Below are 72,089 nucleotides of genomic sequence, written 5' to 3'. Positions count from 1 at the left end.
GTTACTTTTTAAATAATGAGAGTTAAATTTATTCATTTTTAATTGATAAAAGGCCTAGGCCATTAATATTTTATTAAAACAATGTAAAATTTATAACAATCTCTATTCAAATGGGTAAAGGTAGGAAAGAATGGAGAAGAAAACCTTTAGTCTTGCCCAGGACAATTGTCCCTTACAAATTACATCATTAAAGGGGCATAACTCAATAATATTTTTTATTTTCTTGTCTCTTACTTACATTCTAGTTAGGGTAAATTTACATCTGTCCCTTTTTATTTTTGGGATCACGTAGATGATATTTATGTTTACATATCTAGGCTTTTTTTCTTTCATCTACAAAGTGTAATGTGTAAAAATAGAGCTTGTGTCCCTTTGTAAGCTATCTACATCACTCAAAGAACTTCACATTAACCCATCATGTTAGTATTACTATTATCCATTATCCCAAAATAGCAATTTCTCATTCTTCATAATGGTCCAATTCTTCTAGAAATTCTTTTGAGTTCTTGTTTATTTCGTTTACTAAGTTCATATTAGGATTATGATTGTGATATTTTTGAATTAGGAAAGTCTAAAATAGTTAATAATTTGGAGGCTTAAGATGCAATGTGCGGACAGGTTCTATGAAACTATGAAGTCTTGGGTTGAAATGTGATCCTGAATTAAATCTTGCTTGATATCCTTCTAGGTTTAGAGATTCTAAACAAATTGTTATAGTATTAAAGTTTGCTAATCCACGACCTTTGAAATGTATAGTGTATCCTTTAGCCTCAAATTTATAGGGATAAGATTCTTAAATCGATGCTTGGTTTAATGTTTCAAAAATTGATTTGCATTCTGTATTCTTACAATTGGGTTTAAACTTTTCTTGGATGGCATGCGATATCCCTTGCAATTTTGATTTTGATTTCCTAATTTTTGGCTTGATAATTTTGTCAAACACTTTGCATAGAAGGGATATATTGCAGATCTAAATTTTGATTTCTTTCTAAATGCCAAACTTAAATAAATATGTTTGCAAAGAACTCCAAAATAGCTAACAATGAAGATGCAAATGTTTTTATATATATTTTGAAACATAGAGCATTATAAATGAGAAAATACACATCTACAACAATAATTTATTAGGGCAACACCTACTATGATTTTCAATGTTTCATTTATTCTGGATAGATATAATTCAAGAATCAAGCAGAATTTATAGGTAGAATATTTCATTTTCCTCTACTTCTTCCTCCCAGGTTTGGATTAACGTCTCAAGCAAACTGGCATCTAGAGAAGAGTTCCCTTCCCAGGCTTCAATTTCTTCTTTGGCTAAATATAAACCCATCTAATTGTTACAATTGATTGGTTGAATATGGAAGAAAATAAGTAGAAAAGTGAGATTTATTTTGACAATAGGAAACCAATTTATTAGTCTATTGGAATCAAAGGAGGACAACAAAGGATATAGGTTGTCACTAGGCAATAAGAATATCATAATGAGAAGGCCTTCATATATATATATATATATATATCATTTTCAATGCAAGCTACCAATTTGTCCTTGTTTCCAATATACTTTTTCTTAAATAACCATTTGCATAAGCTCACTATGTTGGATTTATTAGATTCTAGCAAACATGTCATGGCCAAAAACATCGCAAGAATGTCACTTAGTACTCTATACCAATATGTATTATTAATGAGTTCCTTTCCTAATCCTATAGACTTTTCTTTTAATTAGGATATGGGAATTCTGCAACATTGTCGAAAGACACCACTCTGCTATAGGTTCATCAAATGCAATTTGTGACGATGGTCCCTACAATTTATTAATGAAATTCATTTTGGGAACCTTTGTCCGATGTTCATCTACATCTTTCTTAAAAAGACCAAAATCTATCATATATCCTAGAAGTTGAAAGATTAGGGACAATTGAATGATCAAGGCATGTGCCAACCCACACTCTTCGCTTGTTGCTATGCTTACCTTAGGGATATGAAGAAACAAGCATTTCAAAGCTATTTAACTTTTCCTATTTGATTATCTTTTCATATTCCGACTATAATATAATTTGTGAATCTTGGCTCATTTTGAAATTATAACTAAGTGCCTAGGTGAATATTGATTGAGTGAGTATTAACACCAATTCCATGATTTCTTTGATTGAAACTTTACCTCTAATTTATACCTTCACATGACCCTTAAATATTTATTGTATCTTCCATTTTTAGATCAATTGAACTAAATTACAAAGTAAGCAAACTAAAGCATTCCTTTTCTGTTATGAACACTTCAGTAATCATTTCCCCCCCAAATAATCCATGAGCTTAATTTTATTCATGATTTTTGTAGTATATTTATAATCTTCAATTAGACTTACTAGGTTTTTAAAAATTAGAATTTAGTTACAGATCCTACTAATCATACTTATTTATGAGATTCTTGAGGTCTAGTTCTAACCATCGTCAATTTGATTCTCATAAAGTGAATTCAATTAAAAAGATTAAAGATTAAACTTATTTCTTTAGAGAAAATACCAAAGGATATCCAAAAATTAGATTTCATTAATAATGCTACTGTCCATATACAAGACAAAAGAGCGTAAACCATACTAAGAGCAGAGGGCATATCAAGATTATACAGAGAACGAAAGACTGAGAGTGGGAAAAGATAATCATTGAGAAGAAAGCAAAGAGGCCTAAGCAAGACATAAAATACCCTAAGGGAAGAGCAAGAAACGAAAATGACAACTCAATATTCAAATAAACTTAGAACCAAATAAAATACACCCAAAGTTTGACGCCCTACACAAAATGAGAAAAAACTACAAAGGAACAAACTCTTATATAAGAAGAGTTTTCCCCTTAAACCCAGTTAGAGAATAAAAAAGAGCGAGAGAGAGAGAGAGACAAACTGGGCCAAATCAATGTAAGTCTTCTAATTTCTAGAAAAACCATGATGATGTCTTCCAATTCCTCTGCTTCAAAGTCTTTTGAACCCGACATCATCACTTATGCAAATTTTTCTAAATTGAATTTGTTGTAACTAGGTAGAGAAAAATCCAACTTGTTTAGGTCTGAGAAATTCACCCCTGGCTCAATGTATGATTCAAAGGCTCTTAGATAGTTGAGAAGCCATCCCCAACCTTGGTCATCAACAATTCCTCTCCATCTAAGCAAAAATGAAATACTCTCTTCCATCTTTGATCATTCCTTCTTAAAAGTTTTATGATCCCTAATATGTAGAATAGGGAGTCTAAGGACATTTGCCTAAACCAAACCCCCATGCAGATGGGCCATATACTCTTTTGCATAAGGAATTTTTAGGCTATCATTTATGCTGAGAACAACATTTTCCAGCCCCTCCAACCAAATAGGATAAAAAATATTATGACATAAGCGAATAATATCCCACTGGCCAACATTAGCCCTAGCCATACATGCTATGAAGAAGCCTATAATTAAACTATTGGTATACCAACTGCATTCATAGTTTAAAATGAGTGAGAATTATTTTAATTGTAGTATATAATAGTTCTTTTGTTTTACTCTACTTTTATTATATTATTTACTTTTAAAAGTTAAATTTGTTTATTTATACGATTTTATATTTTGTGAGAGGTGATTTTTTAGCCGATAGGCTATTTGTGGGAATTTTGATCCCGAAAATTGAAATTTTTATGGAAAAGATGTCAATTGATTGTAAAAGTTCAGTTGGCCCAAAAATTTGTCAGTTTGACTGGAAAATTGTAAATCCTTCCTATTAATTATTTACCAGCCAATTTTTATCTCACTCCACTTTTAACTCTTGTTTTGATATTTATTAGTTGTTATCTCCATTTTTAACTATTATTTTTTCTTTTTCTATTATTTAAAAAATTAATTACTTGTGATCTCCAGTTAGCTCATGTTGTGATATCTATTTATTTAACTTTTGATTTTTAAAATTGATTTAGATTTTAGTTTTTAAATTATTATTTATATTAGTTTAGTTCTTTAAATATTATTTTTTAGTTTCTATAATTTATTTAGTCAATAGAATATTTGTTAGAGATGTTGCCATTTTTCCATATTTCTATTATTAATTTTTCATAATAGATTTTTGATGGGGTTTTTTTAAATGATTATTTTTTTCTTTTCTTTTTTGAATAGACCTTTTCCATTAATTAAAATTTAAAAGATACATATTCACAAAAAAGGGGTCGAGGGATACAAGATCACCCCACAAGTTCAAACAACACAAGGTCAGATTAACAACTATTCATCAAAAAAATATAAATAAGTAGAAAGCAAAAAGCCCTTAGGTTGCAAGAGCAGTGCCAACTAAGGTTGGATCTTTTTCATTAGAACCCCATAAGTCTTTGGGGTTGGTTGTTGGCTCAGGGGGAGCCCAACCATCATCAACAACAACATCAATATCTTTATCTCCCTTCTGTGTAGATAGAGAAATGGCTAAGTCCAATTGAGAGAAATCCCATTTGGGGTCACATTGCGTAGATAGCTAACTCAAATTATGGGCAGCAGGAGGAGCCATTGGGGACCAACTCGATCGCAACCTCTATGGAGGCAAGGTTGAGTAGTGATGACCACCAAAACCACTGGGAGAACGATGATGAGGCTGAGACTAGGGAGTATGCGAGCAGTGGATAGATCTTCTCTGGCCTTGATGATGACCACAAGGAGGAGTGCAATCACCAGATAAAGCATCTGGAGGCACATGTGCAACTAACATGGCACATTTCCCCAATAAGCTAATAACTCCTACAAGTGAGCTACCTCCAACACAAATTGTCAGTTTGTACTTGAATTTGTATCATGATATTATTACAGATACATGCTTTAGAGTACATAGCAACATGAATATCAAGAAATTTGTGAGAGAATAGAACAACATTAGAGTCCTTCTAAATAGTAAACAAAATCTCCATTCTGAAAGCATGCCAAATCTGGGCATATCTATAAGGAAGCCTGGGCGGATCTCCTAGCACAACCATATGCTAAGTGAAATTCTTTGGATGAAAAGGCTTGAAAAAGTCATGGATCCAAAGCCAATACTTTTGGGTTGTTCTGCAAAACCAAAAAATGTGTAGGAAGCTCTTAGGTTGGCCATAAAAAGGGCATCTAAGATCCAAGACTCCTAGATGCCAGAGTTGAGGGCCCAAAGGCAAACCCTGGAAGAGGAGGCACTAGATAAAGTGAGCAATCTTTGGCTCCGTAATGGAATGCCAGACAGTGGTAAATCTATTACCACAAGTTTTGTAGGGTAAAAGCACAAACTTGTGTCACTGTTTAGGATACCAAAACCTATTTTGGTCAAATCTCATTTCTCTATTAAACTCAATTTTTTTGAAAAACTATAAATATCCTTTTATAGATATAAGATTCAATATCATCATTGTATAATTTTTTTTGTGTTTTGATTAGTTATAATATGTTATAATTTCAAAATAGTATAAGTTGATATTTCAACATTTCAAAAGATGCTCCCTAAAAAAGGAAAAAATAGTAAATCATATTAAAAAAATTAAAATTATATTTATCTCTAGAGGAGAGAGTCATCTTCATGAATATGTAATTTTTTTCAAGAAGCTGTAGATTTGATAGGAATGTTTTGATGGGAGGAAAAAACGGTTGGATTCTGATAAGGTTGAGATTGAGTACTTATAACAAAGAAAATATACATTATATATATATATATATATATATATATATATATATATATATATATATATATTATAGGCATAAAATTTATCCAATTCTACACATTTCATCAGTTTACACCATCTTCAAATTCTAAACACAAATACCATTATTTTGTCATTAATGTTGAATTGTCACATTCTGATATCTCAATTCTTTATAAAAGGTGACATAGGTTTGTGCTTTCATCCTATAGGAAGAATGCAAATGCTAGTAGTGATTGAGAGTATCAACCACTGGAAGATATGACACTAGCCACTAATATCTCAGCTTGGGCTTGTAACTAGTCATAGGAGTGGTAGGATACCACTTCCAATCTTTCCATCATGGGCGAGATGAGTAAATACCAAGCTTGTGTAACAAATTGGGAAGCACTACAAAAACTAGAAGATCAACTATCTATCGATCTGCACGGATAAGCTTAAATTGCACCTACAGGTCCTCCAATGAGTGAAGGCTCATAGTAACCTAAGAAAATAAATCCTTGAGAGTTTTGATACCCCTTCAAAACAAGCACAGAGTGTTGGCTCCTTGTATCTTGGCTAAAGGAAAACCTTGAGCCATAAATAAGGGAGACCACTAAAGGTTTTGCTAGTTCATTGAGAGGCCATCTCTGAACCCATTACTTGCCTAATGAAGCCAAGATTTGAGGGCTTCCAAAGCTTTCGAAATGCTCTTAACAACAAAAGTGCCCTGAATTTGAACAGAATTAGGAGTCACAAGAAGGGTTTGAAAGCTAATCCCTTTCCAAGCAGGCTAGTTAACCAGAAAACTTGAAGAAATATAGTGTCGTAATAAAATTTTCCACGACTCATCTCTAATGAGGGCCTAAATGACCCACTTCACACAAAGGGAAATCCCCTACTTGCGAGTGGAAAGCAGCCCAAACCCACTAGAATCTTTGGGCAAACAACAATAATCCCAAGCCACTCTGTGAAAGTCAGGATGCACTGCATCAGAGGCCTAGAGAAAGTCCCAGAGGAGACACTCAAGCTTGAGGTATGAAGCTTTGGAAGGGACCCAAAACGAAGAGTAGTAGACATGCATAGCAACAAGCACTTTAGAACAAATTTGAAACTTTCCCACAAGGGAGAGTGGCTTAGTGATCTAATATTCTAGCTTCTTCTCAATTCGTGCGAGAACAAAATTCCATAACTCCATAGGGGAAGGCTTGAAAATCAAAGGAAATGCCCAAAAATTAAAAAAATTCTCCATGCTAAACCCATTTCCACCCATACTGCTGCAACCACAAAGGGTCTGGGAAGAAAAAATGTCCATAACAAAGGGTTTTATGCCATTGAATGGTAGACCAAGAGGTAAGACAAAATGTATCCAAGCATTGCAAGGCATTGGCAATATTGTCTTAATCTTCCACCAAAGTAAGGAAGGAATCATCAGCAAAATGACCATTAACAAGCTGCGTGGAGGACTCTGGAAGAGAGATACCACACACCAAACCATGAGAGATGGTGTTGGCAAGAAGATAGCCAAAACCTTTAGTCGCTAGCACATAGAGTGAAGGTGTAAGAGGGAAAGCTTGTCGAATAGATCTAAAGAGCCCAAAAGCTTCAAATTGACTCCCATTAATGGTGATGCAAGTAGAGGTATCACCAAAATGCATATGTACAGATTATAGAAAAATTGGACCAAATCCCAGAGCTTGAAGCATGGCTAGGATAAAAGGCCACTCAATCTGGTCATAAGCTTTAGCAAAATCAATCTTGAGAAATAATGCCCATTGCTTAGACTACTGGGCCCATTCCATACCTTCCCAAGCAACAATGGTGTTATCCAAAATATATTGAGATTTGATGAAACCAATTTGTTTAGGGCAAACAATCTAGGGAGCAAATGCCAAATTTTAAGAGAGAGGGCTTTGGCAATGATCTTGTAGGAGACATTCAACAAAGTGATGGACCTCTAGTTGTATAATTTCCTTGGGATCACCAGCTTTTGGTATGAAATCAATATTACCCTTTCTTATAATGTTGCCTAGGGAATTAGAATTGTAAGCTTCCCGATACACCTGAAACAAATTAGGGCCAATATCATTCCATAGGATTTTGTAAAACTCACAAGGAAAGCTATCACAGTTAGGGGCCTTGTCATTAGCCATAGAAACGACAACTTCCTTAAGGTCTGCAAGTGTTAACTTTTGCTCACAAAAGGCATATTGCTCAGTATCAAGCCTATTAGGAGTGACAACAAGGCAAGCTTGCAAAGCTTGGTGATGTGCAATAGATGGCCCCTAAGCCATAAAAACCTGTTCATAGTGGTACACAAAAGCCTAGAGAATGTACGGTAGGTCAGTAAGAACCTATTGGTCTTCCTAGATGCATTTGATGCCAACTGTAGAATGATGAACCCACACAACATTAAAGAATTATTTAGAAGCTTGATCACCGACCTCTAACCAATGGAGATGGGCCTTGATCTGAGCTCCTCGAGCAACATAATTGTCTACAACTTGCTTTTGGTGTTGAGTACGATGACCACCAAAACCATTGGGAGAGTGACGATGAGGTTGAGACCAGGGAGTATGTGAGTGATAGGTAGATCTACTCCAGCGTCGTCGATGCCCACGAGGAGGAGTGCAGTCACCATATAAAGCATCTAGAGGCACGAAGGCGATCGTATAGGGCACATTTCCCCAATGAGCCACCTCCAACACAACTTTGTCAGTTTGTACTTGAATTTACAACATGACATTATTACTGATATGTGCTTTAGAGTACATAGCAACATGAATATTAAGTTTTTTTTTTTCATATTTGATAAATTGAATTTAAACAAATGATATTTAATAATCTATTTAAAAGATTTTAGTAAATATTATATTGTTTAAATTGAAAATTATTAATAATCTAATTTGTTTACATAAGATTATATTTAAATCTTCACTTTTAATTATTATTTTTCTTTCTATTTATTTAAAAAATAATTACTTGTGATCTTCACATTTTTTTTTGGATTGGTAAACAGTTGAAGCCTAGAACAGTTATTATTATTTATTGTAATTAATTATTTTTATGTGTTTAATGAATTTGAACCCAAGACCTCCCACATGAGAGGCTCATAAGTTACCGTTGTGTTGTAGGCTCTTGCCTTACTTGTAATCTCCACATTAGCTCATGTTGTGATTTGTATTTATTTAACTTTTGATTTTTAATATTGATTTAGGTTTTAGTTTTTAAATTATTTTAATTTATTTTTATATATTAGTTTAATTTTTTTAAATAGTTTTTTTTTATTTCTATAATTTATTTAGTCAAATATAATATTTGTTAGAGATGTCGTTATTTTTCATATTATAATTTTTTATTTCTCTTATTATTTTTTCATAATAGATTTTTTTGATGATTTTTTTAAAATAATTTTTTTCATATTTGATAAATTGAATTTAAATAAATAATATTTATTAATCTATTTAATATATTTTAGTAAATATTATTTTATTTAAATTGAAAATTATTAATAATCTAATTCACATAAGATTAAATCTTAAAAAACAATTTAGCCAATAGGCTATTTGTGGGAACTTGTTCTTGAAATTGAATTTTTGACAGAAAAGTTGTCAGTTTAGCCAAAAAATTGTAAATCCTTCCTGTTGATATTTACCAGTTAGTTTTTATCTCACTCCACTTTTAACTCTTGATTTGATATTTATTAGTTGTTATCTCCATTTTTTATCTATTTCTTTTTCTTTTTCTTTTATTTAAAAATAATAATTACTTGTGATCTCCACATTAGCTAATGTTGTGATCTCTATTTATTTAACTTTGGATTTTTAAAATTGATTTAAGTTTTAGTTTTTAAATTATTTAAATTAATATTTTATATTAGTTTAGTTTTTTCTTGAAGTATTATTTTTTAGTTTCTATAATGTATTTAGTCAATAGAATATTTATTGAAGACTTTATTTTTTCATATTATTTTTTTGTGTTTCTCTTATTAATTTTTCATAATAGATTTTTTGATGGAATTTTTTAACATGTTTTTTTTCATATTTGGTAAATTGAATTTAATAAATAATATTTATTAATCTATTTAAAATATTTTAGTAAATATTATGTTATTTAAATTGAAAATTATTAATAATCTAATTTGTTCACATAAGATTATATTTTAAAAAATAATTTTATTATCGAGAACCTATCACAAGCATAAAAGCATGCAACAACTAGTATATTAGTTTTAAATTATTCAAATATTGATCATTCTATTTTAAAAATCTGCAAGTCAAGTTGGATTTGTTTTGTTCTATTTCGGGTGCTAGGATTTCTCAGGCTAAGTCTATTTGCTTGGGTTGGGATGATCAACCTCCTGAATGGTTCCTTCAGCACAATTTTCAATGGGGAGGTCCCAAAAAAGTTTTCAGGTATCTTGGTATACCCTACTCCATTGATCCTTCTTTAAAGGACATGTGGGCTTGGGTGAAGACTAAGATTGAGAATAAGCTTAATAAATGGCATCATAAATCCTTGTCTCTTGCTGGGAGAATTCAAGTTTGTCAAAAGCTATTGTCTTCTTATAGTATTTATTACTCCTCTACTTAGATGTTCAACAATTACCAAATTCTTGAAATTCAAAAGGCTATCAGACATTTTCTCTGGTTTGATGGCAAGGGCAATAGAAAACCTCAAGCTATTAAATGGGATTAGTGTCATACTAATAAGACCTTGGGTGGACTAGGGTTAAAAGATCTCAGATTACAAGGTATAGCTCTTTCTGCCAAGTGGATCTTTCAGTCTTTGGAGGGTGATAGTCCTTGGAAAGTGCTAATTAGACACAACATTGAGAGAGGTTTCCCTAAGGAGGCTAGATCTTAGAAGAACCTCTTGTTCTGTGACCTTATTGTTGGTAAATTTTTGGTTATTGTTCAAGGTTTTGCCATTTTCAAATCTATTTGGCATGCCTGGGACCATGTCCAAAGATTTATCTCCAATAAGGATTTTTATAATGATAATCAACTCCATGGTGAGAGATCCATTTGGTGGAACTTGAGTATGAATAATAAACCCCTTGCCCTCTACCAGGGATGTTCTGCTAAGTCCTGGGCTATATCTGGTATTACTCAATTTGCTTATATCTTTGAGCATGATATTCTTATTCCTTGGGATGATCTCAAGAATAAATTTAATTTACCTCAGTCTTAGAAGAAGACTTATAATTTAATTTTGCAAGCTTCTAAAGACCTTCCCTCAATCTGTCATGTGGACTCTTATAGGCACCTTAAATATAAATGGCCATATGGAACGGTCTTAGACAAACTTAAAGCTAAGAACATATATAAGGTCATTGATCATAATGAGGATATTATTGTTCATTTGAACAAAATCTAGTATTGTTCTTTTGATCATAAAGCCTGGAATAAGTTGTTGGATTATATTTGGATAAGTCCTATTGAACCAAAAATTCAATGATTTAAATGGCTTATGTTAATTGATAGACTTCCAGTTAAAAGAGATAATCAACACTTTGATTTATGCAATATCTGCAGGCTTCCTGATATTGGTAGACATATTTTGTTTGATTGCCTTTTTGCTAAAGAAATATGTAATTTTTTTGGTATTTGTTATCCTTTTAGTGTGAATATTATTGAAATGATTACGGTTCACATTAAAGGGCTTAGTAAGGATGCTAATTTTTTCTGGAATATGCTGTCTTCTAACATTCTTTGGCAAATTTGGAAATGCAGGAATGAAGAAAAATACCAAGGTAAGCCAAGGGTTCTTACTAAGTTTTATCATGAACTCACATATTTTAAAATATTCTTACAAGTTCAAACCAGTATGATTATTGAAAAGGATAAATTACGAAGATTCCTCAAGGATAGCCAAGCTACGTTCTTTTCTTATGAGCTTAAAGATGGGTACCAATGGAGGAGGACTCCTGATAACCTATAGATGTTTGAGCACACGTGTCGGAAGCTGAACCAAGCTATTAAGAAGAATCATAACACCAAATAGGAGGAGATCTTTATGCTATCCCAGATCTAGGAGCAGAAGACTATCATTTGGATGGAAGGCCCACTCGATTGCACCACGTGGGTGGAAGCCTACTCTGATTTTCTACACTAGCTCTGTATCTTTCTTTGGGCTATTGTTGTATATGATCTATTGTAGTTGTACTCCTGCCACTTTAGTGTCGAAGTGAGGCTATGCCTCTGTTTTGACTCTTGATGATTGTATATTGTTTTGATCTCTCTATAGTTAATAGAAAAAAAAATATTGATCACTCTAGCGAAAATCTTAAAAAGTTTTTACCCATTAAAAAAAATATTAATTTTATGAAAGAAGAAAAATAATATTTGATTTGATTTGACTATTTAACATATAATATTTTTAAAATTAAGTGTTATTGAAATTGATTTAATTATTTTCAAATCATAAATATTGTATTCACTAATTATTTTAACTTTTTTATATCACAATCAATAATGTTTATTTCAAATTAATTTACAATTATTTAAAAAAAAAATGTTTTAATTTACTTAACAGTATTAATGTCATACAATATTTAAAAAGATAATACAAATATATTATTTAAAAAGATAATACAAATTTTAAAACTATTAATATTTAAATAATTTAAATTTATTTTAGAATAAGATTTGAATAGACAATTTATAGAAATATTTTATTACAATACATAGAATTTATTAATCCTCAATCTAATATAACTATTAAATAATTTATGCACCCAACTTAAACAATATGTATTTATCCATTAATTGTAGGTTAAGTTAGTGTAAAAGGTTGGTCAAAATGAATCTATCTTTAAAAAAGTATGAATGTTTCTCATTTGAAGACAAAGATGGATCTCAAATATTTCTTCTATAATATTATTTTTCTAAATTGATCAATCATATCAAAGAATTAATACAACTACTATAGTTTATAATTATTTATTTCAAATGATATATAAATCCTATTTTTCCTCAGCTTAAAAAATAAATTTCTTGTTTGTATCTTATTTTATTTTAATATAAAAGTCTTTTCAATTGTCTTGTGATAAATAAAGTAGATAATAGTATTATATTAAATTTTTATTATATAAAATTAATGACTTATTATATTCTATTTTATATTATTATTAAAATTAATATTAGAATTTTAATGAACATAAATCTTAAATTTAAAAAAAAATATCTCTCATCTTTGAATTTTTTAAAATTAAAAAAATAAATTATTTCAATTATTAATATTTTTTACTCTAAACAAAATTTAACTTTTAATGTGTACATTTATTTATAGCAAACAATATAAAAATTCTTTTATTTATTCATATAATACATCACCTAACTTTGTTAAATTCAACCGATATCTTAAAAGGGTGCTTGGTTCCTTTCTTTAGTTCTTTCATAGATTTAGATTTTTTAGGAATATTTAAAAATGAAGTCTTATGGGTTTATATGTGAATCTGCTTTTAAAGAAAAAGCTCAAAATTCAAGGAAGCTGATTGTTTCATAAATTTTAAAAACTAAAAAAAACATATTTCTTCATAAATTTGTTTGGTGAGATGATTTCATTTTGGCGAAAAAATGAAAAGTAGGTAGTTGACAAATTGTAAAATTCTTCCCTAAGCTGGGTAGGGCCACTCACAAAAATAAAGCCCAAGCCCTTTCAATGAGACCCCTACCTAACCATAAAGCCCAAGCCCCTTCAATGAGACCACTGCCTAACTGTTTGTTTTGTACTGAGTTGGAGACTAAACAATGTAGCAATTCCCTGAGGGCCCATTTGGTGAGCGAAATAGGAATATGTATTCTAAAATACCTATTCTGGAATAGAACGTATTCCTGTTCTCCGTCTGGTTCAGCCAATGTTTGATGGGAATTCGCGGACCTGAAAATTTATGTTTTCTAAAATAAAAAAAATGGAATAGGAATACGTATTCCAATACCACCTATTTTGATGGAATTGCAAAACCCCATTTTTGGGCCAAAAATGGAATACGTATTCCATTTTTGCTTCGTATTTCAATCTCGTTTTGGTGCATCCAAACAAAGAATTCACAATTTTTGAAATACGTATTCCAGAATACGTATTCCTATTCCGCTCACCAAACGGGCCCTAAGTGATTTCTCTTGTGCTATGCAAAAAATTTGTATGCACATTACTTGTATGTTGTTTCATTTTCTTCTCAAACTTGATGCATTGAGTCAAAATATAAATATATTGAATTGTACATGTACAACTTTCTTCAATGTAACTAAAAGAATAATAGACATTTACCATATAGGTTATTACTACTTTCTTCAATATGACTAAAAGAATAATAGACATTTACCCTATGTTACCATGAACTAGATAATTGTACCTCATTTAGTGCAAGTGCTAATTATGTAACAACGTAAATCAGGTCACAACATCAACAATACTATTTTTCCATTGCCAATCTTGGAAGTAATTCCACCCAACCTTCTCATGTAATTTTTATTATATATTTAGTAATCTAAATTAACTGATTTCATTAATCTGCTATAGGTAATCAATATAAAACACGTTTGCATACGACCTACATAATATAAATGCTGTTAGTCAGAGACAATGTAAACGATTTTGGTAGGTCCGTGCTTGCGAACAGAGCTCTTTTCTGTTCTTATTAATGATATGTTTTTGAAGTTTCGTCAACTTATTTGCCACAAATCGGAAGGTTGATTCTGTCAAATTTTTACCGCCTCTTCTCTCTAATTCTTCTTTTGGAAAGCAAATTAAGTATGCATTTTAGTTCATGGCACAACTTCAAATCCACACGATGGTGAACGCCACATTCAGATGATTGGATCGAAGGTAAAGGCGACTTCAGATTCATCCCAGCTGATCATGTTGTCCTGCGTCTGGCCGATCATAGATGTTGTGCTTAGTAATAGGAGGGGCATATTTTTAAAATAAAAATTACAACGACTTGGGATATAATTCAATTTGGTAGATCTACGTTTCTGACAGCACTTAAAATTGGAGATAATCTGGGGAGTAATTCGGACAATTGACATCAATGAGCTGAGTTGCAGGTCTATTAACCAGTACACGGCCATTAATCAGACATAATTTTTCACTCGAGTTATTCTCGTGGGTCACAAAATATGAATTATTAGACTCCTGTCACGAAATGCACTGGAAGCCCTCTGTTTTCTGCCAGGGCTGTTCAAGCTCTTGAATTCAGTTTTCTATGTTGAAATTTCAGTTCGCGTTGATTTGAACGATAGAAATATTATGGAGCCTCCAGGAATCAGTTTTTTGAAGCACTACAGGTGTTTCAATCCCACAATCAGGGTCTATCAGAGCTCTGTGTTAATAATCACATTCATTGCGTACGCATGTTTTCATGCGTCGAGGAAGCCCATCAGCATTGCAAAGGGGGTGTTGAAAAGTGGGTGGAAGCCCTTTGATGGAAGTACTGCAACTGCCAGGTTGGGGGAGATCGATGTGTCATTTCTTTTAGTTTACTCTGTAGGGATGTTCTTTGCTGGCCATGTTGGAGACAGGGTCGATCTTCGCATTTTTCTTACCGTGGGTATGATTGGGAGTGGGACTTTTGTGGCAATGTTTGGGATGGGGTATTGGTTCAACATCCACAGTTTCTTTTACTATTTATGTATTCAAGTGGTGCAAGGGCTGTTCCAGGCCACAGGTTGGCCCGCTGTTGTAGCCATTGTTAGTAATTGGTTTGGCAAGGGCAAGAGAGGCCTCATCATGGGTATCTGGAATGCTCATACATCAATAGGAAATATATGTGGCTCCCTTATTGCTGTAGCTGTTTTGCAATATGGATGGGGATGGTCTTTTCTTCTTCCTGGAATTCTAGTAGGAGTAGCAGGCATTGTGGTCTATTTGTTTTTGGTTGTGAACCCTGATGACGTTGTGGATGGGGTTTGTTCTGAAAGGATAAATTTTGAAGACCAGAGTCTGCTCAAATGTGGGGATGCTGGATTGTTAAAGGAAACACCGCCTCCAACAGAACTTCACAGAGGCCCGGTAAAAATCTTAGTTGAACTATCCAAAACAGGAACTTCTAGGGACAGCATGAATGGGGGAATTGATCCATCGAAAGTAGAGATCCATGGTGGTAGCGGCGATGTAAAACATTACATGGAAGAATTCACAGTGGAAACTGAGGAAGAGGGGCTCCTTCGGTCTTGTGCGACTGCCCAAATGCATTCCACTGCTACTAATGCCGTTGGCTTTATTGAAGCGTGGATGATTCCGGGTGTCGCATCCTATGCATTATGTCTTTTCTTCTCGAAGCTTGTGGCTTATACATTTTTATATTGGCTACCTTTCTACATTAAACATTCAGGTAGAGCTAATCTTGTAGGACTTGGTGCCTAATTTAACCATTTTTGTATTCAGGAAACAGTCTAGTCAATTGTTCATTATTCGGGGGCGCTGTAAGTTATTGTTAATCTTGATAGCTTTCTAAAAATAATACTAGCTAAAAGATTATTGTTTGAGTGCACTTTTAGATGAACTTTGACAGTTTGAATTTGCTTTTCTGATGATCCCAACCATAACCATACTGCAACTGTTGTGAACATAACAGAAACCTGAAACTAATGAAATTTTTGAAATCCCAAACCTCTAGGAAAAATTCAACTTTCAAACTGCCGTAAAGCCTAGCAAACACTCTAAATCATAAGAGTGCAAATATAAACAGAAGGCCTGGAATCTGAAACTTTAAAGCTCTCACAAACAGATAGGTACTTATCTTCTTCTGTCAAACTGCTTAAAAAAGGAATATGAAAACTGCAGTATGGTTCAATTATGAATTCTAGGAAGTATGCAGAACACAAGAACTTTTTATGATTTATGGTTTTCCAGTCAGGCCAAAGAAGTCTCCAAGACTCCAAGCACAGAATGGTTGATGCCCTTAAAAAATCTGTCTTGTTAGACCTGAGACAAGAACCACTATCCGAAGCATAAAACACTTGTAATGTTTAAACACCTACTCATTGTTTCTTTCCCTTATGAGAGTGCATAAACTTAGTTTACAAAGTACAATTTATTGACATGAAAGTCTCTTAAATAAGAGAAAGGCACAACAGTTTGACATTCCACAGTTGATGAAGAGAAAGTACGAGTAATATTAATCTGCATTTATTATTAGCAAAGTGCAACTAATTATTGTAAAACTACAAAATTACAGTTGACCACATGAAATCCTGTCATATATATATATGTTTTCAAACAAACTACTATGACCCAGCGAACTACAAACTATTACTATATACGATTTTGTAATTTTCCCTCACAAAACTGCTTTCACCCAAAACTGTGTCAGTGCTGGATCCTGCATTATTTCAGGGCTTTCTTACTTGACATTTTTGAAGAGGAAATCTTTCTATTGGATCTGTGAAAATTTCCAGATTGAAGTAGACTTTCTATATGAGAAACTGCTAGATGATTTCTGATGCATTGAAATGAAACAAATCGAACTTAAAAAATTTGGAAACAGAAATTGTTTGAAAAATGTGTAGTGTAAATTCCTGGAACCCATTTGATGTATTACCTATCCACCATATAAACAATAAAAGTCTGCTCTGATATGACTAAAAACACAGAATAACCAAAGCTATAAAGTGAGCTGCTCCTAACTAATATTCAACGAGTTAAATGCTGGACTAACTAGATTAGACAAATTTGCATAAATAAACCACCTATTCTGAGTAGGCTTGCTATACTTATAGACACAGTAGTCCTTTGTATATTGCGGCACACTATCTATAGCTTCCTTAAAAAATAAACAATCTTTGCTTTATAATTCTAAAAGAGTTTTCGGCCTTTGTTTGGATTTATTTGTATATCCTCACAGGTAACCTGTTGTCTGTGTGGTCTCAGAATTTATTTTGTTGTAGTTTTCTAGAATTGAATTATTGAATATTCCTCAAATTAACTTGTCCTTTTTCACATCCAACATTCTTGTGTCAGGAGTCCTTCTGTGGTGAGAACCAGAGGGCTTATTGCAGTTGCCTTTTTAATCAAACCTTATTCCTTAGTTTCTCTTTTCTAGTACCAAAATAATTTTAAAACTATAGTCAAATTATACATATGCGGAAAATCATAAGGCTAAAAGGAATTCAATTGCATGGGTTTAAACTAGAAAAAACCGTTGAGAAAAAAGGGGCAATTTAGAAGACTTCAAGTGTTCATAACACAGAGAAGATAACTGCAAATGTTATTTCATGCCAAGTAGATTGTGTAGAAGGAGAAACAAATTTTACACTACAATTACAATTCTTATTAACTATCAATGTGTTGGAGACTCATTACGCAGAGTCATAAGTCCTTAGTCAATTGTCATGACTGATATAGAAAACAAAATCCAAGAATATAATATTTCAAAACTCACAAGTTTTCTGCTTCAATGCTATGCAATCACATTGGAAAATTTAAAAATCTGTTTACATCCCGCCTGAGAGTGTAAAAATGTCAAAAGAAAAACAAGTTAGAGGGCTTTGTAGGCAAATCCCATGGGTTAACTGAAAAAATAATCAGTTTTTTGAATTTTATGCATATAAAATGCATTTTTTCAATTGCTTGCATTTTAAATTTTTTTTGATACATGTTCTGGTTTTGAGTGGTTTTTTTATTAACTTGGGAACGACATGTTAGAAACATGCAGATTTGGTGGCAGTTATTTATTAAACATAGTTGTATGCTGTTTTCGTACATTCTCTATTAGTATGGGTTGAACTCTGATAACCATGGCTTACATATAGAACTGAAAAGGCATCTGAAATTTGACATTTTGTGTGACTACTTTCATTGAGTCTGAGATGTGACATATTATCAACTTGAATTCCTGTAAGTTGCTCAAGAGTGCATGCAACCCTTCTTACTTTTGCCAATAGCATGCAAGGCATGGTATTTGTTCCCAAGTTTCTGTACTACTTTCCCTTAAATAGACTTTCTCTTCTAGAATTGCAACTTCAAGAGAACCCTATTGTTTACCTCAATCTCATTTACTTTGATGATGTTTTATCCAAATTTTATCCTATATCAGGCCACCCTTTAGTTGCTGGTATGGGTACAGGATACAAGTACACCAGTATAACATTCTTTTTCCCTTGGGTACAGTGTGTATGTGTGTGAATATATACCAACATTTGTTTTAAAGAAATATACATAATTTTAATACTAGATACATTTGGTAGTATGATACTTCATCGTTGATCGATGGCGAATGCTAAAATGGTAGTGATAATAGTAAATATTAAATGCCAATTGATAGTTAAATATTTAATATTTATCTTTACCAATTGACATTTAATAGTGATAATTTTATAGTCTAAGTACTTGATTCTGGTCTCCACTCCCAAAACCCCTCATTTAAATCAAATTCCTTTATGGCAAGAGAAGCCATTAACTAGTGGGATTTTCATAGTGGAGACCTTAATGGGTTTGAGGGACAGCAATGATAAGCTGCACAAGGTTTTAGATCTGAGAAAAACCCAACAATAGAGAAAATGAGAAAAGCTAGAGTGAAGAGAGCATAATGATCTTTGTATTGGGCAAAATGATGCTTTTAGGGTTTTTGGGAAAACCTAGCTTAATCGAAAATTAAGTAAATTTTTGTGGGTGATGTAAGACTCCTCTTACATCCCTGAATGCTCCCGCATCAATATTTCATCTTGAAGTGTTCTTCTTTTGTCTTATTTGCTTGGCTTTATGTGATTGCTGAATTCAATACATTCTCCCATATTATATATAAGAATCACATAGAAGAAAATTGATCATGCTTAGTCAACCAATCACTTTATTACATTAGTGGAATTCTTATCGCTCACATATGGTAGGTTGTAGGTCTGCAATGAAGTCCTTGCTACTTGGATTTCTTACATAGTCTGTTTTACTCCTGTGATTTTCACATAAAGACTTGTAATTTTTGCATGTTTGGGTAACCCTTCAAACTAATGAAAAATATATTGCAATAGGCTGTAGAATACCCAATTGCCAGCAATAGGTGAGGATTAGGAATGACACCCTTTTAAGCCTTGAATCTCGAATTTGGCTCATCAGTTATGAATGCAACTTATATAGCCTGGATAATGAATTTGTGACAACATTGATGCCCTTATATTGAATTTGGACAACTCTAGTTTCCTTGACCACTTTGCTTCTTGTTCACTGGAATTCCTTTGGGACGATAAATACTTTCACCCCTCATGGTTTGTTGGGATAATGAAGTGGTGACTCAATGAAAATGGCTTGATATTTTAAATAGCATGCAGGAGGGCTATCTTAGTCATAGGTTCATGGCAACTTATCCCTGCCAAATGCATAACAACTTCTTGCTATCAACCAATTTTCTACTATTTTTTGCTTTCTTTTTGCCAAAGAGAAAAGGTTTTATAAATTAGTAATGGCCACTGTAAAACTTTTGTTAAATAGTAGCCAGTACCACAACAGTTGTGAAGCCAATTGTTCATCTAGTTGTCCGCAAACCAAGGATTCGTGGAAAACTAATTCCTCAGTCACATAAGCCATTACTAAGCATGTACATAGTGTTTTTAATATAGGCAATATTTGCAATGACCTCTTTTCAACCTGCCAAACAGTCAATTGTCTACACTGAGAGCATTAGGGCATTCAATGCTGTATGAACACAACCACTATACGGGTACCCAATGCATCAAATTCCAAGACAAGCTACTGTGAAAATCATGATTGCAAGCATAGGTCTAGAAATCATTATCTTTTTCATTTGTTCTTATGTAGGCTTTGTTGTATTTCATTATAGGCATCGATCTTTATCGAAAAGATCAGTAATGTGCTATGATGCCTCCAAATATTTGTAAACTTTTTAGAAATTGCATACGTATTAAATTTTGTTAATATAATTTAATATTATGGAAAATCTGAAAATATGAGTCTTAACATTTGTTTTTCAAAACAAGAACAATGATAAAGTTTACAGATGTAATGTATTGTTTTCAGTTTCAAATTTGCAATATGTTTGTAATAATAATAAATGCTAAATATTTAGATGCATAACAAAGAATGCAGACCTTAAACATGAACAAGAAGATCATAAACCATATAGTGATGCCATATTGCAAATGATAAAATTCTGACTTGAAGAACATTGATAAAGTTTACTGTTAATCCGTATTTTATCAAAGTTCAAGGCTGCATGTATTGAATTAAGCTTGATAAACAAGCTGATACACAAACAGAAAACCAAAACAAAAATTAGAAATCCTAATCAAGGTCCTTAGCAATGATGCTCTCCACTGAGTACCCGGTACTTGGGTACGTGTACTCAGTACTTGGGTATGCGCTGTTGGGGTGTGGGTATGCGTACCCATGCCACCTTGTTTAATAGTCATTTTTCTGTATTAAGATAGAAAGAAAGATAAGTTTTTACAGGGAAGACATGCAACAGTTTTTATCATAGTTACACCACCCTGGGGGACAGGGGGACAAGTTTCTGAGACGGGGGGACAAAGGGGCCATAATATGGGGACAGTGGGGGGATGATGGAGGGATGGTGGCGAGGGACGAGAGGGCTTGCATATACTATGCATATGGGAATTAAAATGCTAGTTATGAAAATATGTATTGCAATATAAGATATAAATGCTTGAAATCTGCATTGAATTGGAACATTGAACATTGAACATAAATAGTCGAATCAGCAAATAGTCAACATTGGGACGTCCCCCCATCCTCGGCAGAGGTGGCAGAATTTAGTGGCACTGTTGGGGACGGAGGAACGGAGTGCCCAAGTCCCCGGTGTGTCCTTGTCTCCGGGATGTGGGGCAAAAGGGGGGGATGCGTTCCCGTGTTACTATGGTTTTTACTCTTTTGAGTTTTTCTTCTAGCATGCCGAAATATCTTTGGATACTTTTTTGTTCTTTAATAATTGGTCTAGTTCCTAGTTCTGTTCAATGGTTTGGTTCCTAATTCCAGAAAATGACTTGTTCTTGTCCCCTATATGGTGGTGGTCAATGCAGTAGATACTGAAGGCATTTGCAATTGCTTCTACAATTCTTGCTCCTACTTTCTTGTTTGGGTTTCCTACTTTTACCTTACCATACAAGCTTGATGGATTTGCATTAGATTATAGTTTTCTCACAGGAACTTCTTTGCCAAAGTTATTTGTTGAAACTAGTGTGTTTGCACTGAGTTGTTGTCCACTAGCTATAATAAGCTGCTGTCCCACAAATTTTAGGTATGACTTATCCAGTCATTTGAAATGCATCTAATGGCTACTTTGCTCCTAAGACACATCGACACTCTGGTAGAGCCGCAAAACAAGATACAGCTTAATTTTTAATTGCAATATCAGTTCTTTGATAATCCCCTGTGGTCCATCATACGGTCATTGGCCACAGGTACCAGAAAATTCTGCAAAGGGACTTTGCCAAAAAATAGTCAACTTGGCTTCTATGAAGTTATTATAACTGTTCAATTGACGAGTGTCCCCAAAAATATACTTGTGGCTTTATTTGCCTTTACTCCTAAAGTTTAGCTATAGGTGACTCCAATATGGAAGTCAAGGGGACCATTTCATCCTGTTTATGGTGTTTCCTTTTCTTTTACTGTCGATTTTTTCTTTGGGATTGTTTTCGACAAGCTCAATTATGCGAATCATATTGGTGGGTCCCCACTTGCATCCCTTGGACTAGACATCTTTTCAGCTAAATGAAAGTCCTTTTGAATATAAATTACTAAATTAGCAACTATAGAATGTTTATAATTCTGTCACCTGACTGTCCAAAATGGAATTGAGAAGAATTCATTTTTAGCAGTGCCTTTTTTATTTTTTAATGGATGCTTTACTTTATTTGGAGGTAGTTCATGCTATTAGGCAATCATTTATGCTACACAAAATCTTGTGCATCCTGAATTCCACCCTCAAGAGTTGCAATCTGACCCAGATAATGATGTGGCTTTTGTGTTTAGCATAATTGTTTGGATAGAATAGTCTAATTGGAAACACTCCTCACTAACTGTTTATCCCTTCTCTTTATAATTGTGGGGTGACTACCCACAAGCCTCCCCCCTCACTCTACTGCCTTGACGGCCAAGACCAACTGTTCTTCTTTATGTCTCTCATTCATAACTAACTGAAGGAAAATGGTCTCATTTGGAAGTACAACTGTATTTTATCTACTTTAGACTTCAATTGTTCTTTGACTTCCATCCCCTACAACTGTTACACATCTATATATACAAGATAAATTGTTACCTCTTGATGTCTCTCATTTAACTGATTGCATTTGTTAGAGTAACCATTTTATATTCTTCAACTGTTCCTTTGTCCTATACAACTTGTATGCATTTACATATACATCTGTTATGTTAGTGTGGATCAGAGATATTTTTCAGTGTTTTGTTATTCAAACTTATTCTCAGCAGTTTTGAGGTCAACTACCCTGGCTATCCCAATTCCCCCAGTAGATATACCAATATACACATGGCATCACACATGCAGTCCACTCACTTGTTTAGTAAGTTTACTCAGAACTCTCTTGATGTACATCTTGGCGATGGAGTGCATGGATTCCACTATATCCCTCAGTGCATAGAGAGCTGTGACGTGAACTCATCAGATACAACATATAGTAAAATAGTCTTTATATTCATTCTGCTTTCTGCTTATATGCAATATTTGTTTTCTATTCCCTAACAAATTGATTGGGCATTTCTTTTTATACAGCAATTATTATAATTTGGCTTTCTAGCAAACTAGGATGTTGCCTCTGAGATACACCAAAGACCCAGATGGAATGCTGTGAGGCTCTGAAATAGGCCCTAATTGGTTCTTCTGATTCATATTGGAACATGTTAGGGGAAATACTTACAACCAGAAAACCGAATAACCAGATTGCCTCCAGTAGCATGTCATGGTGTCTTGTTGCTTTAGATTTTGGAGAGCCATGAAGTACTCTTCTTGGGTGCGAGCCTCAAAGTTCTGATAGAATACTGTAACAAAATGCTCCCAGGGAGTTATCTCAGGCTGATCATTCTTTTTGCATCTTTCATCCATTATTTGACACCAATCAAATGCTGGCCCTTTGAGGTGTAATGTGGCAGTCCAAATCTTGTGATAGTTCCTTGTAGCATTAGCTGAACAGATACATGGCTGCCTGGCTATTGAGGCACAATATATATGTTTTCCTCGATGTCATCAAACTCAGGGATGGGAATCTTCTGGGGTGATGTTTGAGCATCCTTAGTTCTTAAACAATCCACATCACCTAAAAAATTAAAAAAAACATAATGATTTCTTTTCTGTTTCTATCTTTTTATTGTATTTTTCTGGGTCAAATAGTTCATCTGCATGCAATCATTCTCATTTCCATAATTGCAGTGGGCATTCACAGTTATTTGAGGAATCCTAAGAGCCTCGTTTAATCCCCTTAAGCACTGCAATGCTTAACTGGAGATGGACAAACAAAAGCCACATTTTTGGGAAAAAAAGACAGGGTAAACTTTAAAAAATCATCAGCAGTACGGTTTCCATGCATTTTTTATGGGAGTACAGCACCTGAAGTTGGAAGAAAAAATGAAAATTTTCTATGTTTTGGAGTGTTAAGAGAAGTTTTCCAGTTGTGAACTGGGCTAAGGCTTATTTGCAACAGAGACTGTTCAAGCACAATGTGGACAAAGTCTAAGTTTGACATATTTCTGGAAGAATCTGGGACTTACCACAAGAGAGTAATTTCTATCCAAGGACCGGAGGGGTATCAATTCTAAAGAGCATAATTGGAACGATTGTTTTCTCCCCTGTGGGTCTGGCATTATAAATTTATAACACAGACTGCTGGTGGTACTGCTCCATATGATTAATAATATTGAAGTAGAGTATGCTGAGTTTTTACATATTCCAAATGAATGTTTTACTTGTGTTATTCTATTTACTATTTTTTACTGGAGATAGAATAATACAAAAGCGCTTAACATCTCTTTTAATATGTTATTTCAAATATTTATTAGTTTACAAAAACAATAGGAATGATGATTTACTATCTGTTGTATACCCTTTATTTTGCACTGTTCAGATGATAGCTTTCAGCATAATGGTTCTTGTCTGTATGTCAGCTGGAAATTTATAATGGAGTTACTAGTCTGATAGCCTGCTGAATTACCATTGTGCAATTATCTATGGGAGATTTTATGTATTGTGTATTGTTTTCCATTTGAATTGAATTTTGCTAAGTTTGATTTATATTAGAGACAGTTTGTAGATTGCAAGGGCTAGGTGGTCCTTAACCCCTTACTTGATTCAATCAATTTGGAATCAAAGCAAGGTCAGAGCTCTAGGAAGCTAACAATAGCTAAAGAAAGGTGGCAATCCATTGTAGCTCTCCCTTTTATATCACATACAAGTTAGGTGGTCCTTAGTTAATTTTTAGGTTGGTTCATATAAGGATGAATTTTGGTGTGATATTATGCCTGTGGATGTGTGTCATATTTTGTTGGGTAGACCTTGGCTGTTTGACCAGAAAGCCATATGTGATGGAAGAGTCAATGCATACATGCTTGAAATGGACGGAACATCACTTTGAGTCCCTTGAAGGATTGATAAGAATAAGTAGACAGCAGCACCAAAGTTATGTTAATCTCCAACAAGCAATCCTTGATAAAATAAAGAGGGAAGAAAATGAAGAGGACGAACCAGATAGAATATATAAGGGTATTTTCTTAGATAAGAATGAAGATGAGGAGATTATGAGAGAAGCAGACTTCGAAGTTGAAATGGTAGCCTATGAGGATCCCATATATGACCTAGAATTAGATGAATGTGAAGAGGATATTCTACTAGAAAAAGAGGCAAGAAAAATAGAGAGGCTGTTGGAGGAAACATTTAAGAAAGAGGAAATAGAAGTAAGGTCAAAGTTTTCTCGTATTTCAGCAATGAGAAAAGAAAGTATGAATGCTGTTGAAGATGACCATGAATAGATTTTATGTGCTTTAGGAGATAATGACATTGTTCTTAACTTCTTGCCCATGATCTATATGCAGATGAGATTGTTATGTGATGTGAAGGCAATTTGATTTGATGTTAATATTTCTCTTAATAACAATATGTAATAATCCCAACGGGTTATAATGCCAATCAAGTTGTTTTTGTTTTTGGAATTTGTATTTATTGGTATTTTTTCAGAATATATATTTTCTTTGGTTTTTGACTAATTTGCTGATTCAGGTGTGAGAATCGGGTGTGCAGATGTGTGAAATAGTTTTTTGGGTTTTTTTGGACGTGTTTAAGTATGTGTGTGTGCAAAGAAATGCAAGGAATATACAAAATTAAATCGTTTGATAGTATCATAATTCATCATTGATCAAGACAAATATTTAATGCCCATTGATAGCTCATAAATATTCAATTTGAAATAACTAATAAGCCATATCACATGTGTCTATGTTCACGATTCCAATGCAAACTAGAAAACCAATACAATTACAAAATCAAAATTTAGTTCATCATTCATTGTTTAGCAATCAAGATTCAAGATTCACTAATTAGAATCATAAGTATTCTCATAAAAAAAATCATCATCTCCAACTGCTGCAAGTTCAAGATCATTTGAACCCAAAGCTGTTCTACTTGCACTAGATACACCATGTGTCATGACTCATGATGTTATCATCCTCATCATCTATGATAGTCATAAGATCCTGAACCAATTCATTCAAGTTTTAACAGTCAGGGGCTACGTGCCAAATCTTGGCTGCCCCTTTTAGTGATCCTTTTTACGTGACAAAAGACGCAAGCTGGTATGAATGTGAACCAAGTCTTCAACTTTTTTTGAGTTCAACCTGTTACACTTCACCAAGTGGATAAAGGAGTATGTACTCCAATTCTATTCAGCAATAGAAGAATTTGCAACTTGGATAGTGTTTACAAGAAATAAACATAAAAATGAAAAGCAAATTAAAGAATGTTAAGCATTAAATTGTACAGTACAAGTGGTAAACAAAAAACAAAAAACATACTTGTGACAAGACCTTGATTACAAGAGGTTGGAGATGCTTAAATGGTTGACCATAGAGGTACCATCACGCGATAGCTATTGTTTTGGTCCTTTATTGCAATTGGACTAAGTTTTTCTCCCAAGGCAAATAAGTCAAATTCTGCACTAACTTTTTTGTGCATTTCATCATCTTGGAAGAGTCTTTGAAAAGCTTTGTAGCACCCATTAACAACTTTTTCCCAAACTTGAAAAAGCTCATCAAAATCTCAAAAAAAGTCATTAAAGGACTCAAGAATGGGATCAAATGCTTACCTTAGATGCTTAAATCTCCTTTGTGGAAGCTATTTGAGACCCCATGAATGATCATCTTAAAAAATAATCACCTTGCCTTCAAATTGCCAAAATAGAGACCAAAGGAGAAAAGAACCCAGTTGCAAACAAAATGAGATGAAAAAATAATGAATGTCCTCTATTAGGGTTGTTTTGGGTTTTAAGGCAAAAAAAATGATTAAAAAATGTTATAAAACACATGCTAAAAGGTGCTTTAAGTTGTTTCTTTGCAAAATAACATCAAACTTTACATTATCAGCTACGAATGCCTTCCGATGTGCATAGAGGCATGATGGATATTGACAAGAAATGCATCCTGGGCAGTGCATCCACAACACCAAACTTAGGTTTTTGACAATAATATTGGAAAACATATAACAATGGCTTAAAATGATTAAAGAACAATGCCAACTTGCATGGGAAAACCTTATATGCCAATTTCCAATCAAAGCTTTTACAATGCCAATGACATGCATTTAGAATTTATTAGAAAAACAAAATGCAACGAACCAGTAGCTGATTGCTGGTCAGCAGAGATGAATCACAGCCTACTAAGAATGATTCTAATTTGACACCAAGACTTGGAAATGCTGCCTTTCGGCACCAAAGATGACAAAGTGTCGCCATTGACTCCAAACCTCACTTTCTATGCCCCCACGTGGCTCTGATGTATCCAGCCCTTGCCTCTAAGTCCAAACACATCTCTCTTGACTACCTGCAATATGCATAAAAATGAAGCCCTTTACCAATGTAATCAATACTGGAATTAAATGGAGTTTCAAGCACCAAATTCTACAATCAATCATAGTTTGAGCACAATGATGGCTCTAGAATGAACCACCTTTCAAGCTCAACCACATTTTAAGGAAAACCCATGAAAATTGAAAAACCCATGAAATTCAAGGATTTTTAAGGATTTTAACATTTTTTCATGCATCTTTTAGTGAATTAACATCAAATACACAATGATTGAGATAAATAGAAGCTACTTAATACACATAGACAATTTTGTATAGTCACATAACTAGAAAAACGAATTTCTGAAGGAATAAAACTGAATAACACAATATAAAGTAATAAACATAGTGTCACTACAGTGTCAAATGTCTACAATATTCATGGATTATGAAATCCATGGTATCAAAAGTTCAAAACATATATCAAAGTAACTAGAGAGTAGAAGAGTAGAAGACTAAGGCTCATAATAGCCTATGTCCTCCTACGAATATGCCTAAGATAAGTCATGGAGGACTGTAGAGCCATCCTCTCTCCTTGTGTTTGAGGTTGAACCTCATCCTCATCCTCATCGTCATCCTCACCCACATAATTCTCATCATCAGACTTGGATCCATCACACCTAGCCTCAGGGTCTTGCACTCTGTCTCCTTGCGCTCTAGTGTCCTTGACTGCCATCGCTATTGCCTCAACCTCCCGATCCATCTGATCAACCCACTCCACGTCTTCATCACTGAAGAAAGGATCAACAATCTCTGTGCTCCACTTTGCATGTGGATCAACATCCTCTAATACAATCAGTGATGCATCGATGCCCAGGATCTGTCTATGGTGAAGGAGAAGGTTGTAGTGAACAAAGACAAGATCATTCAATTTTTTTATCGCCAATCTATTGCGCTTCTTCTAGTGTATATGCTCAAATAGACTCCAATTACATTGACATCTTGATGCACTAGATGGCTGGCTCAAGATGCGAATTGCAGTCCGTAAATTTGACACCTTAGTGCCAAGCATCTCCCACCATACATCAGAAACAAGAAAATTTTAAATCAATTCAGTAACTTTGACTTTATCAAATTAAAGTGGTAATAGAATTAGAAATTAGGATATGGAATCAAAGATTTTTACCAGGCATCAGTTTTGTCCTATTTTTCTTGCACAACTCCCATGCAAATAAGTCCCCTTGGGCTTTCTTAAACAACTCAATCTCACAGACTACAATTGTTCCAATTGTTGAATCAGGTGACATTCTCTCTACAACATCATAAAGGCCACTCCACACCTCATCATCAGCCTTGAAATGTGGGCTGAATTGGTATGCTAGATTAAGGAAGTAGGTTGTTGCATGTATAGGCCTGTGAAGTAGATTGTGCCAACGTCTATCAATGACATCCCATATAGGCCCATACCTATCTTGATTCCTTTCAAAAAAAGAGCAAATGGCCTCCTTCACCCTATCCATGCCCTCATAAATGTAGCCCATTGAGGGCTTCTCTCCATCAGTAGTTTGTAGGAGGATAACAAGCGGCTTTACAAACTGCAATCATTATGAAAGTTGGAAGAGAAACAATTAACTTTAAGTTTTATCTTTAAAAAAATGAACAATAATTTATAACATAATTTTTTAAACAAAAAAAGTTGAAATGAGGACAAAAATAAAAATTACCATCACAATATCAGTGATCGGTATCCAAAGGGAAGCCTCATCAAAAACACGATCAGCTGCATCAATCCCTGTAGTGGTTTTCGCATATGATGATGCAAATCACTCACTAACAAACATGCATCTCAAACCTCCCTTTGAATCAAACAAAGATTTCAATGTGAGAAAATTGATTGCAAATTTAGTGATCCCTAGACGAGACAACTCCTTTTGGTCAATGTATTTCCTCATGAGGTTGAGGACCTATGTATGATTATATATGTATTTGCATGCACTCCTTCCTTGCTCTATAATTGTTGTTATCCAAGGGAGTTTACCAAGATCTTCAAACATCAGGTCAATGTAATGAGCAGCACAAGGGGTCCAAAATATGTGAGGGTGTCTCTTCATAATAAGCTTTCCTGCAACAATATAATTTGCTGCATTATTTGTAACTATTTGCACCACATTCTCCTCACCTACGTCCTTTATCACTTCATTCATTACCTCACAAAGATAATCAACATTCTTTGTTTTTTCTGAGGCATCAATTGATTTCAAAAAAATTGTGGCACCTAAAGAAAAAGAAACAAATTAGTATAATGATCGATGGTGAATTTTAATTTATAAATTCATAATTTATAAACATAATCACTTAAGTACAAGTTCTACTTATAAAATTTTTATGTCTAAGTACAATTACCTGATGAGGAGACAAGAAAGTTGAGGATGTTCTACTCCTATCAGTCCAACAATCAGTCATGATCGTGCAACTCTTCGTCTACCACACCTTCTACATCAACTATCCTTTGGGTCAAAATAGGGCCTCCTAGCTTGTCAGTACTAGGGGCTTTAAACCTTGGACCACAAAACAGTAACAACATCGATTGCAATTTGCCAATAAGGGGACCTAAAACAAATTAAATAAAATTTAAAGTTAAACAAATTTGTATATTATAATTAAATTTAAAAACAAAATACAAATTAAAATAAACAAAATAAGCATATTATTGTCTCTTGAAAGTTGAAACTTGAAAGCAAGAGAAGTAAGACATAAATTTAAATTTAAATAAATAAGTACCTTGCTGCAATGAATGAAATGTTGTTGTCGATGAAGAAGTCTCCAAGTGCCAATTTTGCATAATCATGCTTCTCCTTGTTCCAATCCATGCTCTCAAGTGATGGTTGTGCACCTGGAGCGGTGCGTGAAAAAAACATGGAATCAAGTGTCGATCTTTGCTTACGAATGCGAGGCCTAGTGGTCACACTTGTAGAAGCAATGCCATTTGTAGGAGTAGGGGATAATGGAGAGCGAAAACTAGAAAATCTTTGTTGGGCTAGTTGTGCCATTTCTTTTTGTTGCTTCTTTTTCAATTCTTTTTTCTCCATTTTTTCCTCTAGAGGAGTTTTCATGTTTCGCATAACATCTTGTGGTACATCTTTGCATTTTTAGTATCACGCCTAGGTATATGTGCTAGGTGATACTTCAATCTATTTATTCCTCCCCCATTATATACCACACCGCAATGCCAACATATAACAACTCCTTTTTTGTGGCTCGAAATGGCATGTTTCCAAGCCCTATCCCTTGCTATTGCACTTGGGTTTGCATTAGGGTTAAATGCAGGCCTAGTTCCACTTTGAGAAGGCTCACCTTGAGTCATTATGTCAATGTGTTTGCTGCTGCAATATGAATATATTATAAATAAAAAAAAGTTAGCATCAAATAAGATTTTTAAACTTTAGGGCTTTCTTACTTTGTTGTCAAGATAAATTAGAATAAATCTAGATTCTAAATGGTAGATAGCAGAAGTAGAGACTAAACAAATGTAAACAAAATGGAAAGTAAAAAATATGAATGCAAAACATATTACAAAACAACACAAAGAAATGCAACTTGTTGCTTACCTCTTCAAATCTGCACAAAGTCAAACAATGTAAATGCAAGTAAGTTTGTAGACACCTCCTCCAAATACTTCCTTAAGCTCCTCTCAATGCTTAAGTGCAAGCTACAAAGTTGCACAAACCATTAGCAATTGATACGGGAGAGCCAACTGGTTTGCTGATTTCTCTCTCAAAACCTCAATACTCTTCTCTAACTCTTTCTTCTTTATCACAAGCATAAGCAAATGGTGGAATGACCTTTTTAGGTCAAATAGATGTTATAACAACTAGAAAAATGCAACTTAAGTCATTGGTTTTAAATTTTTTGCACTTTAATATCTTTGCCGCCGGTGAGAATCCTAGGCTTGGGACTCGGCAAGACTGGTGAGTCCATGTGGACTCTACTAGGATTCGGCTGAGTCCGAGTCCAGTGGCCAATTGCCTTGAAAAGTGCGCCTCTGCCTCGGACTCGCAGTCCTGGAACACTGATAATTAAACAAGCATTTAATGCACTTGAGCGCACCTTATAATATATACTTAATATTTAATCATTAATTAAATGGGATTTAGTTAATGATTATTAATAATAGCTCATTAAAATCCGCGAAGGACCAACTTGTAAACTAGGTGCTCACTACCTGACCAAAATGCCAAGGTGCCCTACCAAAAACAACACTAACCAAAAATTGACTTACTATAAATAGCTATGTTACCTGGGTTTGTGGTTTTTCCCCCAGAACCCTGCCTGGGTTCGAACCAGTTTGAAATACTGGTCCGGTTTGTCCCAGGTTTGATTTTCTTGGGGCTGGTTCGAACCCACAATCTAGGAATTTGAACCCGGGCAAATTTCAGCTGCCTAGATCGAATTTGGTGTGAACTTGAGTGAATTTCCGACGATAGACGACTTTCAAGGCATTTGTTATATCAAATTTGATATTGTTTTGAGTTCTGCAGCCCTAAAAGGTGAATGGAAATAGGTTATTTTGGCTTCTAACATCATTGTGGTGTGCAAATAGGTGATTGAGCAAAATTAAGTTTGTGCAAGGTGGAGTTGGAAGATTGAATTGTTAGCTATATCGAAGTGGTTGTGTCTCATTTGTTTACCGTACTGGTAAAGAAATCAACGCATACAAACAATGGAATAGAATAGCATAATTATATTCGCATATGCCAGACATACATTATGCTTGATAAGATTAATGATAGAAGATGAGATACAATGATCCCAGACTGGATATAAATACTATCCTCCGAACCTACCCGAAGGAGTCCGTCGGCCACAAACATTATGTCCGCTACAAACTATTTACCCGTCGGCTACAAAATACAGAAACACCGACGACAATCACCCCGTCGGCTACAAAAACACCGACGATAATCCAGTCCGCTGACATCATTGCTACATCTTTGCAAGCTTACAATAGCAGGAAGATAAATATGATGAATATTAACATTTTATACATTATGATTAGTTGAAACTTGAACTTGAAACAATGATATGTAAACTTGCTGTTATGATTCATGGATCATGATTTAATTTTAATGTTTTGAATTTGAATGTTTGATGATAAACTTGAAAATTGAAATATATGATGGTATGATCTTGATTCATGATGCTATGATTACATGTTTAAAGTTTATGCCTATGGTGTTTTTGTTGTTTAAATGATTAAATCATATGATTTTATGATACTCTATGCTTCTAGGCTTCATGAATATATATATATAATTTTTACATGTTTTTGTATGAATGTATTTGTATGAACGAACCCAAATGAACTCAAAACCTTTCCAAAAATTTTTCGTACCAGCGAACCTGTTCTTCGAACGTATATTTTGAATCAAACTCGAACCGGTAACTATGATAATAGTATGTACCAAACTAGAAATTCTGTTGACAACCCCACAACTCCATACTACTACTAAATTGTTTAGGTGCCCTGATTAGAATAGTAAGCTTGACTTTCCCAAAATAGTAACTAACTATAAATAGTAAGTATGCCAATCTGACTCAAACAAAGCAAATCTGAACATCTCCTATCACTGGAGTGGGTAAATAGCCATTGGCTCAACCAAGTGAGACCTCCTATCCATAGCATTAGCCTACGAGGGTCACAATGATGGGCTAACAACTTGTTCTCTGACACTGGCTAAAAAGGGGACATTACACAATAAGTAGTGAATGTATGACAAGCGCATCAAGTATTGAGAATGGTACTAGAAAGTGGGGAAGACCATATATGTGTTTTACAGAAAGTTGTTGTAGCAAAGACTAGTTGCCAAAAGCGAAGAGAAAGAACATGAAAGTGATATAGAAAGAATGTGAAGCTTTCCAATGTGAGTTGGATGAGCTTTTCGATGAAATCATGAAGATTAATGTATATTATGGAGGTTTCCTTTCAGCAGAGAAGGCAATGGAGGTTCTAAGTTTAGTAATGGAGGTCACGAGAAGGCATTTGAAAGTCCAAAGTGCGATGAGATCATGTTTTGTGGGGCGCAAAAGAGGAGGAAGATTGTCAATGGGAATGGGCAAATATTGTTGGGAAAATGCCCCTCAAGAGAATGATGAAAGAATGGGATGGTAATAATTAAGCAAAGAAGGATAGCTAGTGGAACGTTGAACCCAAAGGAAGGAGTATATGACTGAGAGGTGAGTTGGAAAGGAAGAAGACAAACATGGTCACGATCTGAAGTATTTGACATGGTGAAAAGGAACACCATGGCCATGACAAATGACTCAGCCTACATTTGTGAGCGCTAATCCATAATCTCACAAAATTTTCCCCCTTGGCTGTATGATTTAGGAGTGTTCTTAGTTCTTCAACATTCTGTAGCACCCCGAAAAATAAATAAATTATTCTGCTTGTGTTGTTTTGGGTCAAACAATTCATCCACATTCAATTATGCTGATGTCCATGATGCCAGTGGAGTTCATAATCATTTTAGTTATTTAAGAGCCTCGTTTAAGACCTATCAAGCAACTGTAGTCCATAGCTAGAAACAGACAAAGAAAGGGGTGAGAATTAACAGTAGCTTAGTTCCCCTGCATTTTGAATGAGTGAAGCATCCTTCATTAAATGAAAAACATAATTTTCAAAATTTATGGATGGACTGGGTGGTTAGAAGGCCTTTTTCAGTTTGCAACTGGATTTAGGTTCATTTACAAGAGACTTCTAAAGCACAATGGGCAAAAAGGTCTGATTTTGACCTAATTCTGGGGAAAATTGGACCTTATCAAAGGGGAGCAGTTTCTTTGATGGCAGGTATTTTGGTTCAAGAGAGCATGGTTGGAGGATACTTTTCGTACTCCGTCTAGTTTTTAACAAGGAGACCACTAACAGTAGGACTTCATAAAAAAGCACAGTATGCTGAGTTTTTACATATTCCAAAAAATCATTTCATCCTACAGGTATTTAGTTTACTACATTTGACATGAATGTAAAATAGTACCAGGAGAACTTGATGCATCATTTAATATACTCTATAAAAATTTTATTTGTTTGCAAAGATTAGGAATGAGGATTTACCATCCGTTGTTGCTTGTTATATAGACTCCATTGTGCAGCATTTAGATGATAGTTTGCAGCATACTAGTTCTTGTCTTACATGTCTGAAATCAGTAAAATACAAATGGAATTACTATTCTGCAAATGACCATGTGGGATTTTCTGTATTGTGCATTGGCTTTTCCTTTGGGTTGAATCTTTCTAAATGATAAGTTTAGTTTGAATTGAGAGAGGGTTCTTGGGCTGCAAGGGTTAGGTGGTCCTTAACTGAAACCCCTTTCTTGACTGCATCATCAGGCAATCCTTGAATACCTTAGCTACCTTTGAGGTTCTCTATGGGGTCTCTTTTCTGTTGGTGTTGTCTACAAAAGGTTTGTGCTCATGATTGTGATGACCAAGCTTTCTTCAATTTCAAGGTTCAGGATGTCCTCCTCTAGTTCCCTTCTCTCCATAGATACTGCTGAAACAAAAGATTTTACTCATTTGTTTCAGAATCTCTTATCCGATACAATGGTCCTTGGATATAAGAAAGCATTGCTGATATGCCCACAGAGTCGAGAAAGTTCTTGAATATCATTGTTATGAGCCCAATTATAATATTTCTATTACAACTTTTTTTCCTTGGTAATAATTGTTTGATTTTATTTAAGATAAAGTATGTTTACAACTTGCAGTAAAAACCCTATCCAACTTGAAGCTCCATCAACTGTCTCTGGAGCAAAAAAACCCCCAACCCCCATTAGACCTTTCACGGTCATTATAGTAAAATTTAACAATTTATAACCAGTTTTACGACATCAAGATTGGGCATCCAAACGTGCTACCCAAACAAAAACTACAAATGTACAAAAGGACCAGCAATTTGAACAAAACGATGTTTAACTACCATTACAAAAGAAGAAGTTAACCCTACACATGGAGAACCAAGAGAACGGGGAAATCGCAGTCCACTTCCTTGGTTTGAGAAGCATGCTAGGGCTTGTTTCTTCATTGTGCTTCGAGAGCCATTCGTTCAGCTTTGCCTTTGTGCACTCAGCTCCATCATCACCACCCATCTCTTTTTGTTTCTGCAACCACTATTGCAACTTGGCGTTTCGTCCAGCTTGAAGCCTGTTTTGTCTCTTCTATGTCCTTGTCCAAAAAGTGGATCATTACCATCATTTTTAAAGCTAGCCATCCCTTATGCACCTCCCTAAATCTGCAGTTTTTATTTCTCTCATCAAACCTCCACTTGAAGGGAGTGTACTTTGTCCTCAATTTTCTTTAGACCACTCTGTTTATCCCCAAAATTAATTCGGCCTGGAATAGATTTCTCTCAGATTTCCTCCATTCCTCCAAGTGCTTCCATTGGCATAGTGGTCCTCATTATCAGTCTAATAATGTCCTTGTCTACTTGAAGTTGCAGAGTCCACGCCATTATCATTGAGAAAATGTTTGTGTTTGTTCGATGACAATTCTACACCTGGTGAAACTTGTCACCCAATAGATTGTAACATTATTTGAGATTTTTTTGTCTACAAAATTGAAGAGCTTATCAATCATCTTCTTCGTCATTTTCCCATGGTAGGGATTCTGTTGCTTGGGGCAAGAAAGACTGAAGGCAATCTCCATGATTCACAATCACTCCAAAGTACACCTTCCATTCCTTGATGCTCCTCCTTTCAATTTTGATGTGTCTATTCATTCTTCAGAGCAGTTAATCCATGTTAGTGATCCTTTGGAGGCTGTAGTTACTTTAGAGGTTCCTAATTCTTCGTCAAGTGTAGTTGGTCTGCCTTCACTTGAGACTTCCATCATTCCCAATCAATAGATTCATCATTGTCTTCCTGATTGGGCTTCCTATTTGCCAAACATTGGCTTATTGTTTGTGGTGTCTCACATTTCAGATTTGGAGGAAACATTTGAGGGTTTGTTGTCGGTAAAATGTATAATGTAGCCGACGGGTAGAATAGTATCCGAACGGGCGCGTGACGCTTGAGTCACCCCTTCAAAAAGGTATATGTACACGTCCAAGATGGACTTTGGAATCATCGATAGATCATGGTAGTCGGATTGTAATCTGCAAGTGCATACATGAATAAAGTACCTGTTCTGAATTGAATCGTGTTATACATGTGTTGAACTTCTTACCCTATGCGGTAAACATTTGACGCCGTTGCCATATGTACCTGGAACGAACGAATGATATGAAGATTAATGCCGAATTTGCCAAACAAAGATCGGAATAAGGTGAAAGATAAGAATGAACTAAGTACAGCAAAAGAAATTTTAATTTTAACACAGCAAGCAGAATGCAGACAGAGACTTCAGCAAATTACCGAGGGGCATCGAAGGGGTGAAGAGGCACAGATGGAGGGAGTGCACTCACCTAGTAGGCTCAGGAGTACCGAGGAATTGCTGGAAGAAATTTGACAACACTTGAATTTGGTGGAGGAAACAAGGGAAGAATTCTTTAACCTATATACGCCGAGGGGAGTGTCTAAACGGAAGGGAAGCAACTCGCACAGCTCGGAGCACCGAAGGAGCACGAGCGTGGAGGGATCTCTTCGTTCCCGATACACCGGACAAATGAATACAGGCGGAGAATAGAACGTCACTTGAAGACTTTTCACCAAACAACGCATTTGTTGGAAACAAGACTGTTGTCCAGAACAGCGCGGGAACACAGAACAGCGCGGGAGTCTAGAACAACGCGAGAGCACAAAATAGTGCGGGAACTCAAAACAACGCGGGTACACAAGTACCTCAGAATCAAAGACAAGTAACGATGGCTGGCTCTAAAGAAAAGTTACCCAAGTTTCACGGTGATGGTTCAGCAAACCCTATCAGACATTGTAAAACGTGTGAAACCATATGGATGGTAAATGGTGTGACAAATGAGGATGATTGGGTAAGACAATTTTCAGCGACCCTACGAGGTGTGGCGATAGACTGGTTTTCTGACACTAGTCCTTAGAAACTTAATACATGGGAGAATGTAAAAAAAGAATTTATAGCAGAATTCAGATTACTCCGAGATGATAATGAAATAGTGGCAGAAATCTACAGCACCAAACAAGGAAAGAATGAGACAGTCTGAACCTATGCCAGGTGACTGAAAGAATTGATTGGGAAGATGGAGAGTCAACCAGTGGATGGGTTGAAAAAACGGTGGTTCGTGGAGGGGCTACGACCGGCTCTTAAAAAGAAAATGAAGATTGTACCACCGTCATCGTACACCGATGCATATACTCGTGCCATGGATTTAGAAAGCGAACAGAAGACGAGTAAGAAGAAGAAACATAAGTCCTCTGATTCAAATGTTTCATCCTCGGAGAGTAGTAGTAGTGATGAGGAATCAAACAAGAAGGTGAAAGCGCTACAGAAAGACATGTTGCGGATGATGAAAGAATTCAAAAATTTGAAAAAGAATCCAAATACAGTAAAAGGAGAACTGTGGTGTACAGATTGCAAGGAGGACGGCCATACAAAGGGTTCATGCCCAAAGAAGCAGTTTTGTGACATCTGCCAGGTGGCGAGGCATTCCCTGAAAGAGTGTCCGTTTAACTTGAAAACAAAAGGACACCAGCAGGTGTTACTAACGCAAGAAGCGTCGAACAATAGCAACAACGCGGGCAATGATGCAACTTCAGGTGGATATCGAAACAATAATAGACTCGGAAGGGGTGGAAACAATAACAATAACAATGGAGGCCAGAGTAGAATACAATATGATGCGAGTGGACGACCGATGATACAGTGTCGGGCATGTAATCTTTGGGGTCACTTCGCGAGGGACTGCACTATGAAGGAGACGCCGCAACTACTGTGCAGATGGTGTGGTCCAGGGGACCATGAAAATTCAAAATGTCCAAAGCAAAGCGTAAATTTATTAAGTATTGAAACAAGTAATGAGAATGTGTTGGCAATCACGCAGGAGCAGGCGAGGAAGGCAAAATATCCGAATGCGGAAGAAGAGAAGGAGAGGTTACAAAAAGCCTGAACAGAGATAGAGAAGCAGATGAGAACAAAGAAGTCACAAGTAAATGACACTGCTGAAACTTCGTAAAGAAACTTGGCGGAACAAGACATGGTGAAATAGATAATGCAAACGGACGTACCAATTAAATTAAATGATCTTCTTCTCACCATGCCACAGTTACGTATGGCTATCATAAATATGACACCATCCCCGAGAGTGACAAAGGAAGCAAAGGATAGTAAGGAAATAGCCACAACAGGAACAACAGATCCGATGTTACTAGCACTTATGACAGGTAGACATCCAGCAGTGGTGGAGATGGGCATTCTGGGTACGGTGCTAACAGATACAATAGTAGACGGAGGATCGTGAGTGAATGTGATGCCGGAAGATATTTGGAAAAAACTTGGACAACCAACACTATGGCCAACCACCTTTCAATTACTTACAGCAGATCAACATGGGATAAAACCTTTGGGCACTCTAATGGCGCAGCCGGTAACAATTGGGACACAACCATTTTTACTAGATTTTGTAGTTATTCCATTAAAGAGAAGAGGGTACGACGCCATCCTAGGATGGGGGTGGCTGGTGAAAGCTAAGGTATAGCATGATTGGAAAAGGAACACCCTATCAATGGAGAAGGGAGGTAGGAGATTTATAATCGATTTGCATACATAGATGGTAGGAGAAGAAGCCGCGTCGTCGGACTCAGAAGGCGGTGGCGAGAGTGATGACGAAGGGAAAAAGAGGATGGAACCAGATGATGAAGGGGTGCTGAGAATAGGAGGGTCAACTGATGACGACGTAGACTTAGTAAACAGATTGCTACATTGGCAAATGGAAGATTATGAGGTCTTTCCGAGTTGCAATATTTTGAGTATCGAGGAAGGAAAAGAAGGCCATGAGTTTTCGAAGGAGTAAAGTGAACTGAAGGATGGAGAAGCGCAGGTGGATGAAACACCTGCCCATACGTTCAATAAAGATAAACTAATAAAGTATGAAGAGCCGATAGTGAAAACAATGAACTTGGGTGATGAGGAAAATCCGAAGAACATTCTTGTAGGAGATGATTGGAACCCAGTATTGAAGGCGGCAGCATTCAAAATATTCATGGAGTATTAAGATGTTTTTGCTTGGACGTATAAGGACTTGAAAGGAGTACCACTAGAACTATATGTCCATCGGATACCATTAATCGAAGGCGCGGTACCAGTACGGAAGAGACTGTACTGAATGAACAAAAACTATGCAACGCGGGTCACAGAAGAGATTGATAGGATGTTGGAGGCTAGTATCATCTTTAAAGTGCAGACAAGTGAGTGGGTATCACCGATTGTGATATCCTTGAAAAAGGATATGACATAGATAAGAATATGCGTGGATTTTCAATGTCTGAATGCCGTAACAATTAAAGACCCGTTTCCGATACCATTTACAGATAGCATTCTGGAGGAAGTGGCGGGGCATGAAATTTATTCATTCATGGACGGATTCTTAGGGTATAATTAGATATCCATCGCTAAGGAGGATAAACTAAAAGCGACATTCATTGTCGAGGAGGGAGTATATGCATATAACAGGATGCCGTTCGGATTATGTAATGCTCCGGCGACTTTCCAAAGGATTATTCTACATATATTTGATAAGATGTTTGTTGGAAATTTTAAGGCATTTTTAGATGATTGGTCAATTTTTAGCACAGAAGACAAACATATAACAGCGTTAGGAGAATGTACGGAGAGGTGCAGGAGAGCAAGATTAGCATTGAACCCGAAGAAGTGCAAGTTCATGGTGCCGTAGGGGAAGCTGCTTGGGCATATAGTTTGTAAAGAAGGACTGAAGATGGATCCAGACAAGTTTCGCGTGATCTTGGAGATGCCACCCTCGACGGATGTGTCGGAAGTGAAGTCGTTTCTGGGGCACATCGGTTATTATCGAAGATTTATTAAAAACTATGCAAAATTTTCTTATCCATTGGACAAACTCCCCTGCAAGGGTGAACCTTACAGATGGGAGGCCGAGCAAAACGAAGCCTTTGACGGATTGAAGACAAGGTTGGCTACGGCTCCGATTTTGGCCTATCCGAATTGGGATAAAGAATTTCATGTCCATGTAGATGCCTCAAATTATGCCATCGGAGCAACACTGGCGCAGACTGGCGACCACGGGTTGGACCATCCAGTGTACTTTGCAAGCAGATTGTTGTCAAAAGCGGAGAGAAATTATAGTACCATGGAGCGAGAAGCGTTGGGGATGGTATATGTAGTACAGAAGTTTAGACACTACTTGTTGGCTACTCCATTTGTGTTCTACGTAGATCATCAGGCGTTACTCTACTTGGTCAATAAGCCGATTATTCAAGGAAGAACAAGCCGATGGTTGTTATTATTACAAGAGTTCACATTTAAAATCGTGGTACGGCTAGGGAAGAGTCATGTGAGTGCAGATCACCTATCAAGAAGAAAATCGGGGGAGCCACTTGAAGGAGTTAATGATGATTTTCAAGTTTACAGTACTACCAGCCTAGAACACATGCATTGGAGAATATTTATCGACGGGGCAATTTCCAAGCAACATGTCACCAAACGAAAGACGAAAATTGGTGTTGAGAAGTCGGACATTCTAGTTAATTAATGGCCTACTGTATAAAATGGAACCAGATCAGATTCTAAGACGGTGGGTCCTCAAGGAGGAAATTCTGAAAGTATTGACGGAAGCACACGAAGGCCCAAGAGGAGGACACATGGGGCCGGATACTACTGCGCGAAAGATACTGTTGGCAGGGCTATGGTGGCCAACTGTATACAACGACGCCAGGGAGTGGGTTGTTGTGTGTGATACATGCCAACGGGCTAGAAAACCACTGAAGAGAGATTTTATGCCCTTGAATCCCTCGCACGCATAGGAGCTTTTTGAGAGGTGGGGATTGGATTTTATTGGACCATTGAAGGTGAGTAAAACAAGGTGCCGATACATCGTGGTAGCTACGGAGTACTTAACTAAATGGGTGGAGGCACGCGTGTTACTAGACAATTCTGCAGTCAGCACAACAAAATTTTTATATGAACAAATTATTACAAGGTACGACATCCCACTCCAGTTGACAAGTGATCGTGGAGGACATTTTGTGAACCACGTTATCAGAGTGCTCACTACTGACTTCAAAATTTACCATTAATTGTCAAGCCCGTACTACCCAAGGGCTAACGGACAGGCAGAAGCAATGAACAAGATTCTGGTAGGAGTGATTTATAAATCCTATGCAGTTGAGGGAGAAGACTAGGAAGAGAAGTTACCATCTGCTTTATGGGCGTACCGCACTTCGTATAAAGTAATTACAAGACACACACCATTTCAGCTAATGTACGGATAGGAGGCAGTGGTGCCGACATAATTCATGGTACCAAGTTTAAGGATAGCGATCAAGAATAAACTAGGCGACATGGAGAGCTTACAAGAGAGACTGTACAATTTGAACAAACTCGATGAGCGGCGGTTGCAGGTGCAGTGGGCCATTGAAGTTACACAAACAAGGAGGAAGGCGTGGCATGAAAAGCACCTAAAATTGAACAACTTTCAACCCGGTCAGTTAGTACTGAAGTATAATGGACGAAATGAAATAAGCCTGGGAAATTCAAAGTTAAATGGGTTGGACCGTATAAGATATGGGAAGTTGGATATAATGGAGCAATTAAATTGTGGACACTAGATGGAAAAGAAATACCAGATGCTGTAAATGGATCAAAGTTGAAAATATATAGGGAAAGGAAGGATCCTCCGTGCGCAAGGAAGTGAACAAAGAAAAGATGTCTGTAAATAATGTACATATGTATAATATTAAAGCCGAATATAGTTAAAATATCAAGTGATAAACTGTAAAAGTATGAAGTGATAAAATGAAACATGAAGCATAAAACGTATTGGAATTCTGAAGGAACAAAAGCCTATAGTATGACTATAGAAAACATCATTAGATGAAAAGTATGCAGAAAATGGAGCAAATTAACAAAATGATAATAAAGGGAGGAAATTTTGATAAAGTGAGTTTAGAAAGAATTGAAAAAGAGTCCTTAATGACCGTACGGCCTTCCTTTATGACCGTACAGACTCGAGCTTTGTAATGCAAAGTTAAAAATATATATATAATACTATACTACCTTGAAGTAATAAAGTTGTAAATTATGAAAAGAAAGGGCCGTACGGCTGTTGGTGTCTGAAGAAGACTAAGAAAAGACCGTACGGCCCCCGGGAGACTATAAAAGAAGACCGTATGGTCAAACCCAGCATAGAAGAGTGAAATGAAAGATCGTACGGCCCTTGGAGACTATTAAGAGACACAGGAGAGCTAAATGGAAGATCGTACGGCTTGAGAGGAGACACAAGGAAGCTAAATGGAAGACCGTACGGTCGGAGAGAGACTTTGAAAGGTTTTTCTTGGACCATTGTACGGTAGAATCAAGCTGTACAGCTTGCTATGCATGGAAAAGACCGTATGGTGAAATTTATTTTAAAAGAGAGACTGTACGGTCCCAAAGCAAAAGGAAAATAAACAGTACGGCGTCATTATTTGAAGGGAGATCAAGTGATAATTGTGACCTGCCAGCAGAGAGCTTGATAATCAATCAGGACACTTTCTGAGATTAGTTTTTTTTTCTGTTCAGAAGCAGTTGTGAACAATGGATACAGGCCGATGGCACCCTTCATGAAGCTAGCATTGAAACTTTTGAAGCACAGATTTCTGAGGAGATGAAAGCTTAAGACTTGGAGAAGGATTGAGTTCATACTAAAGGAATGATTTAATGGCGACTGAAATAGTTTAGAAGTTAATAGCAAGGATAAAAGACCGTACGGTCTGGGCAGCACAAGAAGATGTCCGTACGGGGTATGTGAGATATAGTTGAAGCCTTTTGGGAATACAATCTCAAGCAAATTGGAACGGGATAAGCCGCAAAATTGTAACAATCGTATCATTAAAAGGAGTAAGCTATCCTTTCCAAGAGGCTGTGTTCTTCTAAGACAAGGTACCCGTATTGAAGAAGCCATACCACCACCTGGAGGCTGAATCCAATCAAGCCGTCCCATACAAATTGGTTATAAGATTCAAAGAAGCCGTATCATACGGAAGCCAGAAAAATTGTGGAAAGTAACTGCCATAATGGTGTGACATTTATTCACAAAACGACAAAAAGGTGACAATTATGCAGTCAGTTGGGAAAAGGGCTTGGAAGAGAAAGCTAGACAAAGGCACTGCCATGAATAAAAACGCAAAGACACTACCCTTTGGAATTCGTGTAGCAGGAGGGACTTATGCAGGGTCTAGTAGTGTAGGTGCAAGTAAAAAGAAAAAGCAAACCAAGCAGTCAAAAGAATTTCCTACAGCACAAAGTATCACATTCGTGGGGTTAAATGGTGTAGAGTGCCGAAAATGGTGGCAGGATACTCCGGATAACCACCAGGTGAAGACTAGTATCCGAAAAGCACAGGTAGAATGGGTAGTGCAAATGCTAGTATTTTGCATCAGAGACTACGACGGGTTTTTGCGCATTATGATTGAAACATATGACAGGTTCTCCAGAAGCAGTACATTTGAATATCTTGGTTGCAAGTTAACAGTATCATTTAGACTGGCAGATTTTACACGAGTATTTGGCATACCTGGTCATGCTCAGGGTGGGAGAAAAATAGAAAGCAAGCCAAAGAAGTTAAGCCGTGAAGTGAAGATGAAATTGATACAGCTTGTGTGCGAAGACCTGTCGCAGGTAGAATAGGAGGCTCTTTCAGTCACGTCCAAAGGCAGAGGACTAAAGAAATCTAATATCCAGGAGGGGCATTGGCGTTGTTTGATGGACATAGTTAAAAGTTGTCTCACAAGTTCGAGCTGCGCTTCAGATATCTTGTTTCCACACGTAGCCATGATGAACGGAATCTCGCACAGTAGAGTTTATGATTGGGTAGCACTATTGGCCGAGCGGATGTCAGAGTTTATGACACTGCAGCACAAAACGTTCTATATGCCACATTATGCTATTGGTCTATTTTTGGATGCGACGACGCGGATGATCCCGAATGATGCACTGGAGGCAAAATCGGGACCACTCGCGCCTAGCGAACCACCTATAATGTAGTGGAAGCACTTGGATACTTTCGGCACCAAAACAGTAGGGCAAAAGCGACCAAGGCTGGATGGTGGCGACACAAATAGTGGCCGAGAGGAGACATCTTCAGAGGAGAACAGGTCTGAGGGGGAAGAGGAAGATGACGAAGAGGTAGGAGTAATCATGGCTACGCCCTCGAGATTTCCACGACCTATGCTTTCAACTACGACACACTTGGTTCCAGTGGGTACACATGGTATCCTAGGGTTTGGACAGTTCAGACAGCCAGTGGTGATGGCACAGTCTCAGTTACGACGTAGCCCACCATAGAGACACGAGCTGTAGCAGAGTCACATCCAGTGCCGACGGAGACAGTAGCTCCGGAGGCACTGATGGAGCCGGCTCGTGAGACCCTACTCGATATAGGAGAGACTTTGGTACCGAACATGGAGATGGAGATAGACACGGAGACGGGGGTGTTGGAGGTACCCATAGGCGAGGAGTTGGGGGCACCAGGTGTCCGACTGGAGGTAGTAGAATCTGATGCAGTGGTCGCAGTAGACACGGCACTGATGACATCACCTTAGAAGGACGGCGAGAGAGAGGACAGAACCCAGAGGGTGAGTGCTTTTTTGAGTATGAAGTTTCACCGAACTCCGGCACCTCGAGTGACATACTTGCCGCCACCCACGCGGGAAGTAGTGTCAGAGAAGGAGTTCGCACAGACACGGAGTGGAGTGCCGCATAGCGCTGTTGAGCATATGGCGGATGTAGTAGAGAAGGCTATGGGTATACAACAGGAACACCCACTAGCGCAGGAGACAGTGTTGGCGGAGGCAATTTTTCTTGATGATGTCGCAACTCTAGCATCTCGAGCTTGGGAGGTTCTGGCTTCAGCAAAGACGCAGACATTGGAGTCAATAGGGAAGGAGCTTGAGAGAGTCATATCCTTCATACGGATGGGATGTCCAGTTGCCTTTACGGTTTGTTTTGAGGAGAGGGGATGGCCCGATGTGGAAACCACAGAGATGCGATAGGATTGGTCCATGACGAGGGAACCTGAGAGGGAGGGCCGGATTGAGGTATTAATTTAGGAGATCGTGAGGTTACACAGGGAGATATATTACACCCTTTGGAGGAGTTAGGCGGACCAGCTAGCAGCTGAGGGAGCTCGGGAGGAGTCAGTTGCCAGGTTTGCTTCGAAGAGGGCAGCCTGGGAGTCGGAGCGGGCGACCTAAAAATTCGAAAGGACAGCCCTGTTAGCAGCAGTAAATGAACAATTGAGGACAGAAAAAGAGAAGATGGCAGCAGAGAAGAAGGAATTGGGAGAGGTCGGAGAGATGATGCAGTCAGCCTTAGAGCTCCAGTTGGAAGCAGAAGCAGAGCTGAAGATCAAGAAAGAACAGGTCTACAAGCTAAGGGCAGAGGTGAACGAGTTGCAGACGTGGACGGCCACTACGCCAGGGATGCATCCCTCTGTCTAGTACTTATGCATTGATGCATTTTGTTAGTAAAATTTTGTTAAGGAATTTTGTTGTATTGTCGTCCGGAGACGACCTTTCTTTTTGGGGGGGATGATGTTGTCGGTAAAATGTATAATGTAGCCGACGGGTAGAATAGTATCCGAACGGGTGCATGACGCTTGAGTCACCCCTTCGGAAAGGTATATGTACACGTCCGAGATGGACTTTGGAATCATCGATAGATCATGGTAGTCGGATTGTAATCTGCAAGTGCATACATGAATAAAGTACCTATTCTGAATTGAATCGTGTTATACATGTGTTGAACTTCTTACCCTATGCGGTAAACATTTGGCGCCGTTGCCAGACGTACCTGGAACGAACGAATGATATGAAGATTAATGTCGAATTTGCCAAACAAAGATCGGAATAAGGTGAAAGATAAGAATGAACTAAGTATAGCAAAAGAAATTTTAATTTTAACACAACAAGCAAAATGCAGACAGAGACTTCAGCAAATTACCGAGGGGCACCGAAGGGGTGAAGAGGCACAGACGGAGGGAGTGCACTCACCTAGTAGGCTGAGGAGTGCTGAGGAATTGCTGGAAGAAATTCGACAATGCTTGAATTTGGTGGAGGAAACAAGGGAAGAATTCCTTAACCTGTATACGCCGAGGGGAGAGTGTCCGAACGGAAGGGAAGCAACTCGCACGGCTCGGAGCGCCGAGGGAGCACGAGCGTGGAGGGATCTCTTCGTTCCCGATACACCGGACGAACGAATACAGGTGGAGAATAAAACGTCACTTGAAGACTTTTCACCAGACAATGCAGTTGTTGGAAACAAGACTGTTGTCCAGAACAGCGCGGGAATTCAGAACAGCGTGGGAGTCCAGAACAGCGCGAGAGCACAGAACAGCGCGGGAACTCAGAACATGTATAACATGATTCAATTCAAAACAGGTACTTTATTCATGTATGCACTTGCAGATTACAATTCGCCTACCATGATCTATCGATGATTCCAAAGTCCATCTCGGACATGTACATATGCCTTTCCGAAGGGGTGACTCAAGCGTCACGCGCTCATTCGGATACTATTCTACCCGTCGGCTACATTATACATTTTACTGACAACAAGGTTTACCTCCAATTTGCTGATAATTGTGATACACTGGTTGTCACATCATCTTTATCTCTAGAGCTTGGTCAAGATTAGTTTCGAATGGTTCCGTGCTTGCCACCTTCACTTATGATTGGGTATGTGCCTGATTGGTCCATGGCATCATCCTCCAAGAACTTGGCAACACACGAGCAAAATTCAGAGACATCACCTTCCTATAATTGGATTATGCTTCCTAGCAATTCATATCTAGAATGGGTCCTGCATTATGCTTGGTTCATCTTCTTCCCAATGGGAGATTTGTTTTTTGTAGGCATTGGACTATATTTTCTCTTTAAGCACTTGCCATTTTTGCAGGACATTATTCATTATGGGGGAGGGTTATGTTTTCTCCTTTATTCCTTTCTATAGGGGGATAAGTGATTATATATACATGATGTATGTAGTCCTTGGGAGGTGTGATTAATTTCTCCATCCATGCATCTTGTTTGTTTCTCTCTTTGGAGAGGAGTTTTCTCCCATGTGATTTTAGCCTTCTCTCTGCTTTGTGAGAGAATCATTGCACCGCATGGCGTCTTCATTATACATAGTTACCTAACATGGCCCAGTTGTTGGGATCTATCTTGCATCTAGCTTAGTTTGCATAATAATCTTCTTCATAAGCTGCACTTGGGGGGAAGGGGGGTTGTTGGACTAAATTAATATTTACTTTGAGCTTAAGTTTACTCAGGCATAATTAATTCATTAGGTGTATTTTTTGTTGTTGGTAGTTGTTTGCTTATTTCTCCCTACCAGCTCTTTCCTTGACTTTAAAAGCAAGACTATTGTTCATTAAAATGCATCTCATGGTGAAATATCTATCTTTTTTCTATGAAGGTTTATAGTTGTTTGCGAGAGCTTGATCACTCCGACAACTATAAACACCCCTTTTCTTGTGGTAGCCTATGGTTTAAATCTCAAATTGTATGTACCTAGACAACAGTAGTTCCATCTCAAAACAAAGAGGTGAAAGGAGGGAGCACAAAAGTGCTAAAAATGTATATTGACAAAAAGTCTTCTATATTTTGCATAACACCTTTGTCAATCTTTGTGGTCTAGCCCTCAATTAACCAGAGGTGAGGATGGATAAAGATACATTAACTCTACCAATCTGTTTGGATGGTGAATGTAGCATGTCAAGGATGCACCAAAGATGAGGATACTCGCTATTCAGCTCCTTTTACATGTTGCTAATTCCCTTTCTCCAAAGAAAAATGATTCACATATAGCTTGTCTAATCAATCAAGAAGAATTACCTTACCTTTAGACAATTAGAGAAGTTGGTGGCCGCACATAGTGTCTTGTGCCTACAGGATCGATAGATCACTATCTATCGCCAAACTCCAGCTCCATGTTCTGATGTTCTTGAAAATGTTGTAGAGGTTGATAAGGAGGCACATGAAGGATTGGTTGGGGTTCCATTGGATGAGGGAGCTCTCATAGTGACCATGACTTGGACTCAAACTTCGGTTTTGATGCAAGCCTACTAGAGATAGGTGCCAATTAGGGACAGCTATATATTTTCTATGTTTTTGTTATCTTGTTAAGCCTTTAGGCTTTTTTTCGTAATTCCTATATAATATATATGCACATCGATAGTGAAAGCAATTGAATTTTGTTAATCTGTTTGTCAATTCCTTGTGAAATCCAGTAAAAGCCTAATGTTATGTGTTAAGGATCAATAATATTTATGATGAATGCTTTATGGATTTTTGAAATTCCCTTATATTTTAATTTTTACCAGCCATCCTCCAAAAATGGCTCCCATTAAACTCTAGAGGAAACAAGTCCCCCTATATCTTGCTATCCTTGTCCTAGAAACTTGGGGGAACATAGCTTATAAGTCCTAAGGACTTATTTATAGTTACTCTCCTTAAAAACTTTGCCCCCTTTTTCCATGTGGGATACTTTAAACATAATATTCAGCTACAGAAAATTAAAGGTTTTAGATGTACATTTCTTTAATTTAGAGAAAAGTTAAACTGTCTAACACAAAAGTTAAATTTCAGTTAGCTAGGGGAAAAGTATAGCTGGTTGATACAAAACTGTGATATGTTACATTGTAGCAACAAATGTTTTGGGGGAAAAATCAGCAAACTAATATGATTTTTTGAAAAAATGGGGAAAATCTTGGACTATAAAAGAGAGAATTGTAGAAAAAAGATTACAACTGCTTGTTTTTTAAAATTTAAAGACATTTCCATACAATAAAGATATAGAGAGCATATAAAATAGAGTTTAGCCCATGAATTGTCAAAAATAAAGAGTTTAAGCCCATGAATAACATAAATGAAAAGTTTGTTAAAAATAGCAGAATGCAATGTAGCACGTAAGTTTTGTATGAAGTGGAAAAAGTTATTGTGAAGTTAACAATAAAAGATTTCGCTGAATGATGTGTAAGCCTTTGGTCTTGTTCCACGCTGTTAGTGGATTTTAAAATGATACTAACAACACTATATTCCAAATTACTAATAATATTAAAAGAATGTTTATTCATAGATATTGCACTATGTTAGCAAACTTTGAACATTTGAAACTTAGAAACACCCCAAAACAACTATAATAAACATGGTCGTGTCGTAGAAGGATAAAAGAAAAAGAAATATATCTGAGAAATTTTCAAGTAGAAATCATCAAAGAATATATCATTCAAATAAAAGTTTAATTGATCTTCTCATAACAGGTAGAGTCATGAATTAAGCATTTTCAAAGACTCAAGATACAAAACCAAGTCACATTTAAAAGCTTTGTTAATTGTTACTAAACCGATCCTTGAAATTCAGTCAAAGCACCAACTCATATAAAGTAGAAGTAGAAGATACACACAAAACACATTTTAGGAGAGATGCATGATATCAAAATAAGAATACAAAATCAAAATGATCAAGATTTTGATGTCACAAAGATTGGAGAATCCTGGTGCAATATATGTTTAGATATAAATATGAGGCTGATGTTTTTATGCAGCCAAGGGAATTTGTATGACAAGTTGAGAGGATGGCATTACATAACGTTACCTCTTCATTTCTAGTAATGAGACCAGGTAAAAAATGTAACTATAGCATTGTTGTATTCATCAAGTAAAGCAATGATATAATGGAGCCTAATTTAGCATTTAACTCTCCACTTAGCTGGGAATACATATTATATTGTTCTAGAGAACTGATATACAAGGCTACCGTTGTAGAAATAATAGACCATCAAATGTTGTTTGGACCAAATAACCTACCAATCTTCACAATACCAATTTAGATGTATAAAACATCAATGAGGACATTCTATGTATGTTACCCGGGTTCGCTGTTTTGGCCCAAGAACCCTGCCTAGGTTCGAACCAGTTTGAAATACTGGTCCGGTTCGACCCAGATTCAATTAGGGTTAGATTTTCCTTGGGCTGGTTTGGACCCGCAGTTCAGAATTCAAACCTGGGCGAATTTTGGCTTCCCAGATCAAATTTGGGACGAATTTGGGCGAATTCACGTGGATGGGCAACTTTCAAGTCGTATTTTATAACAAAGTTTATATTTTTTGAGATCCAATTGGCCTAAAAAGTGAATGTAGGTAGGTTTTTTTTGGCTTCTAACATCATTTGTGGTGTGCAAATAGGTGATTGAGCAAAAGAAGTTTGTGCAAGGTGGAGTTGGAAGACTAGATTGTTAGCTATATTGAAGTGTTTGTGTCTTATTTCTACATCTTTGCATGCTTCTAGGGTTCATAAATATGTATATTTATAATTTTTATAATTTTTACATGTTTTAGTACGGACGAACGCAAACCCCTATCCAAAATTTTGCCGTACTAGCAAACTGGTTCTTCGAACCCATATTTCAAACCGAACTCAAACTGGTAACTAAGAATTATATAAGTAGACAGATAATCAATCCATGTATGATAGGGTATTGATAGTATTGACAGAAATCCTAGCATCTGAATACAGATAAAATGAAACCATGATAAAGTAGACACAAAATACATATGAACAATGAACTAATATTGTATTATAACAATAAAAAACTCTCTCTATGTATGGAGGTCCCACCATAATGAAATAGATGCAATGTTCTATATCTTATTAATTTAATTGGAAAATCCTTGTGATGTGCAGAGTGAGAATTTTATTTAACAGATTATCTGTTTGTATGTGCTGGTTGAATTTTGTGAAAATACTATTTACATGATGTGAGAACATATTTGCAGCAGTGTTGCAATAAAAAATTGTTCACCTCCAACTCAAATGCGCTGCCTTCTGACTCCCTGCAAGTTTGCAATAAGTTGCATCTTCTATGCATGTACTAGTGACCTCCCGTTTGTTGTTGTGCCCAAAAAATGTCGTGTGACTGCATTATTCCTTAAATATTGCTTGGGTTTCAAGTTTTTCACAGGTTGGCAAGAGATTGATTAATTTTTTTAGATATGCAATTTAAACATGAAAAAGTTGTTGAAAATTGCAGCGATGGTTTCCTAAAAATAATCAGGTGCTGATTTGCAAAAAATGGGGTCTAACTAAAGATTTTTTGGAGTTTTCCGATTCTATGGTACCAGTAATAAAAGAGTATAACTGATGAATATAAACAATTAGAATTCAATAGCTAACAGAAAAACATACTGAATGACAGAAAAATATATTAAGAAAAGAATTAAAGCGAACTATCAATGATAGCATAACTGTTCTTTCCTATTTTGTCTCCCAGGAAGCTTGTCTGACATATTTTCTTAATTTGGATCCTTGTTACATAGACAGGTGGATCCAAAATATAAAATATGCATTAAAAAATTTGTCACCAGTCTTGGAAAGTAAAATCTCAAGTTTTAGTTGTTGCTGACTTGTAAGAATATCTAATTTTATCCTTTTGGGATGTGTTTCAGATATTGGTGGCAAAATTTTGTCACATGAAACTGCTGGAAATCTCTCAACTTTATTTGACGTTGGGGGAGTGATGGGAGGAATTTTAGCTGGTCATATTTCTGATAGGCTAGAGGCCCGAGCCATCACTGCTGTTGTCTTCCTGTATTCTGCAATTCCTGCACTGCTTCTTTATAGAATTTATGGAAGCATTTCAATGTATGTCAATATTCCATTGATGATGGTTGCTGGTTTGTTTGTTAATGGGCCATACTCACTTATTACAACAGCAGTTTCAGCTGATCTAGGTACCCATAACTCATTGAAGGGAAACTCTCGAGCTTTAGCTACTGTGACTGCAATAATTGATGGAACTGGGTCTGTTGGAGCTGCTCTGGGACCACTATTGACTGGTTACATTTCAGCTAGGGGTTGGAATGGCGTTTTTATCATGCTTGCGCTTGCAACACTATTTGCGGCACTTCTTTTGACACACCTCGTGGTGGAAGAAATTAAAGAAAAATTTCAGAAAAGAAATGCTCTTGCAGTGGAGAGTGTTGGACAAGAAGATATTGCAGGTAATTTTTGGATATTTTGGATTCTTAATATCTCTTTTTGTTAGATTATTGTTTAGGAACACAATGGTAAATGCTTGAAAACATCTACTTTTGACATAACAAAGGAAAGATAATTTTTTCATAAAATTTTGTCTTGTTGAAATTCCATTGGTCAAGAATCATGATCACAATTGGAAAGGTTTTCTTAAGATAGGTGACTTTCTTAAGCATGGTTATGTTTATAGAAGTATCTTAAGTCTAAATATTTGAAGTTTTAAAAAGTTTCTAAGCATTGTTGTATTTTTTTGGTTGGGTGGTGTAGATGTGGGAAATTCAAATATTCCATAATGCAATTTTGGTAGTGAGCAACTGTAAGACATGTTACAGACTGAACTTGACACGGTCGTCTAGATGGTGAAATGAGACAGCAATATTGCTTGTATCAGTTGCTAATCAGCACTACATTTACTTATTATTAGTATTACTGAGTTTGGCAATTACCTAGTCATCAGCCAAGACAACATACCTCTCTGTGGCATGTGAATAAAGGCTAGCCTTGATGGTGTCACATGAATAAGTATTCCTAAATTCTAGCAACGGAGGTGTACCGCCTGTACAGGGGATTGAAGAGGCTCCGCGAATTCCTAAATTTTTCATCAATGATATACGAATACCCCCAGAAATGAGATTAGCTGAAATTTTGTAGCCATGTACTCTATTCCACATAGATATACTGTTTTGGTTGTAGCTAGCAATTGCTTGCTTTAAGAGAACAGTATTCTCATCATTTATAAAAGAAAATCGTCAAATATTCTTTCAAGCACAGTATCTTAGATGTATCTTGTTTTCTTAATTCCCAAAGGCTTCAATCACTCATTTGTGTGTAGTATTTGTTGATATGCTGTCTGTCTTGATGGATTACAAGTTTTGAGGTTTCTAATAACAGGTTATATGAAGGATTTAGATTATTTTGTCTGTTAGTAAGCTTATCTTGAGTTTCCACTTTACATTAACAATCACAAAATGTGCTACACTTAACCTTTTCACCATTTTTACATTTAGTTCCCAAATAATTCTCTCCTTATAATTTCAAAAGGGGAGGCAATACCTTATCCTGGAATGGTGACGATATAATCATAAAACCAAAATACATTTCAGAAAAGTGCCATATGGATTGTAACTGCTTATGTAAATCCCTTTTCTCTAAATCTAATGCTGTATTTCTGTTAACTATTTCTTTTTAAGTTAATGCTAATGTGAATTGTCTCATTATTCTGTTGCCAAATATCATGTTTTAACTTACAGGTTGTATTTAGACCTTAAAATCAAGATGGTATGTAGAAAATTTATCAATGTGATGAATATCTGTTTCAAAAGATTCTGCTCTATGGTTGATTTTGTGCTGGATCTACAATGGCAGCTACTTCTACCTTGTCATTTATAGGATTGTGGCATTCACAAGTTCTATAAGTTACAGAATTCTCATTTATGGAATGCTCATTTAGGAGTACTTAAAGAGTTCTTTAAATATTAGGAATTCTGAAATTTTGGGTTATTCAACATTTGATATTTAAGTTTTTAACCTTATGAGTATCTAGCACATTGCTTGACAGTCGGGCCTTATCGTTTCTATTTTTTTTCGCATGATTCCAAATAATAGCTTATGCAGTCCTTGACATACACTGTCTCACGATCAGGCCTTCCATATCTTAAATTACTGTCCATCTATAAAAAAATTTATTTTTAAAAACCAACAATTTAACCTATTAGATTAACTCGGCCTCAGAGCCCATAAAAACATTAAAAAATCACGTGTCTGGTTTCATTCTACAGTGTTAATTATTTTCATAAATAGTTTAATTATTTGGTCAAAAATTTAATTTAATTTTTTTTAAATTTAAATTTCGGTGGCAATTTCTTCCAACTTTTTCCCTTACCCTAACCTGATTATTTTCCAACTAAATCCCAAGTAATTAATAAAGTCTGTCTTTTGGTTTGCTGATTTATTCCTGAAAGATTTCTGCTAAAATGATAAAATGCTTCATATTTCCAAATTTCCTGTTTGTTTCCAAAATTTCATTTTTCTACTCAGCAATCTGCATCCTTTTACTACAGACAGTATACAATTTGTGATTTTTAACCATATTTCAAATTACTGATGCAACATTCCTTACTGCAGATTCCTGATTTCAAGTTTCTTTGTTCTGAGTTACATGTCCAAGCCACATATTTCAATATTAGGTTGGGTCCATCAACTAAGCTTGCTATATGTATGACATTCGTGTTAGTGCAATAGCTTGCTGGTTTGCATTTGAATTGTATCATTGTATTTTGTATCTTTTCAAGTTTTATTTTATGGATAGTCCAATAGGTCCTAATTTGGTGAAGTTGCTCACACAAGATCTATAAAATCAGCAGTCTCAATGGGAGGCATTTCGTGCAGCAGATGATGGGCATTTTCTAGTTATTGATCAAACCTGTAGTCTCAGTGGGAGGCATTTCGTGCACCAGATGATGGGAAATTTCTAGTTATTAATCAAACCTCCTACAAAACAGGACTACTCAATGTTGGTTTCAAGATTTTACCTAAAAAACAGGATTACTCAATGTTGGTTTCAAGGTTTTACCTAACAATTTGGTGATTGTCCTTTGCCACCATCTCTACATGATTTTCATGATTCTAACTTCAAAGAAACACACACCTTTCAAATGGTTGGTTGCACAACCCACAACAGAGACAACAATTCAATTATAATGAGTTCCAATTACAAGCATGCCTTTACTTTCAAGTACCTGGTTTTTACTAAAAAAACTGGTTAAATTTATTTCTAATTTAATTATCTTTGTTCCCTAATGTCATATTTTCTTATGTTTTTTCCTTGGTTGTTTCTTTTAGAGAAATCAGAAGGTTTTTATACACAAGATTGCCTACAATATTCCAAATTAAGTCGATGGAAAGCCCCCCTAATGTACCTCCTGCTGGCTTCGAAAACTTCGTTAGATGTCTTCTATGTTTCAAGTAATGGATTTTGTGAATTCAACTTATCATTCCTTGCAATTTTAGACTTCTAAGATCCCTGCTCATTACATAATCTTGGAATCTATAAATTTCCAATTTTACTTTATGTGAGTACCTCCATCAACACTCCTCTCAATGAAAAGTTAATGTGTGGTAAGATGGAGATTCCTATAGCCTTTGACATTTTTTAGATACCTAACAAATATTCAAGGCTGCTTGTATGAATCCACAACCTTGTGTTTTCCTATTGTAATGTGGGCCTATGCAGGAAGCCCAGACACTCGGAAGTATTTGACTGTGAGTTTTCAATCAGTCCAAGTTTGAAAAAGAGTTACCTCCTTCACAACTTGATGGGGAACCCAAGTATGGCTATAACATGCATAGCTGATTATATCTGCCCAATGTTGAGTTACCAATGATTGGAGTGAATCCTACAAATTAGTCATTATCTTCAAGGATTGATTCTTATGTTCTGCAACTCCATTTTTGTTGTGGAGTGTAGGGAACTGTGTGTTGAAGATCAAGTTGGCCTTTTGTGATACAAAAACACTAAACCTCTAGTTGACATATTCCCCCCATTGTCACTGTGCACAACCTTTATGCTTTTCCATGATTGTTTCTCTACAATGGCTTTAGAATTCTTGAAAAGACTCAAAGAATTCAATTTTTATTTAAGAGCATATATAAAGGTTTACCAAATTTTGTTTTCAATGAATGTCAAGACATTTGGCCCTATTGAAAGAAGTATGTGTATATGGCCTCGTCAAATCACTGTGTACTAGCTCCAAAAATTGTGTGGCCCTTCATGTTATGTCTTTATCAAAATTTTCTTCAGGATGTTTGCCAAGAATGCATCCTTGACAAACTCCAAAAATTGAATAAAAGAACCTTACAACCATGCCATGATTGAGCTTTTGCAAGTAGCAATAGTTTAAGTGGTCAAACTGTTAATGTCACAAATGACACCTCATCCAAGTGAGCGAGCAATGCAAGTGAAGGAGAATTAGGAACAAAGTGAGAAAAGTGGTACAATATGGATTGATGATCAACCTTTCCCACTGCAATTGTAGACCCATTGTGCATTTCACTAATTGTCATTGTGTCTAGAGTGAACTCAACTTGCTTGTCAGAGCCAGTGTGAGTGATCTAATAGAGAGATAGGAGACCAATTGACAAACATGAAACACAAATGACATCATGAAATGTTCATTCACATTAATAGGCCCTCTCCCATGCACTTCAACAAGAGTTTCATCACCCAAAAGAATAGATGACACAGAACATGACTCCAAAGAGGAAAAACTACCTTTTGATGAAGCCATGTGGTATGAAGCACCCAAGTCTAAGAATTAGGCTCTAAAGCAAAAAAAACTAGGGCCTTGCCCTTTGTTTTCCCCTTACTTGTGTCCTTTGAAGATTCTTGAGATGAACTTGGTTTGACAAAATTAGTCACCTTAATGTTGTTCTTTTCAAAAATATGAGGCAAGTGATTAATTTTCTTCTTCAAACATTTTTATTCATCATGAGCAAGTTTCTTACAATAGGAACACCATTTTTTTCCCTCATTTTGGTGCTTATCACCTTTTGAAGACGATGCATTGTTAGTCATTTTTAGGGAAGCCAAATTGTGGTCTTGCTTCTTTTCTTTTTGTTTCTTTTGTTTCTTTTCTTGCTTAGAAGGCCATTTTTAAAAATCTTTTGTGCCTTGATTTGCAGCCAAGACAAGAGATTTATAAAGTTTGTCTTGTTCTTTTTGTGAGTTTATTTGTAAAATCATAAAGAGAAGGTATCTTATAGTTGGTTCCTAAGGCATTTTTCATGGTATAGAATGTAGAAACTAAAACTAAATAAGTTGAATCAAATTTGGAAAGGATGCTTATAATCAATTGTGATTTTTCTTGTTTATTTCACACGCCTTCAATTGTAATCTTACAACCTTTAGTTTTGGAATAAGTCCTAAATTGTATCAAAACAACATGGATTTACTCTATCAGCTCATTTTCCAATTGGTGTCCCCTTAATTCATCTTGTTTACAAACAACACTTCTAAAGTTGTACATACATCAGTTAGAGTTGTAACAGATTCAACATGAAAACGAAACCAAGGAGACACAAACATGCATAGTGTACCATAAGCTTCATCACATTTTAAAAATCACTTTGGCTCTTCGACAAGTAGTGATGCTTCATTTTCAAGACCCATAGTTACTATAAATAATGACAACTTTTAAAGATAGATTGTCATTTTTCTACTTCCACACATAGTAGTTATAGGGTGTGTAAGGAATCTTGCAACAAAAAAATCACTATTTTCACATAACTCATTATAGATTTAAAATAAATAAACACTCATAATCCACATGCAAGAGAATAGATAACATACCAACAAAAATGTGACACAAGATATAACCTAGGAAACCCTCTTTGGGGGAAAAAAAAATTCAACCTCCAAAAGCATTCATCACCATGTATTATTCAACAAAATACCATTGCAATACAAACATGGAAGTTGTCAAAGTCATAGCCACAACAAACAATCCATGTGAACAAACATGAATCCACACATCTCATGTCATGCTTCCAACCTTCACAAATGTTCCACTTGGTTGTCATGTATAACTTATCTCTCATATCTCTTATCGACAACTACTCTTGTGATTGCTTTTATAAAAACAACTTCCCACAAAACTACCAAGCGGTATTACATAAACCATGTCATACCTAACCCATTGACCCACATTTAAAATTAGGCATTTAATTTATTTTTCTCTAATATTAAATAATTATATCAAATATTATCACAATATGTCAATACAATTCATTAAGAATATTTCATGGGAATCTCTATATATTGCATGTCCATCTAGGTGCTCCTAATTGTAATATTACATAATAGAATAAAATAATTCAATATAAACAATATTATGCAATGTCTATAACACATAATCTAACCAATCTCCCACTTGTTCTATACATTGCATATGGTCAATTTGCAGCCACATAAATGAACAAGGAAACAATCCCTCCTAGCACATTAGCACATTCACATCATGTATCAAAGTACACCATGTGCTCCATCTAGGTAGTGGTAATGAAATCAAAGTTTCCAACATTTCGAACATTAATGATCCCACCTTCTATTGCGACACTGCCATCAGAAAGACATGGAAGCCAACCAAAGAGAAAGTCACCCAACCTATCACATAAGAATCATAAAATCCTATATGAACTAAAATGCAAAGGACCAACACCTGATCCAAAGGTAATCACATGTATCCATAGTTGTAAAAATCCATAGCTGAAATAACACCCACAACAAGTGCTAATCCAAACAACTATCCTTACCTCCAAAGGTATACCAAGTGAATCTCATGACATCAACATGTCCAATTTGTAACCTACACTCACATGTCTCAAGTGCAGACCTGCCACATACACACCAAGAAGCTCCTATTGCAAAGGTAATGTCAAATCTAAAATTGATCCACTCACAACATCTTATAAAAGTGAATCCATATAGTATCAAGGACATCTACAACACATAAACCAATAACTTGCAAGAACAACTCTCATAACAAGTCTCCAACACTCTCCCAAGTTCTCCACAACCAAAAAAGAAGAGATATAAATGAATACCCATGTCATCTCTTACACAACATACATGAGCTAAAAACTAGTGATCACAAGCTTCAACTAACCCCAAATCCAATGTAAGTGAAATCAAACATCTAGGAAGATAAGCAAGACCAAAGAGAAACTATGCAAATCATAACTTGTATCATGTCCTACACACCTCTAGATGTAAATTGTGTCAAGTATGACCTCCATTAAACCCCATGCAAGAAGTCACAATGACACCCAAACCATACCATATAACCAATCATAGATGTAAGCCTCTCACAAGAAGATCAAACTCATAACCATTCCTAACCAAAGGAATAACCATTCACAATCTAAGGAATATGCCCAATATAAACCATCCCTCAAACTCAACCAACATAACAACAACATATGCACAAGGAGATAACCAATGCTAAACCATCTCTCAAATGAACCCTCTAGAACTAACTCATGTACCATAGCTCAAGATCCATGCAAATGAAATGCAAGCATAAACGTAAAACACCTTGTTGGTAAACAAATTTGTCACTACGAGATTATTTATGGAACTGACCCTATTTGCCCTATGAATAGTGACAACGGAGCCAACAATTGGATAGACTATAACCGATCAATATCATATTACAATCTTCCTCCACGTTTGAGAGGGGTAACTCCCTCCTATGATGTAAGTATTGATTTTTCAACAAAAATATATTCAAACTTTGAAAGATATTGTTGTGGTTCCACAACAACATTTTTGACTTCGGAAATGGGGACCCCCATTTTTTTGACTCACAAAAGCTCGTTCCTTAGAATAGTTTATCTTCCAAGGTGCCTTAGGGAGCAAAAATTTTTTAGTTCAGGTTTAGGAGTATGGCCAGTTAGTATCATTTTTAACCCCTAGTACCAGTATATTGATGTTTATCTTGTGTGTAGTTCATAATGGCACTAGTAAATTTGGACCTATTTTTCAACGAGGGTTGGTCGATTTTTCGACAATCAATGGTTGAAACATTTTGTCATTATAATTTTGTCAAAATTTCGATGAAAGACAAGGCTATCTATTTATCGATGAATGAAAACATTGAAAATGAGCCCAATCTCTGTCAGGGAGGCAACGTCAGGCCATAACCAACATATGTCAAAACTTCAACTATAACGAGTGGTTTTCGACGAGCTTGCCATGCCATCGACGATAGCCCTCGTCAAAACGTCGATCAATCTTTGTCGAAATCCTATGAGATTCTGACAATGTTGCCATGTCATTAACAAAAACTATTGTCGAAAGATTGTCAAAAAACCATTGAAACTTCGACGATATCCCTATTTTGGAAAAAAAATCATAATGAATTGAGGGGATGTTGATCAATGATTTGGATATATGTGGGGGGTCTTGAGATTGCTAAGAAAGTTCCATGATTGGGAGGTCTAGATGTTGCTAGCGGGGATGAAAATAATGGTTGTAGGGGAAGAAATGAACAAGAAGGGAATAAATTGGGTGAACATTGTGGATTTACAAGAGGAAGGGGAAGAATAGTAAGAGGTAGAGGGTCTAAAGTTAGTACAAGTAAGAATGAAATAATAATATTTGACAATTCGGTTTGTCCAACTACACATAGAACATGGAATAATTGTAATTGACTATTCCCAATAATCCTAACATTATGTATGCATTCAACTATGTTGGAAGTTCACTATATCTTCTCTCTAGTAACAATGGATCTATTTCTCCATCAATTAATATTCCAAGTTTGTTAGTATATCTTGAATTCCTTTCTTAAAACATAGATACATAAGATACATATTTAAGTAACAAAAAAAATATCATCACTTTCCATTTATTTCCACATCACGAGATCATGTTCTCTTCCCCATCTTATAGATTTTATATATGATACAGGAAGCAAGGAATACAAAAATGCAATAATGTGGTTTCTAAGGGACATATGTATGCATCAATAAATTGCCACATCTACAAATATGTAGCATGATAAAAAAAAATTTAAATGAGCACATTCTCTAATAATTAAACAATTATAAGTTTAAAAGAATCATAAGTAGCATTTTTTATAAAGAAAATATCAATGTCTAACATTTGAAGAAGACATAGGTAGTTGCATTCCTTTTATTTATAGATATTTCATTCTAGAAAAGAATGAAAAGCTATCAATTAAATAGAAAAGGCTATATATTTGTACAATCCCATTTTATATAATACATCATAAATCCATAGAGAGTTCAAATACATTATAATTTTACTTTTGATTTGTTGGGCATTCTTCTTGTAAATCAAAGGATTGTAGTGACAATAGAAAACACATATAAAAAAGAGTTGTCAAATCCAGTTGTGATTACTTAAAATAAAAATTCTTCTAGTAAATTACACAATAAGCATTATGACTCATGCGTCCACAAAACTTCAGTTCAATCTATAATGACTGAGATTGTAATACCATAGCAGACTCTTATACATAGAGGATTCATGGACAATTTCATTGGAGAGCATTTATAAAGGTACGATCCCAAGTCAACTTTCCCCATATGCTCAACTTACACATTGAACTGGTTGGCAATTTCAAAACACTACAAGGACACACATTGAAAATTATTGTTATGATTTCTTAGTAGATGACATATTTTTAAAACAAATTTCATCTGTTCTAAGACCAAACTAAGAATGTTGAACATCTGGTCTCTATTATGACCAAGCATAAAATGTTTTTTAGAGCTTAATAGCATCATAAGTATCATGTTGGGTTCATCACAATTCCTCAAAATATTTAAAATAAACCATACTCTTAAGTATTAGCTTTGACTGCCTACAAGTGACAGAAGATTGATTATTTTTATAAGATTCCTCTATAAAATAGATAGACCAATTAGAAATAACTTATATTGGTGATGGATAAGAATTAATTAACTACAATAAAATATTATAATTACATCTCACTTTCCTCAATCTACCTTTCTCCATCAAGTACTCCCCTTCAAATCTGTTAATGGAGTTGGGATCTCAAATGTAATCTACATGGATCTTTGATGCAAACTTGAGAAGATATTCACTAATGTACACCATGGTCTAGTATACCATATACCTCTCCACCATGGAGCCCTCAAGATATGCTCTTTGTCGAACCAAACCCTTCAAAATTTTCTAGTGTCTCTCAACCATTTGCATTGACCTATTGGTACAAGTCCACACAATTCAATCTCCTCAACTAGATGTATGAGGTAGTGTTCTTGTGCATTGAAAAAAGTTGAAGGTAGACACTTTTGTATCTCCCACAAAAGCTGAGGAATTTTGTTCTTCCAATGTTTTATGTATTTTTTCTCAATTTCTTTAGATGAAAACCACCTAGAAGATATTCATCACATAAAAACATATTAATGAGACTCTATAAAAAAATATACAATAAATCATAGAAAAAGAAGATCAAGACAAAAAAAAATATCTATACAACAAATCTAACAAATAGCACTTCTAACCTCATGTATTTCCCAAGATCATATATAACTTGTTTGACACTCATGTTGTCGAAGTTGTGTGGGAGAGATAGAGGTAGAACGTACTCTAATAATAAAAAAATGATCTTTTCAATATAATATTGTTGTCAATCAAGATTGCGTCTATAGCGAGATGCAAAATCTAGTCATTCTACTGAAACATGGAAACTCTCTCAGGTGGTGGGTTGTCCTAAAACGAGAGATAAATCTTCGAAAGCTAGGCCAGTTCCTAAATAGTGATCACCTAATCCTAAATTATACGCGAGATAAGGGATGAGAATTGAATAACAAATAATGAATACTAACATAAATGAGGTGATACACCAATGGTTTTGAATGTAACTTTAACCAAATCAACACGAATTATGAAAGACACAATTGATTCACAATACTCAGACAAATATGGAACCACAAAACTATTTCTATGCAAGGACTGAGATCTTCTACTTTGGAAGGGAAACTTAGGTTTCACCAATTTTCTGCAAAAAGAACAATGATCACAAACAAAGACCTGTAATCACACGTATCAAGATTCAAATTTGCAATAAGGAACGTAACCTAAATAAAGGCGAATACAACATTAAAGTAAAAAATTCACAATATAAGAAGGGTATAAGAAGGTATCACTGTGGAATGAGAAGATAGATAATGGTAAGGGGCATGGAGGCATCACCGTTCTAATAAAAGAAACTTGGAGCAGATTTGTAAACTTAGAGAAAGAAGATGTAAACAAGCAGTATATGTGGATTAAAATAACGGAGAATTAGATTACTATGAGGGTGGCTGTCTGTTACTTCACCCCAAAAGGCTAAAAAATGTATAAAAAACATAGATTGGATCGAGAAGACCCTTTCGCTGCACTCAAAAAAGACATAGCAGCCTTTAGCTCTTTAGGGGAAATAATGATAATAGGGGATTTCAATGCTAGAACAACAAACAACCAAACTCTCAATCTTAAGGAGAGTTATAGTGAAAATAGAAACCTAGTTTGGCTTGAAGAAGAAGGGACACAAAAATGGGAAAGATCTTCGCAGGATAGCATGGGAAAGATTAATCATTTTGGTGCTGAATTACTAAGTTTATGCTGCCTATATAACATGGTCATATGTAACGGTTTGGAAAAGTGGCCTAAATTAGGTGGAATCACATGCAAAAGATACAATGGACAAAGTGTTGTTGACTATGTAATATGCTCGCAAGAATATGTTGCAAAGATAATTAACTTTGAGATAGAGGACTGCCCCATGGAGCTAAAATCTGATCATAACCCCATTTTGATAAGGGTGGCCACTCACTTTAAAGATCAACATATTGTCCCAAAACCTTTACAAAAGAGGAAGAGGATTTCAATTGGAAAAGTTTTAATGACACAAGAAAACCATGCTACTTTCCAAAACTCTCTTTTACGGCTGTCTAGAGTTCTGGAAAACCATCCCGAGTCTGATAAACAACATTTCATGGACAAGGATAATCTTGTTCTTACTATCATTAAAGCATTGGAGGAGTGTAAAAGATCTAAGGCCACTAGAGAAGCCAAGAACACTTTTTCGGCTAATTCGTGGTTTGATGAAGAATGCAAAACAACAAAAAGAAATTGGAAAAAGAACATAAATAAAGAAAGTAGAAAGAAGTATGATCAATTGATTAAAAATAAGAAAGGAGAGTATGTAAATAAGAGAAGAATCGAGTTGATTAATCTTGGTAAAAAAAACCCTAGAAAGTTTTGGAAAGAACTTTCAGCAGAGAAAAACTCAGTTAGAGAACAACATAACAGGAACCAAATGGCTGGAATATGCCAAGACTCTCTACAAGTGTGATCTAGGAGAACGTAGAACCATGGAAACAGGGTCTATAGGGGAGTTATTCAGTGAAAATGATATTATCCAAGGCATAAGGAGGTTAGCTGCTGGTAAAGCGCAAGATATAGATGGGCTTCAAGCTGAATATTTAAAATGGGGTGTTGAAACTCTCACACCACAAATCACTAAAATTTTCAACAGTGTCAATAGAGAAGGTTTCCCTGTAAAATGGACAACAAGTGTGGTGATCCCACTCCACAAAAGTGGAGATATAAATAATCCTTCTAATTACTGAACCATCATGATCAATCCACTTTTTGGCAAGTTATTTGGCAGCTTGGTAGAACAAAAAATTAGCAACTGGGCTGAAACAGAAGGCAAATGGGCAAACGGACAAGCAGGCTTTAGACCGAAGCACTCTACTATAGATCATGGCATCACTCTTAGATACTTGATTGAGAAAGTTTGGGACACTCCGGGGAATGAGGCTTTTTGTTGTTTCGTGGACTTTAAAAAAGAATTCGACATAGTGCCACGTAATAAATTATGGGATAGAATGGAAGAGTTGGAAGTTCCTAAAGAACTTAGGTCAGCAGTTTACAGATTATATGAGCAGGTCAAAGCTAAATCAGAACGATAGAAGGGCTATCAGAAAACTTTGACAGCAACATCGGGGTTAAGCAAGGGTGTCCGCTATCTCCAACTTTATTCGGGCTCTACATTGACAAATTAGAAGAGTGGATAAACAAGACCAATGGTGAGGGAGTGCAGCTAGCCCACTTTGTGATAAGATTGCTCTTATATGCAGATGATCTCATAATTCTTGCTAGAACAGCTAAAGGTTTGAAAGAGCACTTGAAAGCACTAGAAATTTTTTGTCATGAAGTTGGAATGCAAGTTAACACTAGTAAAACCAAAATTATGATCTTCTCGTTGAAGAAGAATAGGGGCATACAAGACGAGTTTCTATTGGAAAATAGCCCACTTGAGATTGTGGAAGAGTACAAATACTTGGGCATCGATTTTCATAACAAACTCAATTGGGATATTTGCAGATAAAAAAGGATCCAAGGGGGATGGAAGGCGTTATACTCTTTACAAAACAAGTGCAGGAACGCAGAATTATGGGATTGGATGACCATGAAAACTCTTTTTGGTTTGTTGGTCACTCCGGTTATTTTATACGGATGTGAAGTGTGGGGAGGTAGTATGTCTGAACAAAAATGGCAGCAAGTAGAAAGAATTCAAAAACACTTCATCACATGCAATCTTAAAGTCAAGACTACAGTTCCGTATGAGATCCTTTTGGTGGAGGTGGGTTCCTATCCATTAGAAGCCATTGCTTTGGTCCGAATGATAAGCTACGTAAAGAAAACCCAAGGTCTGGAAACACATCGTTGGCCCAAGTTGATCATAGAGGAAAAACTTGTGAGGCGGAAAAGCACATGGATGAAGCAAAATGACAAATGGATGCGAAAATGGGATATCAACATCCAAACTTGCCTAGATAACATTACAGAAATAAAAAAGTTTGTCAATGAAAAATTTCACAATATTCTGTGGACAAGCCGCATAGGGCAGAAAAAATCCTATCACATTAAAGAATTTAATCTCACTTATAGTCATGATGAAAAGGCCTATATAAGAGCACCTATTAACTGGAAAGAAAAAATGTTGATGACACAACTTAGAACTAGTTCACATCAGCTGCGATGTGAAACTGGTAGGTGGCAAGTTCCAAAGGAAGAGTGGGCAGACAGAACATGTTTATTTTGTAATATGAGAATAGTTGAGACAGAGCAGCACTTTGTCAAGGACTGCCTGGCTTACAATGACATCAGATCTGGTTATACAAAAATATTGTAGAACAAGGACTTCAAATATTTATTCGAGGAAGATCAAGTGAAGAGAGCAGCGGATTTGATTACCAAACTTCAGAGAAGGAGAGACAAGTTATCCAAAACTTTACAACTGTCTAGTTCCGCTCCTGACTTGGGAGCTTTGTGAGCTCTCAATTTGGCATTATAAGGGTAAGATTGATGGCTTTGGTTCTCAAAATAGCATGGTAACTTTAGCTCAAAGATTGTTGATGAAATGGCTTGGGATGGGATTCAATTTATAGGCTAAGGGGTAGAGGGATGGAGGGCTTAGATGCAAGTATGGATGAAGGCTTAAGGAGGGCTAGGATGCACTCAAAGGAGAGCACATGGATTGTGCTTTTTTAGCACCAATGGGAAGGTGACACTTGTCACAAGGAGGATGAGTGTGAGAGGGTAGGGTAAAGGGTTGGTTAAAGACATGATGAGTGGGGTTGAGTATGTAAGAGGGATGTAAGAGGAATGAGTGTGGAAGAGGGAAGAGTGTGGAAGATGGGTGTAAGAGTCATGAGTGGGCTTGTAAGAGTTTTTTATGTTTTGTAAGAGCACTCATGACTTAGTGGTTGGGTTTTTTGAGGGGAGACTTTGGTTTGGATTAGGAAAGTCTTAAACTTGTTTTAAGGAATGTGACAACATTAGGGGGTGGATTAGGCTTGGGTTTAGGATTAGATTAGAGATGTTAGAGATGTGCAAGTGGATGGCATTAATGAGGGTGGGTGAGTTAGTGGCTAAGCTTGGTTAGTATGGGTGGATGGGGTGGATTAGGCTAAATGGAGGATTAGAGATAGGTTAGGGGTTTTTGAATTTGAGGATTTCATTTATCAAATAGATTTATTTAATAAATGGGGATTTTTGGAATTAGATAGAAGAATAGGATTTAATTGATAAATAATAGATTATTTGATTTATCAATTAGGACTATAGATGATTAATTAAATTAATCAACTAGGGGATGACAAAGGATTAATTAAATAGAAATTTAATTAATAATGCCTTTTTAGATAACTAAATAGGATTACTAAAATAGTGTAATCAAATTTAGGTGTCTACAGAAACAACTTGTAAGATTTGTTCCATTGAAGCCAAGGGATGTCTATCCTTCAATGAAGCTCTGTTTAAATCATGGAAATCAACACATTGTTTGATTTCTCCATTTTTCTTCCTAACTAGGACCAAATTTGAAACCTAAGAGGTATGCTTGATAGGAAATATAATATTGCTCTCAATTAATTTATTCAACTCTTTGACCATAAGAGGTTCTAACTTGGGATTTATTGGCCTCTATTTTTGTCTAACTAGTTTTGCACTAGGTTCCAATTCAATGGTGTGTTGAGAAATATTAGGATCAAACCCCTTCAAATCTGAATAACTCCATGCAATAATATCTTGGAATTCATTGCACAAATTAACAAAAGTTTGATGCTCTTTAGGGGTATATACCTTTCCAAGTTTGAGCTTCTTATCCTTTGCAGCTTCAATTCCTTCATAGTGTTCTTCCTTGATCTGCAAGTTGGATTTATCCTTTTTAAACTGATCATCAGTATTAAAAATAGATTCCAAAGTTACCAAACCTTTAGGCATCTTATTTGTCCTTAACTGAATAATCCGATTCTCATATTGTTCCTGTAATTTCTGCTAGTTAGGCTGAGAGAACTCAGCTTCTTCTCTTAAAAAATTAACAATATATTGATCAGATTCAAAAACTTGCCAACTTTCAACATTATTTGGTACAATAGATCTAACAACAACTTTTACATGATTATTTACTTTATTTTTACTAATTTCAGAAGGTATATCATATTGTGCACCAATTGCAGCAAGTCTATCAACATGTTTATTTTGATTTCTAGGTATAGATTGCAAATTAAATGCTTCAAAACCTTCAATCAAATCCCATACAACATGTTTATAACTTTTTAGCAGATCATTTTTAATAGCATGCATGCCTCTAACTTGGTTAACAATCAATTTATAATCACCATAAACTTGCAAATAGCTGATACCTTGCTTCATGACCCATTTCAACCCATTTACAAGTGCTTCATATTCAACAACGTTATTTGTACAACTAAAAGTAAATATGAAAGAAGCATAATACCTTTCATTTGCTGGTGAAATTAGCATACAACCTCCTCCTGAAACTGTTTTGCTGCGTGAACCATCAAAAAATAACTTCCACACCTCATTACCCTGCTATTCTACATTTAAATATGCACTTTTCATGACATTTGGAAGAAAATCAGTAGTTTCATGAATAACATAATTTCCCAAACTTGGTTGTTCGACATGTTCTTCAGTAGTTTCAGTGTTTTCAGCAGCCCATTCATCTAATAATATATCAGGAACATTGTCTATGTACATTTTGGACTCATGAACAACATTAATTTCTTCTTGATCAAATAAAACAACTACTATCTCATTTTTAGTAACAACAATATTATGTTCAAGGCGATCCTTAGCAATAGGTTTAGATGGAATTGTGATCTTAGTACCATACCTAGTGCGGCAAAGCATGTGAGACCAATCTGCTAATACATAACCTCCTATTTTGGCAGTGAAATCACATGATAAATATATGAAAAAATAAAGAGGTAAGTCAATGATGTATACATCCATAGGGACCAAAAAACTAGGACAAGCATGCAAGGTCAAATCCATGTTCCTTATAACTCCAATTGTCTCAATAGTTGTCCCATCTAGCTGAACTACCCCCTTTTTCAATTGGTTCATATTTAAGGCCTAGCTGGTCAACAATCTTCTTTCGCATAACTAAGCTAGTGGCACTTGAATCTATCATGCAATTATGGACAAGGTACTTGCCTATTATGACTGTAATGTAAAAAGTGGTGACTTCACTATTTTAGATGGCTATTGTGACTTATTAGCATTTGCAACCATTATAACTATAGGAGTTTGTTGTGCTAAAGCATCATCAGATAAGGTTAGTGACTATAACACTTCTTGCAACATATCCTTTTGACCCAAGAGTGCTAAAACATCCCACATGGAAACAAGAACATGAGTCTTCTTCAGATGCTCAACAATATTAAAATTTTGCATACTAACCTTAGACTGATTTTTTGGTACAACAGGCTCCTTTTGCTATTGTAATAGTTGTAAAGTCACCTTTTGTGCTTGAACTTGTTGTCCTTGTTATGCATTTGATGGTCCTAGTTGAGTATTATCAGTATAGACCTGCTGCTATTTTGCCTTATCAACCCATTATTGTACATTTGTAGCTTGGGTCTTTGACCTTGTTCCCACTAATACAGGTCTCCAAATCTAATTTTGATCAAAATTTGCTACTATAGCAGCCTCATCTTCTCTAAAATTCATTAGAGTAGCATCTGGGTTACCTTGTTGCTTCACTTGATCATGATGAACTTCTCCTTGGTTCGTTATTTGCTATCCTTTCAAAACATCTCGCTTCCTTGCCTCAAGTGCATGTGCACAATCAAGTAAATAATGACTAGCATTACAAGTGTTGCACCACTCCTCATCATGTGCATAGTTGTTTTGAGGAACAACTACCAATTCCTTAGAGTTACTAGGAGTTGTATAATTGTAAGGTTGATTAGTTCTTTGACCATAATTTCTGTGTTGTCCTTGAGGTTTCCTTTGTTGATTTGATCCTGAAGCTTGATTGAATTGCCTATTTTCCTAATAGGAATCTTGATTAGGCCTATTGTATTGACCTTGTTGCCTTTTCAAATTTTTTATTTCATTCCCATAGGTCTGCAATGTTCTCATCATACTATCACTTTTCTCAATTAAGTCATGATTATGCTCTTTTAGCTCTTTGATAGGAGCTGTAGCAACGTGTTCTTGTGCTACAACTTGCACATTAAATGTTGGTAATGCTAGCATAGGTGGAATTACAGCTAATGGTGGTATAACAGTTGGTACAATCTACTATATTTCTGTAGAATAAGGCATTGGAGGCCTAGGAGGTAGCTTGCCGGCTTGTATTAAGCTATTTTTAGCTCTTACAGCCATATCAAATGCATCAATAAAAGGACATCCTCCGATAGATTGTATCATAACTGAAAACAAAAGTTAAAATAAAAAATATGCTCATTAGGATGCCTTTTGATGGTAGTCAACTGTTCAACCAAGGAAAGATAATCAGACTTATCTTCAAACTTGCTGATTAGCAAGCTTCCCAATGCATTCCATGAGGCAATTGAATTCACTACTAAACTTCTAAACCAAATTAATGTTTTTCCTCTAAAAGAAGTTGCTAATAACTTCAAGGCCACATCTTCATGTTGAACTTGGTGTAATCTGCAAAGAGTAGCTATATCCTTGATATTTTTCACTATTGAAACATGATTTTCACCAGTAAAATATGACACACTTTTCAATGCTACTGGTGGAATATCATGATGCACAACAATTTGTAAAGGGTTGCCAGCATTAAAAGCTACAAATGGTAAATTTCAAGCCATTTGATGAACTGGTAGTACTTGTTGCTGTACTATAAACGATAACAAAGGTTGGGTAAGATGATTTACCTATCATTGATATGTATTCAGACTCTTAACAGTAGCTATAGTACCACTTGTAGATGCTGAAAAAACAAATTGATCCTTTGGTAATTCCTAAAAAATGGGCACTTCAAATTCAGAATGATCACAAACACTTAAAATCTTGAAGAAAACCAATATCTTCAATTACTATCTTAGATTCTTAAGAATTTGTTTGCTGATATTCAATTGTAGGATATTCAAATGCTAAAAAATTTGATCCAGATGGTGAAACAAACCTTCCTCTTGTAACAAGTGGTTTTCTTCTTCCTCTTATTGACCTTCTAGGAGTTCTTCTCATTAAAAAATACCAAAACTACAATTGTATCTGTGATGAACTTTCGAAATAGAGTCACCATGTGTTAATAAAAAAATTTCAAAAAGGCTGAAATATTGTTGTTCACACCAAAACAACAGTAAGATCCTGTAATTTAGAGAACTATGAAGTAGTTCATGGTCCCATCGGGCGTGTTAGAAAATTGTTGTCAATCAAGATTGCACCTATAGCGAGATGCAAAATCTAGCCATCCTGCTAAAACACGAAAACTCTCTTGGGTGGTGGGTTGTCCTAAAATGAGAGATGAATCTTTGGAAGCTAGGTCGATTCCTAAATAGTGATCACCTAATCCTAAATTATATGCGAGATAAGGAATGAGAAGTGAATAACAAATAATGAATACTAACCTAAATGAGGTGATACACCGATGGTTTTGAATGTAACTTTAATCAAATCATCATGAATTATGAAAGACACAATTGATTCACAATACTCAGACAAACATGCAACCACAAAAGTGTTTCTATACAAGGACCAAGATCTTCTGCTTTGAAAGGGAAACCTAGGTTTCACCAATTTTCTGCAAAAAGAACAATGATCACAAACAAAGACCTGTAATCACACGTATCAAGATGCAAATTTGCAATAAGAAATGTAACTTAAATGAAGGTGAACACAACATTAAAGTAAAA

The 72,089-nt window shown here is 35.8% G+C and overlaps 1 protein-coding gene across 5 annotated transcripts; it reads left to right on the top strand.

The window, feature by feature from the left end:
* Positions 1 to 14,222: 14,222 nt before the first annotated feature.
* Positions 14,223 to 55,581, top strand: LOC149566650 (putative glycerol-3-phosphate transporter 5). 5 transcript variants are annotated; one of them, XR_016362267.1, is made up of 4 exons: positions 14,223 to 15,987; positions 52,259 to 52,813; positions 54,972 to 55,033; positions 55,211 to 55,581. XR_016362267.1 is itself a non-coding variant. In XM_089819953.1 (3 exons), exons 1-3 carry the CDS (start codon positions 14,904 to 14,906, stop codon positions 54,977 to 54,979), a joined length of 1,647 nt encoding a protein of 548 aa, XP_089676079.1. In that variant the 5' UTR covers positions 14,223 to 14,903; the 3' UTR covers positions 54,980 to 55,581. The 5 variants fall into 5 exon arrangements, 2 of the variants coding, with proteins under 2 accessions (XP_089676079.1, XP_089676078.1); XR_016362266.1 differs by having other exon boundaries at positions 55,208 to 55,581; XR_016362265.1 differs by having other exon boundaries at positions 55,194 to 55,581.
* Positions 55,582 to 72,089: the final 16,508 nt, after the last annotated feature.

This window comes from Cupressus sempervirens, chromosome 3, assembly GCF_028749045.1.
Source record: "Cupressus sempervirens isolate cs-2001-9-10 chromosome 3, ASM2874904v1, whole genome shotgun sequence".
In the NCBI taxonomy this organism is placed as follows: Eukaryota; Viridiplantae; Streptophyta; class Pinopsida; order Cupressales; family Cupressaceae; genus Cupressus; species Cupressus sempervirens.
The sequence above is the reverse complement of the archived record's forward strand: the minus strand, read 5'-3'. Positions and strand labels throughout refer to the sequence as shown.

Coding starts and splice junctions, on each gene's coding strand:
- LOC149566650 (XM_089819952.1), top strand. CDS start 14,904: ATGGAGCCTCCAGGAATCAGTTTTTTGAAGCACTACAGGTGTTTCAAT. Junction 15,988..52,258: donor TTTCTACATTAAACATTCAG/GTAGAGCTAATC, acceptor GATGTGTTTCAG/ATATTGGTGGCAAAATTTTG. Junction 52,814..53,114: donor TGGACAAGAAGATATTGCAG/GTAATTTTTGGA, acceptor TGGGTGGTGTAG/ATGTGGGAAATTCAAATATT.